The 71,725-nt window shown below is 43.3% G+C and overlaps 2 protein-coding genes and 1 pseudogene across 2 annotated transcripts; all 3 read left to right on the top strand.

Moving 5' to 3' along the window:
• The first annotated feature begins 16,831 nt into the window (after positions 1–16,831).
• On the top strand, positions 16,832–17,679 carry NPFFR1 (neuropeptide FF receptor 1). Its single transcript, XM_053664032.1, is given in 6 exon segments — positions 16,832–16,836; positions 17,010–17,031; positions 17,033–17,096; positions 17,099–17,221; positions 17,224–17,468; positions 17,470–17,679. Coding segments are annotated over 6 exon segments (669 nt in total).
• Positions 17,680–33,445: 15,766 nt separating this feature from the next.
• PPA1 (inorganic pyrophosphatase 1) lies at positions 33,446–63,974 on the top strand. The gene is made up of 11 exons (XM_037130586.2): positions 33,446–33,648; positions 36,079–36,137; positions 44,829–44,882; positions 45,923–46,042; positions 47,848–47,934; positions 48,772–48,898; positions 58,440–58,567; positions 58,827–58,912; positions 61,921–61,990; positions 62,958–63,000; positions 63,632–63,974. Exons 1-11 carry the CDS (start codon positions 33,585–33,587, stop codon positions 63,661–63,663), a joined length of 870 nt encoding a protein of 289 aa, XP_036986481.1. The 5' UTR covers positions 33,446–33,584; the 3' UTR covers positions 63,664–63,974.
• Positions 51,240–52,812, top strand: LOC119038172 (insulin-like growth factor 2 mRNA-binding protein 3; annotated as a pseudogene).
• Positions 63,975–71,725: the final 7,751 nt, after the last annotated feature.

Raw genomic sequence — 71,725 nt, 5'->3', positions numbered from 1 at the left:
GATGATGAACTCCTTGAACTTGACCTTATCTGAGAAACACTTTATCTGCCCTTCCATTCTAAATGAAAGCTTTGCTGGATAGAGCAATCTTGGTTGTAGGTCTTTGGATTTCATGACTTGGAATACTTCTTCCCAACCCCTTCTTGCCTGTAAGGTCTCTTTTGAGAAATCTGCTGACAGTCTGTTGGAACTCCCTTGTAGGTGACCCTTATCTCTTGCTGCTTCTAGGATTCTCTCCTTCATTTTAATCTTGGCTAATGTAATGATGATGTGCCTTGGTGTGTTCCTTCTTGGGTCCAACTTCTTTGGGACTCTCTGAGCTCCCAGGATTTCCTGGAAGTCTATTCCCTTTGCCAGACTGGGGAAGTTTTCTTTTGTTATTTGTTCAAATAAATTTTCCACTTGCTCTTTCTCTTCCCCTTCTGGTACCCCTATAATTCGGATGTTGGAATGTTTAAAGATGTCTTGCAGGTTCCTAAGCCTCTCCTCATTTTTTGAATTATTGTTTCTTCATATTTTTCTGTTTGGTCATTTTTTTCTTCCTTCTGGTCCACTCCCTGGATTTGAGTCCCAGTTTCCTTCCCATCACTATTGGTCTCCTGTGATTTCCCTTCATTTCAATTCATTTAGACTTCATTTGTTCCTGTAATTTGTGATTAAAATCAACCCATTCTGTGAGCATCCCGATCACCAGTGTTTTGAACTGTGCATCTGAATGTTTGGCTATTTCTTGGTCGCTTAGAGTAATGGGCTCTGGGGCTTTGAGTTCTTCTTGAGCCATGTTTTTGTCTGTTCACACCTGTTACATATGAGGAGGGGAGCCTTAGGTGTTCACCAGGGCAGGACCACCCAGGTTGCTGGGCTGTATGTGGAGGCGGGGTCAAAAGAGGGGCAATAGTGGTTCCCTCTGCTGCTTCCCGCTGCTGGGGCCTGTGTGGTCTCACTGCTCACTCCTTCACTGGTTTATCTGTGTGCAGATGTGTGACCGCGGTCAGCCTGCTGCCTTGCACCCTCACTGGGTCTGCCCGTTGCTACCCCACACCTGGGATCTGCCCACAGCTGCCTACACGCTTGGGTCGAGGGGTCTTTCCTGCCCAACCCTCCTCTACTGCTGGGTCCGCCCTTCTTACCAGTCTGGCTGAACAGTTCATTGTTGTCAGACTTCTGTATAGTTTAATTTTCTGTGTTTTGACAGCGTTTTTGTTGCTAAAACTTGGTTGTTTTTAAACTTGGTTGTGTGAAAAGACATGTTTCCATCTATGCCTCCATCTTGGTGGAAGTCCAATTATTTAAAAAATTAATTTACAATCAAGGAATTTTCAATGCTGGATGCTGGATAATTGATGACCTTATGATGTAACTGTTAACTTTGTTAGGTGCTGTGGTTAGATACGGATGCAGTGGTTCTGGGGGGGGTTAGTCCTATTTTATTTATTTACTTATGTTCAGAAGTGGGAAGGGAGGGAGACAGAGAGGAAGAGAAACATCAGTATGTGGTATCTCTCAAGTACCCCCCACTGGGGACCTGACCTGCAGCCCAGGCATGTGCCCTGACTGGGAATTCAAACAGTGACCCTTTGGTTCCCAGGCCAGTGCTGAATCCACTGAGCCACACCAGCCAGGGCTTGAGTCCTACTTTTTACAGATACAAGCTGAAGTATTACAGATGGAAAAAAGTCATGTGATATTTCCTTCAAAATAACACAGGGAGAGGTGGGAATGTGGTGAAACAAGACTGGCCTCAAGTTGATAGTTGTTGAAAGTGATGATTTTATACACAGGGGTTCTTCGTGCTATTCTGTCTTGTAATGTTCATGAAGCTACTTTAGTTTGTATATGTTCACTGTAACATTCTCTTTTGTACATGTTTGATGTTTTCCATATGAAAATGAAGATATTTGGGTGCAATTAAGCGCCCCTGGAGGGGTCTACACAGGGGAATGTTATCTCCTCTGCTCACTGTGTACTGGAAACTTCCAGCTCCTTCCCCTACAGCAGGCACTCTTCCCTCTCCCCCCTCCCACCCATGGTGCCCCTTCGCCCCTTGCCGGCCCCTGCAGCATGATTGTGCCAGCTCACTGGCCCTGCTCCTCCCTCGGGGTCTCTCTAGTGTCTAGGTCCCAAGCCTGCACTGGGTCTCTGGGCCAGTGGCTGAGCTCTGGATGTGACAGAAGACTCCCTGAAGACTTTTCATCCCCAGGATCAGGCCATTCAGTCCCAGAGGAAGGCGGCAGGAGTGTGCATGAGACAACATCACTAATCGCCACAACCAATGATGTCCCAGCAGAGCTGTGGTTGCACACTTGAGCCATGCCCTGCCAACTGTGGCTGGAGAGACACAGAGTGAAGCCTGGGACTGATTCAGAGACACTCAGAGCAGAGCTGACCCTGCTGCATAGTCCTGTGCCACCTGAGCAAGTCACAGAACCCCTCTGATCCCAGTTCTCCCATGTGAAATGGGGCTGCTACCTCACCTGTTTACCTCATGTTGTACGGTGGGGGGAAGGTTCAATTAAATAATAGATATGGAAGTGCTTTGTTGAATGCTGTGCCAATGAAACAGGTGATCACTGCGATGGGAGAAGGTGAAGGGTGGGCAGTGGGCTTGGCTTTGAATGTCCTTCTGGTGACTTTAATTGCTCCTTTCACTATCCCAGCCAAAGTTCTGTGGAGGAGATGGTGAGGAAGGACATCAGTCTTTCAGGGTGTAAGAGTTGGAGTCCTGGAAGAAAACAGGGGGTGCACTCAGAAAGGGTTTAACTGAAGAGAGTTTAACAGAGGACCTGACTGGGGGAAGAGGGGACACAAGAGGACCAGCAAGGGATGGTGAAGCACCCCTGGGACTGGCAGAAACAAGAGGCTGTCAGTGCAGGAAGGGAACAGTGTCACTCTGGCCCCACAAGAGCAGGAGTCAAGGGAGGTGAGTCACCTAACGGGAAGTGTGCCCAGGAAAACAGCCGCCCAGGCAGAAGTGGGCCTGGAGGGAGGGAGACAGGAGATGAATACTCTTGACTCCCTCTTCTCCAGTCCCTCAGTCTCTCTTGGTGCCTCACATTGGCTGAATCCTGTAAGAAACCAGAGGGCAAGGGAGCTTGGGTGGTGTGGTCCTTCCAGCTCAGCCTCTGGGTCAGAGAGTGGGACTGAGAAGGACCAATCATACCCATTTTGTCATGTATAGTGAGCACCTATGTTTTTAGCTGAGTCGTTCAGAGAAACGTTATTAAAAATTTTTTAATTGATTTGTATCTTTATTTATGTTTAGAAACAAAACCAATGATCACATTTCAGAGTATTATTTTTCATACAGGTATAATCATTACTTTCTAGAGTTATGCTCTTTTTGCATAAGCATAAATATAAGAGTTTTAAACATTCATATAGATATGAAATTAGTACTACCCATGTATAATATGTGTCCTTACCTTTCCCTCAAAAATCTTGACAAAAAAACAGCACAATAATGATACATGGCAAGATACAATAGATGGGCAGAGGGGTGTTGCTTGCAAATGGACAACCAGTGATGCTGGGATATGAGCAGTGGGGGAAACCATTGGGTGGGAGGAGTGACACCAGGATTTGAGGGGCTGTGGGTGGAAAATGTTGGACATGGTTAGAATCAGAGTCAAGCACATGATTGGAGCACTAGGGCAAGGTCAGGGTTTGGAGAACAGAAGGTTCTCATCATTGGTGAGAAGTCAGTCATTGCTTCTTCACCTTGGATTCTGACTCCTTTGCTCCTACAGAAGCCAATTCAGCCTTCAAAGCAGCTGGTCCCCAAGCCAGAATGGGAGTCACACTGAGGCCACCTGGGCTGCAAAGCATACCCTCTCCTCCTACTACCCGCACTTCTTACCACGGGTGGCCATGTTCATTGTGGCCTTTGTGCTGACCTTCCTCCTCTGCATGGTGGCAATGCCCTGGTCTGCTTCATCGTGCTCAAGAACCGGCACATGTGCACTATCAGCAACACGGTCATTCTCAACCTGCCCCTCAGAGACCCTCTGGTGGGCATCTTCTGTGTGCCTACCACCCTGTGGATAACCTCACCCCAGGTGAGTGTGGGCAATGGAGGCAGTGGGGGTACCCTCCCCCAAAATCATTGCTGGCCTACTCTCTTGGCCAGGAAGCCACTGTCTCAAACTCTCAAGGTAGTTCTGTGGCTAAGGGATTACACTAGAATAATAGATACAATGAATTAATGTTTTTCTTTCCCCCAGCATCCTGTGACTTACTCTTCCTATTCTAATTAACACCACAATCCAGTGAAGTATACATTATTGTTATCCCCATTTCACCAACGAGGAAACTGATGCTCAGAGTGATTAGGGAGGGGTGTGGAGACTTTTGGACAAGATGGAGGTGTAGGTAGACATACTGTGCCTCCCCTCACAACCAAAATTAAGGACAACAAAAATTTAGAAACAAAAAACAGCCAACAGACAGAATATTGAACTGTATGGAAGTCTGACAACCATTCATCCTGATGGGTAAGAGGGGCACAGTCAGCGGCCAGCAGAGAGGGGTCGAAACAGGAAAAGAGGCAGTTGGCAGACCTGGGTGCACAGGTGGTGGCTAGCAGACCCTGGATGTGGGGAGGCAATGAGAAGACCCAGTGAGGCTTACAAGGCAGAATGTACATAAACCCACCCACCCGGGAACCAGCACTAGAAGGGCCCAGTTTGCTTCTGGGAAGAAGCAGAGGGGACTGAAATCTGAGAGAGAGCAGAGCAAGCACCATTATTCCCTCTCTGACCCCGCCCCCACATACAGTATCACAACCCAGCAACTGGGTTGACCCACCCTGGTGAACATTTAAGGCTCCGCATCTCACTATGAAATAGGCATGACCTGACCAAAAAATTATGGCACAAACGGACAAACACATCAAAGCCTCAGAGCCAATACTTTTTTTTTTTTCATAATGTTATTTCTTTATTTGCTAAAGTAACAAATATTTTTTTTCATATTTTTTTTATTGATTATGCCATTACATTTGCTCTATTCCCCCCCTCCCCTCCCCTCCACCCTGCATACCCCTCCCCCACCATTTCCCCCTTTAGTTCATGAACACGTGTCTCAAATTCTTTAGATTCTGTATTTCCCCTACTATTCTTACCCTCCCCCCTATCTATTTTCTATCTACTGTCTGTACTACTTATTTTCTGTACCTTCTCCCCCCTTCCCCTCCTCCCACTCCCCTGTTGCTAACCCTCCATGTGATCTTCATTTCTATGGTTCTGCTCCTGATCTAGCTATCCTCTTAGTTTGCTTTTGTTTTAGGTGTGGTTCTTAATAACTGTGAGTTTGCTGTCCTTTCACTGTTCATCTTTTTTATCTTCTTTTTCTTAGGTAAGTCCCTTTAACATTTCATATAGTAAGGGCTTGGTGATGATGAACTCCTTGAATTTGGTCTTATCTGAGAAGCACTTTATCTGTCCTTCCATTCTAAATGAAAGTTTTGCTGGGTAGAGCAATCTTGGTTGTAGATCTTTGGTTTTCATGACTTGGAATACCTCTGTCCAGCCCCTTCTTGCCTGTAAGGTCTCTTTTGAGAAATCAGCTGACAGTCTGATGGGAACTCCTTTGTAGGTGACTGTCCCCTTAGCTCTTGCTGCTTCTAGGATTCTCTCCTTCATTTTAATCTTGGCTAATGTAATTATGATGTGCCTTGGTGTGTTCCTTCTTGGGTCCAACTTCTTTGGGACTCTCTGAGCTTCCTGGATTTCTCGGAAGTCTATTTCCTTTGCCATCTTGGGGAAATTCTCCTTTATTATTTGTTCAAATAATTTTTCAACTGGTGGTTGTGCCTTTTCCCCTTCTGGTACCCCTATAATTCGGATGTTGGAACGTTTAAAGATGTCCTGGAGGTTCCTAATCTTCTCCTCATTTTTCTGAATTCTTATTTCTTCATTCCTTTCTGTTTTATCATTTTTTTCTTCTGTCTGGTCCTCTCCCTTGATTTGAGTCCCAATTTTCTTTCCATTACTATTGGTATCTTTTGTATCAGCATTCATTTCAATTAATTTAGCTTCCATATGTTTCTCTAATTTGTGACTAAAATCCACCAGTTCTGTAAGAATCTTTATAACCAGTGTTTTGAACTGTGCATCTGAAAGACTGGCTATTTCTTCATCACTTAGGTCTATCGGTTCTGGGGCTCTGAGTTGTTCTAGAGCCATTTTTGGTTTATTCGTGCTGTTAAGTGAGCGGAGCGAAGCCTTAGTTGTTTACCAGGACGGGGCGACCCAGGTCGCTGGTTTGTGACGCTGTGTGTGGGGGCGGGGTCAGAGAGGGAGCGGTTGCGTTCCTCTCCGCTAGCCCAGCGCATCCAGTCACTCACACAAACGCCTCGGGCTTGCTTATCTGATCCTAATTTTGCGAGCCTGCTGCACCGCGCGCGGGTTTCCCTTCTCACTGGTTTCTCCGCACGTAAATGCTCGCGACCGACTGACCCACCGCGCCTCTTCCCTATGCGCTCCGCAACCAGCTCGCTGGCGATCAGCGCCCTCGGTTGCCTGCGCGCACCGCGCACCGCCCCGGGAATTTTTTCTTGCTAACCTGCTCCGCTTCTGGTCTCGCTCCTTGTACCGTTCCAGCCGAGTATCTAGTTGTCCTTTGGACTCCGTATTGTTGATTTTCCGTGTGGCTTGGTTGTGACTGCTGTTAAAAATAGTTGTTCTTAGATTTGGTTGTGCACAGAGGCGAGGTGGACCCTCCACCTACTTCTCCATCTTAGAGCCAATACTTTTAAGTGACCAAGGTGTAGCCAATTTATCAGATGCACAGTTCAAAACACTGGCGATCTAGATGCTCACAGAAATGGTTGATTTTTGGCTTCAAATTATATGAACAAATGAAGGCCACACTAAATGAAATGAAGGAAAATGCACAGGGAACCAATAGTGATGGAAAGAATACTGGGACTCAAATCAATGGAGTGGACCAGAAGGAAGAAAAGCAACCAAACAGAAAGAATGAAGAAACAAGAATTCAAAACAATGTGGAGAGGCTGAGGAACCTCCAGAACACCTTTAAACGTTTGAACATCAGAATTTTAGGGGTACCAGAAGGGGAAGAGGAACAGCCACAAATGGAAAACTTATCTGAACAAATAATAAAGGAGAATTTCCCCAATCTGGCAAAGGAAATAGACTTCCAGGAAACCCAGGAAGCTCAGAGAGTCCCAAAGAAGTTGGACCCAAGAAGGAACATACCAAGGCACATCATTACTACATTAGCCAAGATTAAAATGAAGGTGAGAATCCTAGAAGCAGCAAGAGATAAGGGGACAGTTACCTACCAAAGACTTCCCAGCAGACTGTCAGCTGATTTCTCAAAAGGGACCTTACAGGCAAGAAGGGGCTGGAAAGAAATATTCCAAGTCATGAAAGGCAAGGACCTACATTCAAGATGGCTCTATCCAGCAAAGCTTTCATTTAGAATGGAAGGGCAGATAAAGTGCTTCTCAGATAAGGTCAAGTTCAAGGAGTTCATCATCACCAAGCCTTTATTATATGAAATGTTAAAGGGACTTATCTTAGAAAAAGAAGATGATTAAAAATATGAACAGCAAAATAACAAACTCACAACTATCAACAACTGAACCTAGAAAACTAAAAACTAAAACTGAGCAAACAGCTAGAACAGGAACAGATCAGAGAATCAACAGAAACACTTGGAGGGTTTTCAGTGGGGAGGCAGAGGTAGAGAATGGAGGAGCAGGTACAGGGAATAAGAAGCATAAATGGTACGCACAAGATAAATGGGAGGAGGTTAAGAATAGTATGGGAAACAGGGAAGCCAAAGAACTTACATGTACGATGCATGGACATGAACTAAAGAGAGGAAAGCTGGAGGGTTGGGGGGTGTGGGGCAGAGGGGGCATAAAGGGAAAAATGGGGAAAATTGTAATAGCATAATCAATAAAATATACTTTAAAAAAGAAATACACTTTAAAGAAAATAGTTTTCTTTAACATGACTCAAGATAATTTTCCACGCTGCTAACCATGCGCCGCTCAACATTTTTAACTCCAGTCCTTCAGTTGCAGCATCCCACGCCCCCCCGCCGGTGCATTTCTTGTCGACACATTAACAATGAGTACCTCTGGGTATTAACAAAAAATTTTAGAAATTCTTAGAAAATATTGTTTAAACCCACTTACATGTTTTAAAAAACTCAATGTTTTGAAAGAACACTTCTTAATGTTTTATTTTCTTTGTATTTTATTATTACTCCTTAGTGAATGTGTACAAGTCAAAAGTTTTAAATTTTTCATTACAACAATATAAGGTTATTTACACATAAGGGTATGTTGATACTTATAAACCTGGGCCAAAGAAAAGGAGGGTATCACACAGGGCAAGAGGCAGAGGAGAAGCCACTGACAAGGGGAAGGTCAGGCCAGTACATGGCTGAGGTCAAGTTCATCAATGCTACAAGAGTTTCAGTGAGAGCTGGCTTAAGAAATGACCATTGGCTTTGTGGAAGCCAAAACCACCGCCGACTCTGAAAATAGCCAGAGTGTAGGCAATGTGATGGGAAGAAATACAAGCAAGTGCATCCACTGGCTACCCTGCAGTTGTTTAAATCTGCACACCTGTGCAGCTGGCAGGCCTGTTTTCAACACACCAGGCCTCTTTGAGCTTTTTGTTGCAGCTTCCTATGACAACGCTACAAAGATTTCAAAATGAAACTAAAATGAAGCACAACTCTCTTGAGGTGATTCCAGGCCTAAGAATCAGGGAGGGAGGGAGGGCTGTGGTTTACGGACCTACCTGTATTACAACCATCTGGAGGGCTCCTTAAACCAGTCGGGGAAAGAGACACCCAGAGTTCCTGCTTCTGCAGGTTTTAGTTCCAACAAGGAGCCCCACTGTGTGGATGTGGAACAGGGTGCAGCTAAGAGGGGAGCCCCAAAAAGGGATTTGTAATAGGGTCCAGAAGAGCTTGGAGATAATTGGCTCCACACCACAGGGCCACACCTGCCCAGAATGCTGGCAGCTGTGGGGAATTGTGGGAGGAGCCGGAAATGGGGCTGCAGAGGAAGATTGGTGCTGGGGTTTAAACGGAGGCGCGGCAGCCATTGGGCGTCTCTCTTTTGGGGACCATGCGTCTGTTGAGGACCACTCTGCTTTGGTGTCTTGGTTGGGACTATGCGGCTTTTGAAAGTGCTCCCTTTTGCCACATGGAGGGTGCTGGGAGAACTGTGTGCATTTTGGGGGAACTTTACTTTGTGTTATTTCAAAGAAATAGTAAGTTCCTTTCCTTTTCTCAGATATCTGGTATTAAGAGACATCTTGCCTCAGGCAGCCTGCAAAACAATCCCAGTAAGTGGGAAGGACCCCTGGAGAAAAAGGGGGGTCTTGTATATCATTCAGCACCCCCCACCCCTGCTGTTCTGTAACAGATGCAGCAGGTTGGGGGCTATAGCTAGAAGCGGGAGTGATTGGATTTTTGCCACACATGACCCACTCAGCCTCCTTATAAATCCTTCCTCTGTCTATCAAGGTGGGGTCCAGGTGTGAGGAACAGTGTTAAGTAGAAATGGACACTTCCCTGAGTATTCTGTAGTAAATCTGGCCACCCTCCCGGGATCACCCTCTTCTACAATGAAGTATAAAGTATACTTTATAACAATAAAGTATAACAGGAAGACAAATAAGAGTTGAATTATGAAATACTTATTGAAACAATTAATGACTTGCATTTTGTGGAAGAATGATAGCATCATAAACAACCAAAAAAATCCTATGAGGAAGAAAATGGTAGGTTATAATGAAACCGAAAAAGGAAACCAATAAGGAAGATCTGTACTTATTCCAGGATCTTTCAATTTATAGAAGCCCCACTGTGTTCTAGAAACCTTGTATGTGTTTCACCTGCCATACATCATTTTTTGTACCATGGGTGACAAATTAATTTTCTTCTTGGGCAGAAGGGAGTTGGAATGATTGTGAAGTCACATTTGAATATGTTTCTTAGTGGCATTTACAAGCCCCCAGCTCACGGGGGGGCCTGGTCACACCCGTGTCAGCAGTAGGGCCTGAGGCCCGTGTGGGCTGGCAGGTGGACATTGAGGTTCCCTTTGTGGATGAACTTTTGTGACTTCGCATGGACAAGACTTGTCCCTCATGTGGACCTCCTCATGACCACACAGGGTGGAGTCGTGGGCGAACGACCTCTGACACATCTTACAGGTGCAGATTCTTTGGTGAACTTGGAGATCTGAAGGGTGAATGAATGAACTTCTTGACACAAAGCTGGCCCTTAAAAGTTCTTTCTCCCATGTGTGCCCTCTGGTTAATAGTTAACCAAGATTTGTAACGGAATCTTTTCTTGCAATCTGCCAAAAAAATGCAAATGCCAAAATCAGACATAGCACTTTAAGTTGTTACGAGTCATTTCCTGGTCCACATGAACAAGTTCAAAAAGATCCTGCTGGGGAGGGGGAGACAGAGACTTGAATAGGTTGGAGCTGAGATGCTGAGACTTCAGGTGGTGATGCCTGGTTGGGGAGCAATGGGCAGGGGAAGAATGGATTTGAAGGAGCTAGGTGTTCCCTTCCCTGACTTCTTGGTTGAGCTCCCAGCATCCTGGCTCTGCCTCTGGCCACCGAGCATCTGCTTCTTTAGAAGGGTTTCAGGAACTGAAACCTTCTAGAGTGGGTGCCATCGTCTAGGTGCTTGAGAACGGGATACACTGGAGCCTCAGGGGGTAAAATCATACCATGGGCATTGACCTTCCACAAAGAATTGGGATCAGTGTTAGCGAATCCACAATCACAGGCTATTTCTCATCCTGTTCTCTAATGAGGTTTAAAGTCTGACAAGTCCAGATGGGGAATCAGACTGCTAGGCAGGGCAGCTCCTTGGCTGCCTGTCTTGCTGCTTTGTCAGCAACTTGGTTTCCCTGACTGGTTTGGGAACCATCCCTCTGGTGTCCTGGGCAGTGCATTACAGCAACCTAATCTGGTACATTCACTTCCTACAACAACTGTAACATCACCTCCATGTCTTTAACATCCTTGTTCCCCGAGGTTAAAAGTCCTCTCTCCTTCTTTTTGCTCCATGGGCATGGACTACCATGAGGGCATACTTGGAATCTGTATATATGTGAAATTTCTTTCCTTGGGACAGCAGCAAGGCTCTTGTGAGGGCTATTAGTTCAGTCTTTTTTGCTGAGGTTCCTGGTATAAGGGATTTGGCTTCTATTACCTTGTCTGCAATGGTCACCGCATACCCAGCTTGTCACTGGCCATTGTCCACGAAGGTGCTTCCATCTGTATACAGTTCCCAGTCTGGTGACGCCAGCAGCTGGTCTGTCAGATCTGGCCTGCTAGAATAAACATGGCCAATTACTTCCAAGCAGGCATGCTCAAGGGCAGAGTCCCCCTCCATGACTGGGAGTAGGGTGGCCAGGTTCAGGGTTGTGGTGGTCTGCAAGGTAACATTTGGATTGTCCAGCAAAATGGCCTGGTATTTCCCCATATGCCCTGCCATCAGCCAATATCCTCCTCTCTGTTCTAGCAGAGTCAGAACCTGATGTGGCACCAACACTGTACTAGCTTTTCCCAGGGTAAACTTCTCAGCCTCCTGTAAGTATTCACAGATGGCTGCTAGTGCTTGGAGGCACAGTGGCCATCCTTTTGTTGTGTGATCCAGCTTCCTTGAGAGATAGGCTATGGGTAGGGGAAGAGTCCCCAGGGTCTGGGTTAGCACCCCCAGTCCTATCCCCTGCCTTTCATGAATGTACAATTTGAAAGGCTTCTGTAAGTCTGGCAGTCCTAATGCAGGGGCCAAAGCCAGCTTCTTCAAAGTATCAAATGCCACCTGACAGTCCCCTGTCCATTCAAGGGGTTCAGAGTCCAGTCACTTTAAAGAATTATACAGTGGCTTTGCTATGAGTCCAAAGTTTGGAATCCAAATCCAACAAAACTCTGTAATTCCCAAGGACCCACGAAGCACCTTCTGTTTTCTGGGATTTTTAGCTTAGCAATAGCTTGCTTTCTATCTGCCATCAGACTTCTGGTACCCTGTTTGAGTTGAAATCCCAGATACGCCACTTCCTGTTTGCAAATTTGGGCCTATGAGGTGACAGTTTATATCCCTCTGTGCCAAATGATTTAGAACTGTGATGGTTTTGTGCAAACAGTCCTCATAGCTACTGCTGGCCATTAACAGGTCATCCACATATTGCAAAAGAACTCCCGATTTCAACTGACCACCCCTTAAGTCTTTTGTTAGCACTTCCCTGAATATAGTCAGGGAGGATCCCTTAAATCCTTGTGGCAGGCAGCACAGTCCAGCAGTATTGGAGCGTGGCTTTAGCCTCTGGGCTCTGCCACTCAAAGGCCAACAGTCGCTGAGCCTGCTCATCTATCGGGATGCAGAAAAAGGCATCCTTCAAGCCAAGGACTGAAAACCATTTCTGGCATCCCCAGAAGGACCTGGCATCCCCAGGCACCATAGTCCACAGGGTGTAAGGGTTAGGCACAGTGGGGTGAATGTCCTGGACAGTGTCATTGTTGGCCCTGACATCCTGTACCAACCAATACTCATCTGAGGGTGGCTTTTTGAGTGGCAAAATGGGAGTGCTGTAGGGTGACCAGCAAAGCCTAATTAATCCTGATTCCAAAAAGTTTTGCAACACTGGCTGGATCCCTTCTAAAGCCTGTTTGAGGGGATACTGGTTTTTTCCTGTGAGACCCATACCCCTTCTTCTAGATGTGTCTTTATGTGTTGCACAGTAACTGCTTTACCTGGAGTTCCATCAGCCCAAACAGTTGGGTAGAGCTGCTCGCAGATCTCATGTGGGAAGGGTTCACCTCTGGGGCCTGGGGTCTACAGGTCAGGAAAGCCTGCAGCCAGAGGGCATTTTCCAGTGGGACTCCCACACACAGCTGCTGTCACCTGAGGAAAAAGGATATTTGTGACTGCAGTTTACACAGCAAATCTCTGCCCCACGATGGAATAGGACAATCGGGCATACAGAGAAAACGATGTGTAAGCTTCTCACCCCCAAGCTGGCATTCCAGAGGTTGCAGGAATGTGTTTTTGTACCTGGTCAGACACACCAGGAACTGTTACTTCATTTGAGCTTTTTCCAGTCAACTTGGTGTTCAACATTGAGTATTTAGCTCCCATATCTACAAGAAAGTCAATTGGCTTGTTCCCCACACTCACTTGTACCCGGGGCTCCTGTGCAGGAGTAGTGATAGGTCAGGAGATGTCCAATGGAGCCCCTGGACCTCCTCATTCATTATGCTCCGTTCTCTGCCTCTGACCATCACTCAGTCTGGATTCTTATTCTTACTTTCCTTGTTGCTTTTTGGGCACTCATTCTTCCAGTGAACCTCCTCCCTGCAATAGGCACATTGATTAATGCCTGTTGGGCCTTTCTTCTCCTTAGGGCCCCTTTTGCCATGAGCATGGTAGCGGGCACCCAATGAGTTTCCTTTCTCTGACCTAAAACATGGCTAATTTTGGTTTCCTTGGGCTGTTTCCAAAAACACCGTATTCCATATTGCCTTCCCTGCTTCCTGGGCATTGTAGATGTTAAATGTTATGTCCACCAGCTGGGAAGGGCTCATTCTCAATACCCAGTCTACACACTTGAGTTTGTTCCCTGTATCCAGGGCACTATGTCCAATCAAGTCATATTTACCATCCTCACATTTTCTGGTGCCTCTGGATCTGCATCAGGGTATCTCCTATCAGCCTCATGGATCCTTTCTAAAAATTCGAAGGATTCTCATCTGCCTTCTGCTGAAGAGTCAGTATCAAATTCAGGCCCCTCTGCTTGGGCACTCCTTTCCTAAGCCCTTTCAATATGCACCTCTTTAGCATTTCAAAGAGCCACCTCTGCTATTTGGGTTCCACTTAGGGTCCACCCAAGGAACTGCCTTAACTAGGTCAAGGAACCCCTGGCTGTCATCATGGAGATGCTGCGCTTCCTGATCAGCCCTGTTTAGAACCAAGTGTCTTTTGTCTGCCATAAGCAAAATATTCCAGGGGGCCTGTACATCTGCCCAATTTGGGTGGTGACTGGCAAAAACAGAGGTGATAAGATCTGCCATCTTTTGAAAATCATCTCTATATGAGGGTTGGAATTTCTTCAATTTAGTAAGTCCGAAGTAGAGAATGGAGTATGGGCCCCAATAGTTGCCAGTGGTTGGCCTGCTTCATTTACTCCACCCACTGGGTATTGCCTCAAAGCGTATTGGCTGGCTACACCTTTGGAGGGCCCCAGTTATAGCAGGTCACCTGTTGAGTTCATTGTGGGGGGGTGGTGAGACACGTTTTTTAGCAGATAGAGGTGGAGCAGTCGGCTTTACAATCCCTGCTTCAGGGGAGGTTACAGAGGGAGATGGTACTGAGGTGTCTCCCGCTGCCTGTGGAGGGGGGGGACCATGGCAGTGGCAGTCCCCATTGCCTGTGAGGCCAGACATGTAGAAACCTCCACCACCTGTGAGGGCAGCAGCCCCATGGAGACCTCTCCCACCTGCAGCTGGTGAAGCACCTCTGCAGCCCCTCCCATCTGCAGGGGGACTGGAGCCCTGCAGGTCCTTCCCACCAGGGAGGGTGGCATTCCTGCTGAGACCCCTCCCACCTGCAGGGGAAGAGGGGTGGTGCAGGTCCCTCCCACCTGCAGAGGGTGAGGCACTAGGTTACCCCTCCCATCTGCCAAGGGAGCAAAGCCACTGGGGAGGGCAGCAGCACAGAGGATACACCTTCCACCTGCAGAGAATGCAGATCCCTGGTGGAGACCTCTCCCTCTCTCCCTCCTGCAGCAGGGAGGAGCCCTGGCAGGCCCCAGCTCCCAGGGAGGTAGCAGCACTGCAGAGGTCCCTCCCATCTGGGAGTGTCCATTTCTGGGTTCAGAGCATTAATGAGGTTTAGTTCCTCATCATCCCTCCCCTGTGGAGCTCTGCTCTCAGGGAGGGATTTTGAGACCACGTTTTCCTTCTATACCATTACACGCTTCTCTGTCTGTGTCATAAGGCTACTATGCAACATTATAAATGCATTAAAATAGTGGAGTTCTTCTGAGAGTTGTGACGTTGGGAATGCCTTTTGAACCGGGTAATGATGCAGTAATTCAAGGAACCATTCACAGGCCACCTCAGCTCATCACTCAAAACTTAGGTAGGCCACACACTGTTACAATAGTGAAACAACAACTGCTTACATAAAAGATTCTTGTAATTCGACTTGGAGGAGCAACTCTCCCAGTCCCTTTGAATTCTACCTAGTGGGCTCCACTCAGGACTGGCTCAGAACACCCTATACTTTTCCAGCAGAGCATCAAAAAATTCACAAGAGGACTGAAAAGACCAGGTATTTCCTCAGCTGTTGTCCATGACTCCAACTCCATTATTCCAAAACAGTACTCAGAAAACAAACTTTCAACCAAGATACTTCCACCATGGCTCCCTTCCCATTTCATTTCCTCTTCACCTTTCTGGGTGTGATTAGGCAGCGGATGCCCTCAGGAGGAGTGCAGGGAGATTCTCAGAGACTGGGGAAATTCTGAAGTCTCAGTCTCCTCCCCCTGAGGGGGTCAGTCTGCCATGGACAATTATCTTTCCATCTGGGTCACCAAAAACTGATTCAGAACAAACCAGGGCAGGGGGCACTGAACCACACACAACACCCTTCTTTTTCTCCAGGGTTCCTCCCCACCTACTGGGGTCATTTTGCCTGCCATCTGAGAAAAGACATCTGTTAATACCAGAGATCAGTGAAAAGGAAAGGAACTTATTATTTATTTTAAGTAATACAAACTAAAGTTTTCCACAAATGCACACAGTCCTCCAGGCACCCTCCATGTGGCAAAAGGGAGCACTTCCAAAGCCTCGTGGTGCTGACTCTCACCCAAGCTGAGTGGTCCCAACAAAGACACCAAAGCCGTGTGGTCCCGAAGAGACGCGTGGTCCTGAAGAGTCGCATGGTCCCCAAAAGAGAGATGCCCAATGGCTGCGGCACCTCCATTTAAACCCCAGTACCAATCTTCCTCTGCAGCCCCATTTCTAGCTCCTCCCACAATTGGCCACAGCTGCCAGCATCCTGGGCAGGTGTGGCCCTGTGGTGTGGAGCCAATTATCTCCAAGCTCTTCTGGATCCTATTACAAATCCCTATTTGAGGTTCCCCTCTTGGCTGCACCCTGTTACAAATCCCTTTTTTCAGTTACACAACCCCTATATAATCATATAAAGAATAGTGGACGAAGGTCTCATTTTCTTGTAAATACTTCGGAATGAACAGGGATGTCATCCTACCTACCCTTGGGTCAGAGGTGCCCTGAAAGGGGGGTGGGAGGGTGCAGCATGGAGGGAGTCCTTCTTGTGAGGGGAAAAACCTTACAGAATCCAGGTCAGTTGGCTGTCACCAGCAAGTGACAGGCTTGATGTCCAAAGGCTGGCATTAGTGAACAATTGGCATCCTAGTAGTATTTTGGAGGTGACAGATTTGGAAATACAGTTGGAAGCACAATTAAATCAGTCACTAAATGACAAGGGCAGGGACATAGGTAATGAATGGCTTATCTGGAGGAAGGTTGCAAGGCACGCTACACCTATCCAAACCCCCTGTGGCCCACTATACTTCACTCAGGCTGAGGGGTATATATTAGAATTTCCTCCTTTCAGATTTCTGGGTTCTTTCCGTTCAAGCCTTTAGGACAGAACAGGGGAAATCAGTTCTAAAATGAAGCCCACAGACCACCCCAACCCAACCACTTAGTTCAGTCAAACTGTTGAGTCTCAGGGGGAAATGATGAAGATGGGCTCCTTAACTGAGGCCTATATTGCAACCAGTCACTCAGGTAATGGGGTATAGGCATATGCCCTACAAAAAGCTTTGCATTGCATTAAGCTTTCTTTGCATTAAGGTGTGATGGTGAATGTAAAGTGCCCCAACACCAGTCCTCAGCCAGGGCTAGCTCTCACGTGGGAATGACTGGGACCCTCCCAGAGCCTCTGCTTCTCTTTTCTTCCTTCCCACAGATTCCACTTCATTGTGCACCCTTTTCTATGAAAAGCTGACCCTGCAGAAGGTGCTGGTCACCATTGCAGTCCCCTGGGCCCTGGCTGTGCTGTCATGAACGAGGAGAACCATTTCATGGTGGACACCCACAACTGCTCCTCCCCGCTCTACTTGTGCTGGGAGGCCTGGCCTGAGAAGGGTGCGCGCTAGGTCTACATCGCCGTGCTCTTTCCCTGCTGAAACGTTTCATGGTCATGTATACCTGCAAGCTTGTCGAGGCCTTGGGCCCTGGCCAAGTGGGCAAGGAGGGCAGTTGGGGGCAGGTGGGGGTCCGGTACAAGGCCAAGGTTGTGCACATGCTAGTTGTGGAGGCACTCTCCTTCACACTGTCCCAGCTGCCGCTCTGGGCACTGCAGCTGTTCACCCGCCGCCAGCAGCTCAGTGAGGCGCAGCGGCATCTGGTCCCTGTCTACTGCCTCCTACTCCTTCCCCTTTGCCCACTGGCTGGCCTTCTTCAACAGCAGTGCCAACCCCACCATCCATGGCTACTCCAACAAGAGCTTCTGCCATGGCTTCCAGGCTGCCTTCTGTGCCTGGCTCTGCCCGCTGCAGTAGGGGAGCCACCAGAGGGCCTACTGCTCTCATGGGTTTGGTGGGGACGCTGCCCGGGGGACTCTGACCTGCCTTTGAGGCGGGGCCCCGTAGCCGGTGCTCCCAGGCCAGGCTGCCTCCTGCCACACCGTGACCGGACTGCACACCATGGCTCAGCTGGGGAGGGCCCTGGCTGCTCTCAGCCCGAGGCATTTGAGTGGCACAGGGAGGGCAGCCCCTTAATCGGAGGGCCGGGACTGGACATGTGAGACCTGCACGTGATAGCAGCCTAGTGCAGTTTTGAAGAGAGTGCCATGGTGCCTCCTTTTCAAATACAAGGCAGTGGGCAGCTGCTAATGGTATCTTCTCTACTGCCTCCCCGTCAGAGACAGGAGGGGAGCGAAGAGGGGCTAAGTTTCCCCCAAAGCCTTTTGTGTGGTAGACACCAGGAACTTCATCTTGTGGAATTCTCATGATGATAACGGTAACATGGCAAGTACCGGGGGTGCGAGCAGGAGCAGGGGGTGGGGTGGGGGGGTTGTGCTGCGAAGGGAGAAAGACCTGTTAGTCTAGCCTGGGAACGAGATGGGATTGGTTGGAGGGCCGGACTCTCCCAGAGCTCAGAAGTTTGGGCTGGAAGATATAAGTCAAGGGAAGGGAGGGGCAGGCCCTCTTGGACCCACGTTGGAGGCGTGCTGGCTGGAGCATTTGCAGATGGGCTGGCTCTGGAAGCCTCATGGCTAATGGCAGCTCCAACAGCACACATGGACCCCAGAAGAGAGTCTGAAGCTGGAGAGCCTCCTGCTTAGCCACCTTGGGCTCCAAAGGACAGATGAGGATGGAGGAGGAATTCTGGCATTGTTTTGGGCTTTGGCCTTTTTGGGAACAGCTTTTTTTTTTTTTTTTTTGGTATTTTGTGGAAGTGATGAGCCTGGAGATGGGGAATCCCCTGTTCTCCCAAGTTGCACAGCATTTAAATAAAGACCTCTTTCTTTCTTCACCAGCCTCTGTCTCTGGAATTCGCCTGTGGGTGGCGTTGGGCAGCCAAGTCCCCCTTTTGTTTGGCGACAATAACACTTTGGGAACGGACTTCCCTATCTCCCTTCTGCAGACAAGAGGCTGATCCCAGGAGAGCTGTGGCTAGCCCTGGCCCTCACTTGGAAATGTCTCAGGAGCACAGCCAACTCCAGTGACTGTGGTTTTGTCATCTCCGGCTATGCCTGTTATGGTGGAGCATAGTGAGATGTATAAAGGCTAATTAGGCTGCTGGAAAGAAGCTGAAAGCACAGCTGACCAGCACTTTGATTCTTTGTGTCCACTTTCTGGAGTCTCTTGTGTTACTGAAGCCCCGCCCCTTGACTTCTTCCAAGATGAACATGGTATGCTCCTTCTGCCTGTGTGGCAGTGTCTTGTGGGTGTGTCTTGTTGGTGTCCAGGGCAGTTCACTTCTTCCCAAAGTGCTGCAACAGGACTTCATGCCTGAGCAGCCGCAGAATGTCGAATGTACCCTGAAGAGCCTGCATCAGTACCTGCAGGTACTCTGGGTCTTGCCCTCTGGGTCTCAGCCCTGTGGGGGTGGGAGTGGGGCTGGGGAACTTTGTCCTCCCTCCTCTCCTCACAGGGGACTCACCACCATCCCCACCCCGGGGGCCCAGGCAAGAACTTACAATGTGACAGACTGCTAGCTTCAAGGTCACATGGAAGTATCGGTTTATTTACCCGTGGACAGGAGGAAGGGAAAGCACAGGACCACTTTGCTGCCTTCGAAACACATCTGCTCACTGGAGCTGCAAGCACAAAGCCTTCTCAGGTCTTTTTCCATGGTCCCCTCCTGGGAATGTGGGGGGAGGAAGTTGGCCAGCCAAAGCCAGTGTGCCCTTTGGGGCCTCCTGCAAGACAAACACTGAATCCCTCCCCAACATGGATGACTCGTGTCCCCTAAACAGGGCCAGGAACCAGGAGGCCCCCTGCATACTCTGACGCTCACCCAGCGTGCCTGCATCATTTTGGAGAAAAGAGGCTTCTTCTAGAGCGTGGGTGGCAAACACAAGCCCCGCGGGCCAAATCTGGCCCTCCACCTTGTTTTATCCAGCCCGGCACCTTGTTTCTTTTCTAGCCAGTGGCAGTGCCGAGCTCTCGCTTAACTGTTAAGGAGCAGTTACATTTATACAGTCCTAACATTACACTGGGCCCTTTGTTAGGCAACCATGAGGCTGATGTGGCCCCCAGTGAATATGAGTTTGACACCCCTGGTTTAGGGGATGGAAGGAAATGGGGTTGCCTCAGTGATCCTTGCACAGCCCCAATAAACTTGACATTTCCCTGCATTTCTATAGAAAACACAGTGTTGCTAGAATTTTAGTGAACAAAAAAGAAACATTACCAGAAATCAGGGCAGAGGATGGAACTCCAAGTCTTCAATTGTTTCCTCAATCTACAAACAGTGACTTAATCTTGTTTATGCCACTTTAAGTACAGACATAGGACAGAAGGAAATTTCTAAACAATTGTGTAATCCCTTCTAAGCAAGTCCCCAGACACTGTTTCAGTTGAGTCATGCAAATGAGGTAGAAAATACTATTGCCATTTCACAAAGTAACCTAGGTTTAAAGGGGCCAAGGGCAGAGGCCACAGAGGGGCAGGGTTCAAATTTGTCTTCTGGTGGTTTCTTCCTACACTGCTTCCTGCCTCTCTGGAAAGGTGGCTTGGGGATAGCAGGGAGGCTTTTTGCCTACAGGCGAACCAGAATGTTGGAACCAGCATCCCCACCGTCAAGTTCCTGGCCTGGGAAATGAGTCTGTTGTGTTGACTCTTTAATACCGGGTCTGAGCTGCTCTGTGCACAGTATCTCTGAACCCATGTGTCGAACAGGGTACCCAGACATGAAGGTCCTTTGCAATCCCACCCAGCCCAGGTGTCCGGGAGTGAGAGGAGGGTCTCAGGAGAGGGCGTGCCATCCTGTCCCTCATTAGCTAGTGCATGTATGGGCCCCGTTTTTGGTGCTGTGTCAGTGTCATGTGTCGCATAGGCCAGAGGGCTGCTGGCTACTTACTGCCAATAACTTTGACTCCAGGCTCTAAAAATAGTCCAGAGAAAGGGCAGTCTCGAGTAGAAACGCTTGCCGCCGTGGGTGCAATCTGTCCAGAGACACCGCCTGGTCACTCTTCTGGAGTGTGCTTCTTTCTCCTGCAGCATGGCCTCCCCAACCACAGACTCAGCTTCTACCGCTAGGGGAGACCAGGACGCTCACCCAGGCCAGCCTTTCCACCAAGGCCCCTTTGTTTCATTCCCCACGAAGATGCCATGCTTTGAAAGACAGCGCCTGCCAAGAAAGCTGCACTGGGTCCTAACTGATATATTTTGCTGTTAGTTTTATTTCTTTTTAAAAACCAATCAAGGGCTATGCCTGCCCATTTAGAGATCTGATCTAAGTGGTAAGCAGTGTGACATGATGCCTGTGTAAGGGGGTGAGGCTTTGTGGGTACCTGTGAAATGTTTGGTTTTTATACGTGTTGTAAAATACACACAACATAAAATGTACCTTCATGATGATTTTTGAAGTGTACAGTTTAGGGACATCAAGTGCCTTCACGCTGTTGCATAACCATCACTACTATTTCCAGAACATTTCTTAACACCCCCAACTGCCACTCTGTACCCATTCCTCCCAGCTCCTGGCAACCACCGTTCTACTTTCTGTCTCCAGGTACTCTAGGTACCTCATGCAGAAGGAGTCATACAGTACTTGTCCTTTGCGACTGGTCTTTCACTTTGCATTGCATCTTAAGGTTCATCCACGTTGCAGCACATATCAGCACTCTGTTCCTTTTTAAGGCTGGACATATTCCACTGTATAGGTATACACCACATTTAGTCTATCCACTTGCAGAAGGCAGGTTGGGTAGGCATGACAGGAGCAGGAATGATGGGCCAGGGGCAGAGGGTCGCCAGGGCCGAGAACACTGGGTGCCTAGCAATGGGCACAACTGCAGGCCCTTGCACAGCCATTCCCTTGAGCATTAGCTTTTGGAGAGGACATCTGGGCCTTGAGCTGTGCTCCAGCTTTAGGCCCAGAAAAGCGGCAAAACCAGACAGAGCAGAACCACAATGCCATGGCTGACATCAGGACCAGCTGCAATGACTGATGATGCCCTCCCCTGGTGCCAACCAATCAGTGGAGACCACATCTTACTGGGATCCTCCCCTGAGACCTCAGATAAAAGCCCCCAGGATGGAGGACCCATCTCCGTCTGTCTGTCTGTCTCTCCTAAGCCAAGAGCCCTTGTTTTGCCTTTGCAGCTTGTTCCTGAGCCCATTTCTTTACAGCTCACTCCTACCTCTGTGACTTTCTAAATAAACTTTCTTTTATAATTTGAGTCTTGGCTCTGAATTCTCCTGTTAGCCAGAACTCAGGCACTGAGGTTGCTGAACCAAGGCTAACACCTGGTGCCATTTTTTCTGTCACTAACACAACTCATTCGTCAGTGGACACTTGGGTCGTTTCCACCTTTTGACTATTGTGAATAATGTGTGGAGTTTTAAGTTCCTGAACATGGTGCCTGTGTGAACCCTGAGGTCAGAGACCCCAGAGTGGGAATCAGGATTTCTCCCAACTTGGCATTTAGGGACAAAGCAGAGTCTCTGAGGGAAGCTGTGATTGTCTCCCTCCACCCCCAATGCCCACCCAAGTGCTCTGAGCTCCTCCTGCTGCACTTTACTTATTAACTAAAGTGGCTAGAAAATTGTGTGTTTTCTCCACAGGATGATATTTTATTATTTATTTATTTTGAACACTTTTTTTAAAAAAGATTTTATTTATTTATCTTTAGAGGGGAAGGGAAGGAGAGAGGGAGAGAAACATCAATGTATGGTTGCCTTCCGTGTGTCCCCTGCTGGGAACTGGCCTGCAGGGAACGGGCCTGCAACCCTGGCATGTGCCCTGACTGGGAATCGAACCGCAATTGTCTGATTGTGCTCAATCCACTGAGCTACACCAGCCAGGGCCACAGGATGATATTTTATGAAGCTATTTTTATAAGTATAGCTTTGTTACCTTCACCAGAATCCTGTGTCCGGGTACCTGGGCCTTGACAGGGGCCTCGTCCAGTTACCCAAGACACAGGGGCTTCAAGCAATGTGGACTTCCCGGACAGGACAGCCCGTCCTCCACCTGCAGGCCCGTCAGGTCTCCTAAGGTGACTGGCCTTTCAGGGGCAGGAAGTTCGGAGATGAAGTGGATGTATGATCGAGGAAAAGGGCCAGCAGCCTGTTGACACTGAGCTTCCACACTCTAGAGGGGCTCTTGCAGGTACTCTGTGTCCTGTCTTGCTGTGTGCAGTTCGAGAGGTTGTGCTGATCATTGGTCTCCACTGATGAATAGCCTCTTGACTTCGCCGAGGCCACGCACCGCTCAACAGACCAATGCGAGCTGGAGGTGGGTGCCCAGCCTGGACCCCACAAACCACAACCGGCCCAGCCCTATGCTGAGGACTTTCTCTTGGGGCTTGGGAGACTCATAACTTGATCTGGGTTGGAATAGAGGGTGGAGTTGGCAGAGTCGGATGAGAGCCCCCCTATCATTAGTCCACTGTGTATTCATCCAAAAATCAAGGTGAGAGCCAAACCGAGAGCTGGATGGACAAAGCGTTGCTATTAAGCTCTGTACCTTTTTGCATCCATTTCCTCAGCTCACCCCTCAGAAGTGCCACTGAGGAAAGACAGATGAGAAGGAGGTGAACCAAGTGGGCTTCATTACAGGCAAACAATGTTGAATCAACAATAGATTCCTTGTTGAATAATCCAATTATTTACGTTTATGGCATTTTATTGTTGGTTTTCTTCTCTTTCTACCAGAGTGCTAGAAAATCATGGTGGAAATTTTATAAAATTCAGATAAAAAAGACACGAAAATAAAAAGCACCCAAGTCCCACTACAAGTGATAAGCACAGAGTCATTCTTTATGCATATCTGTCTGTACGTTTAAAATGTTTGCAACTGCTTTTTAAAAAAAGGTGTCATTTATTTACTTTTAGAGGGGAAGGGAGGGAGAAAGGGAGAGAAACACTGGTGTAAGAAAGGAACATCGACTGGCTGCTTCTTGTAGGCACCCCAACTGGGGAACCAAACTCGCAACCCAGGCATGTGCCCTGACCAGGAATCGAACCAATGACCTTTCTCTTTGCCAGATGATGCCCAACCAACAGAGCCACCAGAGTCAAGGCAAGGTAACAGATTTATTAAGGCATAATATGCAAACAATAAAATTCTCACATTTTAGCTGTACGTTTTGATAAATCTTAGCTATTGGATATAACTGTATAACCACATTCACACTCAAGATATTTCCAGCATCCTTCCACCAAAAAAAATCCCCCATGTGGCTTCATGGTCAACCCTCATCCTCCACTCCCGCCCGGATCATCTGTCTGATTTCAGAACGTCAGGAACGCAGAGCCCCGCTGTGCGCAGCCTTCGGCCTGTCTTGTCTCGCCCGTGCGCCGGGCTCGTGCGACTCGCCCACGGCCCTGCGTGTGGTCAGCAGTCTGCGTGTCTGTGTTGCCGGGGAGTGCCGTGGTGTGTGCGTGCGGGCTGGCGGGCTGCATTTCATTCATCCGCTCCTTCGCTGATAGACATTTGGGTTGCTACTAGTTCTTACAAGTTTATGAATTATAAATAATGCTGCTGTGAACATTCAGGAGTGGGTTTAGTGACTGTGTGGTAGTGTAGAGTTTGACTGTAGGAAACTCCTGAAGAGTTGTCCCAAGTTGTTGTAGCATTTTGTGTTCCCACTGGGTGTGTGTGCAAGTGCTGGTTGTTCTTGGCTACACTCGGCAGCACTGTCTGTTACAAATTCTCCTGCTGACTAGTGAGGTTGTGCATATTTTCGTATGCTGATTGACCATTCTCTATCTTTTGTTGTAAAGTCTTTTCAAGTCTATCTTTTAAAACTATGGTTATATTTAGATACTTTAGTACACAAATTTGCCCTAAATCTAAGAGGAACTTATCACTAATAAGTTTAAATGATGTTTAGACCCATTAAGGATGGGTATAAAGTGAGATAACTGGACAGAGTGCGATGAACCCGGGAAGTTGCTTTAACTGGTGGTTAGGACCGGCCCTCTGAGGGGGTGACATTTGCATACAGGGATGAAGTCAAAGAGGGGCTGTGTCAGTCACTGAGCAAAGAACAGCCCAGAGAGAACATCACGTGCAGAGGCCCTAAGACAGGAGGCGGATCAATGAAAAGGGAATTAATGCCTATTAATACAGTACTGAGTGACAGTAGTTATCTTTCTGGTCAACTCAGAACACTTACTGAGTTCCCGTTATAAGCCAGGCACAGCCCTGAGAGCTTTGTTAGTTACTCCTCACAGCAGATCACGGCTCCAAGCAGGGGCTACATCATTTTGCCCACTCAGCGGACTCAGACCTAGGATGTTGTCTGGTACATGGGAGGCACTCAATAGATGTCTGTTAAATGAATGAAATAATGAAATGAGCTGGTATTTATTGATATACCCATAATTATAGATATAAAACCAAGACTCAAAGAAGTTAAGTAACTTATTGAAGGTCATATAACAAGGAGATGCTGAAGCTTAAATTCAAATCTTGGTTCCTCTGACAAGCAAGCCAGGTTTCTCCCTCTCCCTCAAGCTGCTGTGGATTTTCCTTCCCATATTTGGGAGACTGGGGTTCAGAATAAAAGAAAGAGACTTGATGGAGGTCCCCTTCAATCCTAAAAATATAACCAGTCGACCACAGGCTCCAGACTGCTGTCTTGGCCACATGACCACATTTCCATCACATTCAGTGCCTTCCAAAGATTTGAGATGGAAGGAATAGCAGAAGTTTAAGTAAAGGGTGTAAACTTAGTTTGATCCAACACTGCACCAAGCCTTCAAGGCAGCCACAGGCTGAAAGGGATCCTTTCGATTCCCCTGTATGTGGTCATTGATGGGGCGGGAGCTGCCGGGCTGGACTGGCTGTGGTGTCTGCCTTGAGTCGTGTCCTCTTGCTAGCTGCAATGCCCAGGCCTTTGAAACCTGTCACCAGCAAATGTTGCTGTTGTCATGTGCGAGCAAACAAATTAATGTGTGTGGAAAAACCCAAGCATAGTGATTTGGGCAAATTAGCCTGTCCCACAGCCAGTGGTGGCGTTAAATCACTCTGTGTTTGAGGAGTGATCATCTCACACCCCACTCTGTCTCCCTCTCTGCAGCGAGCTTAGGACGGCCAGAGCCAAGCTGTTTCAGTGACTGAGCGACCCACAGTCATGTGCTGTGCCCACCACCAAGGAACAGTGTTTTGCATAGTGTGTCTTGTCCGTTCAGAGTGCTGCCCAGCAGTCTTTTGAAGCCACCTCTGATGATCATAATCACTCCCCTTTGTTCTCGTCTGTGGAAGATGATTCTGTTACCTATGCTATAAATTATGGGAAATATTGAGAAAGAACTTCTTGTTTACTTTTAACTTTCTGTTGCATTAGTAATCTTCCCACTTTTGCATCTTCCTTCTGAATGAAAAGTTTCCAGGCAAAATAGCCATCCTCCCTGCAAAAAGGTCAGCAATCAGCTGTGCTTTCATCGACATATCTGCAGTATTCCCATTGCACAGAGGGAAAACCGAGTTCTGCAGAAGTCAAGGCATTTCCTTGACATTGTCAAAGTTTGTAAGTGGTGAAAGCAAGACAAAATTTCAGGCTTTTGGGTTGCAGGCCAGAGTTCTTGACACTAAACCAAATTACCGAGTTGGTTAGGTCCCCACTTTTAAGTGTGACAGGTTAGACAACCCTTAATTCTGGCAAGTGTACACTCCACAAACAGTACCTGCTGAGTCTAAGAACATGGGAGCAATGAGTGGAGATAGAAAAGAGAAGAATCATCATGTGGAATAGTACTTTCTTGATGGAGTATCACATACGCAGTGGAACAGACTGAGGGTGTCAGAAAAGGGTTCCCATAAAAACTGGAAATAAGTCTTGATGACTGAGCTAGTGACAACCAGGTAAAGAGGAGGGTGTGAAAGAGGGAAGGGATGCACTCGGACCCTCCTCTGTTAAAGCACGTGCTGTCAATGAGCAGAGAATGACTTGGAGGGAGACAGAACTGGAGACCAGTGAGGCAGCAGTGAGTTATGTGTGGGAATCCAGGTTAGAGATCCCAGGACTGGCTTAGGCTGTAGAGATGAAGAAGAGGTGACAAGTCCAAGAGATGTTTGAGAGATCCACGCAGTATTACCTGGTAACTGGTAGGTTGTAGGAGGATGAGTCGTCATCTAGGGTAGTTATAGTTGCCATTGACAGAAATCTGACCCAAGCCAGCTTAAACTAAAGGGATATATTCGTTCACAGAATAGTAAGTGCAAAGAATTGGTTGATCCAGTGGTTCGACGATATTGTCAAGGACTCAGGTCATCTCTATTGCTCTGCTCTGCCGCCTCTTGTGCAATGTGAACTTCATCCTGAGGCTGGCTTTCTATGGTGCAGAGAGCAGCTACCAGTGATCAGAGCCACCGCTTTCTTGTTTACATTGAGAGAGTGAGAGAAAGCAAAAGGGATATCTCTTCTCAAGACTTTCTCCTGAGAGAACAAAGTAACTTCTCAGAAGGAGTCAGCAAACTCATTGGTTCAAATTGGGTCAGGCATCCATTGTCAACCCAAACCCTGTTGCTAGGGCAATGCCATGTTCTGAATCCCATGATTTTCCAATGGGGTTCCAGAAATGGTAGAGGGGCTGAGATTTCGGTGGTCGATTTAGACTAATCAAGACCCGTCCTTGAAACTGGAGTCCATCTCCAATCAAATTAATCTGGGGGTGGGGAGGTAAAAACTGTTGGAAAGTTGTGACCATTAGAATGTTTTCAGCTGCAAGAAACAGAAAATTCTGAATCAAAATGGTTTAAACACAACGAAGTTGGGTGGGATAATTCACATAATTTTCCACCTGGCATCTTCACTGTACATTTATTGCTATTACCTATAGGCAACCTGTCCTCCAGGATGCAAGACAGGTAGGGTTGGCAGGTGCCAAGACAATGTCCAAAAGAGGAAGAACATGGCCTCTGCCAGTTCTATATATTGTAGAAACAAGAGACTCCTTCCTAGAAGTTTCCACCACCCCCTCCCTTTCATAACCTTGGTCAGAATTGTGTCACGTGCCCACAACCCAACTAGTAGTGATTAACTTAGACTTACTGCACCCTCCTCTGGGGCTGAGTTAGCACCTAATTCCCTGAAGCACACAGCCGTTCAGGGGCAGGTAGGTGCGTGGAACAGCAACAGAGTTCTGTGGGGAAGGGGAAGGGAGTGCAAACAGGTGCTGGGCGGGTGACCACCAGTGGCCACTGCAGAAGTTAACCAGGAGGAGCCTCAAGGAACTTCCAGTGGGGCTGACTGGGTAGTTGTGGCACCGATAACTGACAGGATTCAAAGGGGAAAAGGCAAGCTCATTTTTTGACTTTGTAAACGTGAGATGCCTGCGAAGCAGGAAGTCCGGAAGGTAGCTGCGTGTAAGGGTTGAGCACCTTTTCTTCTTAAAGCCCCCCATTCTCCTGGCCTCCAAGACACCATAGTGCCCTGTTCTATCCCCTACCTCTCTGGCATTCCTTCTCAGACCCCTCTGTGTGTGTGTCGGTAGCAGGGAGGGCTTCTGCTGCCATCCTTTCCTGGAATATTGAGATGCCTTAGGGTTCTACTCTAGGTCCTCTGCTTCTTAAAAGAATTGCTAGTATATTTCTTCTCCTATGACTTAAATTGTCCCAATCAGCGACTTCAGCCAACCTTCATTTGTCTTCTGAGTTCCAGGCCTCCTATCAAACCACATTCTGGGCATCTCGATTTGGACTTTAGTCTCTCCCCACCCCTGTAATCTCTCTATAGAGATTCTCTCCATTATTTGATCACTTGGAAGGCAAACACTGCACCAGGTATTTTAGGCAGAGAGGTTGGGAAACAGATTGTGACCTGTGTGCCTTGGTTGCTTTCAGCTGTGTTTGACAGGACACTTCGAGAAACAGATGAGCTTGGAAAAGAACTGTTTCGTAGGCAGGGATGAAAAAAAAGAGAATCAGAGGTTCCAGAACCAACTGGATGGAAAGATGCAACTGTTCATCTTCAATAAAGGAGAGAAATTGAGAAATGTTTTGAGTCACAAGGCTGATTAAATCCCATATTAAAAGCCCTGGCTGGTGTAGCTCAGTGGATTGAGCATGGGCCTGCGAACCACAGGATCACGGTTTGATTCCCAGTCAGGGCACATGCCTGGGTTGCAGGCCGGTTCCCAGCAGGGGACTCATGAGAGGCAACCACACATTGATATTTCTCTCCCTCTCTCCTTCCCTTCCCCTCTAAAGATAAATAAATGAAATAAATTTAAAAATCTTAAATCACATATTAAAACAGTTTTGGGACAGTCACTAGATCAAAGGTATGAGCAGTGGCTCCCAGTAAGTTCTTTTTTTTAAAGATTTTATTTATTTATTTTTAGAGAGGGGAAGGGGAGAAGAGAGGGAGAGAAGCATCAATGTGTGGTTGCCTCGCACACATCCCCAGCCTGCAACCCAAGCATGTGCCCTGACTGGGATTCAAACCGCAAGCCTTTGGTTCACAGGCCCACGTTCAATCCACTGAGCTACACCCGCCAGGCCCCCAGTGAGTTCTTTGTTGAATAAAATGGTTCAGGGAAAATAGGCTAAGGGCATGCTCTCCAATGCAGGTTAAGTTCAAGTTACCCTAGCAGTTATTCCTAGAGAGGGAATAATTCTTCTCGGAAGAATTATAGCTGTGGTGATTGACACATTGAGCTGACTACAATCAGATGGGCAAAACACTCTCCAAGTTTTAAAGAGATTTGACTAGCTAAGATATACCAGCTTGGGTTAAAAGATCATGACTGCTAGAGAACAACTTTTGGGCTCCCAAATTTCTGTGGACAGAAAGGAAGCTGAAAAAGCTGCTCAGCCCCCACGGAGTGTATATCTTCCAGATGCTGCCGGAAGGATGATGGAAAAGAAAGGAACTTCCAGAGAGTTAAAGCCAAGAGCTATGAAGAACAGTAACAGGGAGCTACTCTCAGGGGGCTCAACTGGAACTTAATCAAAAAATGTTTCCTACACCCAACAGAATTTTGGATTTGTAAGGTCCAGTGATGAATGAGAGTGTTTAATGGATAAGAGTGTTTATTTCAGTCCTTGAGTATTTATTCTGTCCTTGTTCAACCATTTCATATTAGGTGTAGATATGGGGGGCAGTAGATAACATTTGTTTCCTTTTCGGTTCATAACTCTGGATCAAGAGAAGCCATAGCTTGACATAATACAGGTGCTATCATGAGAAATTAAACTTTGACCCTGATGTCATGATTGGTTGAGACTTTTGGGTATCGCTTTCTGTAGAGAGACTGAGTGTATTTTTCATGCAAAAAGAGAATAAATGAGTACTTATGATCAAGGAAGTAGATTGATAAAAGAGTCATGATTTTTTTCACCCTCCATCCCAATCAAACTATCTCAGTAAATGACAAACAAACCATCAACCAGCTGCTGTAGCCAGAAACCTAGAAATCATCCTCAGGTCCATCTCCCTCATCATCTCCCTCCCTGCACGTTTTACTTTGTGCAGCCAATCACCAGTTCCATCAGTTCTATCTGGACTCCAGCTCTGTACTCAACCTTTCCCTTTGCCCCCAGATCCAGGCCACTGCAGCAGTCTTCTGATTATTCTCCCTGCCTCTGGTGCTGCTGAATCTCAATTCAGGCTCCAAGCTGCTAACAGAGTCAGTTTTTAAAGCAATTCTGATTATGTCAAGTTCCTACTAAAACTCTTCTCAGGTTTTCCATTGCTCTTAGGAAAAAGTTCAAACTACCTCTGAGGCCTTCCAAGGCCCTCTACTATTTAACCTTGACCACATCTCTGCTTTTACCTCTTAATAATCTGTTTCTGGTTTCTGTCTTGTCCCCTTTGCCTTACTGACCTGTTTTCATCCTTCAGGTCACAGGTGAAGGTCATTTCCTTGAAGAGATTCTCTACTCCATAATGCAATTTCTTTTTTTTTAAAGATTTTATTTATTTATCTTTAGAGGGGAAGGGAAGGAGAGAGGGAGAGAAATATCAATGTGTGGTTACCTCTTGTGTGTCCCCTGATGGAAACTGGCCTGTAACCCAGGCATGTGCCCTGACTGGGAATTGAACCGTGGTTATTTGGTTCCCAGACCCTTGCTCAATGCACTGAGCTATACCAGCCAGGCATAATGCAATTCTTTGTACATCCTCTATTACTGTACTTATCCAAATTGACTGTGATTATTTGTTGAAGTCTGTCTTCCCTTCATATTGTAAGTGGAGGCCGGGACCACATCTTTTTTAAGTGCTAGATCCCTATCATCTGGCACAGAGCATAGCTGCAGTAAGTGTTAAATAAAACTTAGTTTTTAACAATTTGCATGTTATAGGACCTGTAAGTGGTAGTTGACAGCAAGTATATCCATGAGGCAATGTAGGGAGAGTGTATCTCTAGAAAGAGAGAACATGAGAAGAAAGATAATCATGATTAAGATGAGAGATGAAGAGAAGGCGAAGGGGGAGGATGATTAATGAGCGGCCAGAAGCAGGAGGAATGTCAGAGGAGGATGCAATCACCAGCCAAAGTGGAGAGCGCATCAGGAAATTGCAGGTATGCAGGAGAGTCAACCACAGCAATGGGACAGGACGTGGATTGAAAAGTGCCATTGGATTTGGTTACAGAGCACGAAAGCTAATGTTTGAGAACAGCTGAGTACCTCCTTTGTCAAACTAATATACTTAAGGAAGTATTTTCTGCCCTGGCTGGTGTGGCTCAGTGGATTGAGTGCTGGCCTGCGAACCAAAAGGTCTCTCTGGTTTGATTCCTGCTACCCGGGTTGCAGCCGGTCCCCAGTGCAGGACATGTGAGAGGCAACCACACATTGATGTTTCTCTCCCTCTGTCTCCCTCCCTACCCCTCTCTCTCTAAAAATAAATAAATAAAATCTTTAAAAATATAAAAGAGAAAGAAAGAATTTCTCCTCTCCTGTTCATTAATTAATTCCTCTATCTATTGGTCCAGCAAAGATTCATTGTTCAATGAATCTACTCCAGGTCAAGTACCATGTTAAACTCCAGGGAGACATGAGAAGGAGAACAAGGTCCACTTGGGCCTGTGGGGCTCACCACCCTTGCCTGCAAGAGAAAGTTACAAAGCACTGACTTGTGCCCAGTAAAGCCAGGGCTTGACATTTCAATGGAGTACATATTGATTACCTCTCCCAACACATTCAGTGATACAAAAGTTAGTGTGCAAGTCCAGAGGTCAGCAAACTTTACTATCTTGCTCTGAGCTGGCAAAAGGGAAGGTATGTGTGGCACACTAATGCATGATTTCTGTCTGTTCATAAGTCAGTCACTATGAGAATCTAGTTTTTTTCCAAGAATACTAGTTTCATCTGCTCAAAGGTAGAAAACAGAGAGCAATTCAATGAAAAGAACATCTCAAAACACTCTGAATAGTATTTGCTCTGCAGAGATTCCTTTAATATTCAACAATACATTGTATTACTGACTGAACTACTGTTGTACTATTTTTTCTAGCCTGTGTTCTAACTACTGGTGAAACAGTGTGATAGAGTATTTGAAGCTCAGTGAGTCATGGCCTTCTGAAAGTTAATAGGAGTCTGGATGGGAACAAGGGAGGGACACTTTCTATTTAATTAAAATTATCTTACTAGGTTTTCCTTTAATAAAGTGAACATCTCATTTTATATAATGGACATTGTTTTGCAAAAATAAAAGTTTAAGTCAAAATGTCTTTAAGGCACATTATGAGAAAACCAGGCCATCAACAAACTTTTAAATAGAACTAGGCATTTTTTGAAATGTGAATAATCATTATTTATTATTAGGATTTTTGAAATATACATTTTGTAACATATATGATTGGATGTATAAGTGATGCAAATATCTGCCTACAACTTCCATCAGACCTTAGCTTTTGGGGTCTGGCCCGAGAAATTGGAACATAGTAGAAAAATAAGCTCCAAAGAGTTCCTTCTGTCTGAGAGAAATGTCCTCAGGGACTTGGAGCTCAAGCCTGGACTTTGACAATGCTTCCATCTAAGGTCCCTGAGGACCTCGGATGGATTGGGCAAGGACGGGGGCAGAGTGAATCCTCCACCACTGGGGACGGTGGGAATAACAAGTTATACTTTCTGAATGTTCACAAGCAGCCAGGCTCTTCCTGCAATTCTTGACGTGTATTAGCTCAGTGAATTATCCCAATGACTCATGAAATAGTTACTGCGACTATCTCCATTTCCCAGATGAGAAACTGAGTCTGGGACATTAACAGCAATTTGCCCGATGTCATCCACTTTGAAAGTGGTGGAACTGGTACTTAGCGGGCAGCCATCACATACGTCAGTAATAGGGCCAGTTTTGCTTAAATGGGCCTATTAAACTGCAAATACTCGCCTTTACCGCATGCAGGGTCTTTCTGGTAAAGCGGGTGTTATAAACGACTTTTAAGATAAGTAATTAGTCTGTAGGAAAGGGTGTGTCAGAGTCAAAGGTGAATTCTCCTTGTGCGTGGTTGGGGAGAGGTCTGCGGCCAATTCCTAGCTGCTTCAAGCTAAGAACTTGAGCTTTTACTCTCCTTTGTCAAAGCCCGAAAGTCCGCAGGCCAAATAATAGAGTCAAAACCGGCTGCCAGCCACGCGGCCCAGCCAGGGAGGCAGGGGCGGGTCAGTGGAGGCGGGCCCGAAGCGGTGAGGCTGGCATCCAAGGACACGCACGCCGAGTGGAGTGCGCCTGCGCACGAGGTGGGCAGAGCGGGGGGAGGTGCAGACTAGCTTGTGCGAGCCGCGTTAAAGGCGGCTCCCAGCGGGGCTCCACAATCCAGCCCCAACAGTGCGCAGGCGCGGAGGTTTCCTTGTCAGTCGGATCCGCGTGTAGGCTACTTGCTCCGTAGCAGCGGCGGCTGTCTCCAGCATTATGAGCGGCTTCAGCTGTGAGGAGCGCGCCGCGCCCTACACTCGCGAGTACAGGGTCTTCTTCAGTGAGTATCCGTGGCCCCGCGGCCCTTCCCCGCCCCCATGTCCATTCATTCCTAGGCCTCGTCCCGCGTCCCGCCTGGGCGCCTGCGGCCCGCGCTTAGCCTTTTGTCCCGGGCGCGGGATGGGCTCCTCCAGCCGGTGGCTGGGACCTGGGAAGACCAAGTGAGCCTTTTCACAGGTCTGGATCGCGGGCGGGAGAGCATGGGCTCGGTGGACGCTAATCTGGGCCAGGCTAGTTTTGCAGGTGCTCGGTAGTGTGTGATGGGAAAAGGAAACCTCTGAGTCACCCTAGAAAGGTGCCTGGAGGTAAACTAATTCCCCTAAGAGGATTGCTGAATTTGGAGGAAAAGGAGGAGGGGTGCGGAGGCTGGTGTGGGGAGAAGTCTTAAAACCGTAATTCCATCACTGTAGCTCAGATTTCTGGCTCCAAGCGGAGTAAGTGCAGCTCCTTGTTCTGCAGACGGTGAAACAGGCCGGGATCGCGAGCGTTCAGTAGAGGACTGGACCCATCCCTTGGTTTGGGAAGGGCTGGAGGGGGATCCCGGTAGCGCTACTGCCTCTCTGCCGTCTGTTTTCCCTAAAGCACTGATGCTGGGAACTGGCCTATGAAACAGAAAGCTGTTCTCTTCGAGTTAAACAGGTGACGTCAATCTGGCAAGCAGAACGAGAAAGTGCGGCGTTTTTTCCCGTGTGCAGGGACTAGGTGTCCAAGGGGTACTTACCCCAAGTCCGTACTATGAGCGGAGTTGGCCACCGGCTCCACTTTCCTGGACGCCTCACCTTTCGCCCTGTAGGTGGAGGAGAGCTACCTTCGGGTTTAATCTTATAAGTAGCGTTCGCTGCCGGATTGCGCCTCTGAAGCTCCTACCTTCGGGTTTATCTTTGCTCTCAACCAGCCCCCTTCCTAAACTACTAGGAATAGATTATAGGAGATGAAGGAGGCGTTCGAAGCGGTGTCGCCAAAGGCGTTCTATTTTAACTTCTTTACAATTTCAGTATTTGGAAGGAAGTGGGCAGATGCACTGAATTCTGTGAGTTCTCCAGTGTGTGAAGGGCAGTAAAGTGGGTTTAGAGGGAACAAATGGGATTCCTGAAAGGATTTGAAAGAATCCTATCAAAAAAGTAAGTAGCCCGGGGTGAGAGAAAAAGGTAGGTGAACTCTCAGGTTTACACATCTAGTTGAACATTAGACTACCATGTAAAGTCCAGGAAGCCTTGGAAATAGCAAGGACAGTGTAGGAACTTTTGACAAATAAGTTACTGAGCTATTTTTCCGGAGTTAGTGTTGGCGCCAGAAGTTCTTTAGAGGAAGGACTTAGAGGCATGGCTCTGGTTTTAAGGGCTGGGAATGGTTTGAGTAATATTCAAGCTATAGTTGCAGAGCAAACACAGCTTTTGGATTATGTATTGGTAACGAATATTTGATAGCCCTCATGGAAGACCACAGCCACTCCTTGACTTTGGCACTGGCTAAAGTAACTTTTTATCAGGTGGAAATCTCTGGAACTAAATACCAATAATTAGATCCAATGATATAATTTTAAGGTTTTTAAAATCATAGATTTCTTAGAGTCCTTCCATTAACAGGAATTTTTTAAACCTCTATAAATGTTACATTTACCAGTCTCTTTAAAACTGAGAGTGGGTGGGACTGCAGAGTCACAGTTAACTTTATGGGTTTGGGAGTGGTCACAGATTTTTCCTATTCCACTTTTGTTTCTAAACCCGAAGGGATGCAATGTGGACTGACCCTTTGGTTAGTCCACAAAGAAAGGAATATTTTGAATTACTTTTTGGATATAGTAGTTAGGTCTCTAGAATATAGAAATTACCTGTGAAAGTGTTAAAGCAGCATGATTATCCCAAAGGAAAATCATGATCTAAGATGGCTCTGTCTTACTGGAATAAGATTTAAGGCAACATGATTTATAATTCAGCAAATTGATGCACTCCCTTCTTTCCAAGCTCAAGTATCTCATTAGTTTCGTAAACTGCTAACTGATGTGAGATCAACCCAAAACATTTTGGTCACTTTTGTACACTGTGCACTGCTAGGCTCTGGGGATAAAAAGGTGTGTGTGTAAGGCAGCCCCTGCCCTTACAGCACCTCTTCGATTCCTAAGGAATGCATGGGATGAAGATGTAGCCCAGCCTTAGAGGAGGGTCAGGAAAGAAGAAGTGCACAACCAGTGTTATGTGGGGATAAAATCTTGGTATCAAAGTGTGTACTTTATCATTCTGGTGAGTGGTGTTGAAAATGGGAGAGACTGTGTGTGTGGGAGCAGGGCATGTATGGGAAATCTCTGTACCTTCTCTACTTTATTGTAAACCTAAAACTGCTCTTAAAAATTAAGTTTTCAAAAAAGTGTACTTCATATATCTGGAAATGTAATTAACCAAAAAATAATCACGTTTTCTGCTTTATTTTCCAGAAAATGAAAAAGGACAGTATATATCTCCATTTCATGATATCCCAATTTATGCAGATAAGGTAAGGTACTGTCACCTTTTGAACCCAGTCTCTTTACTGAGATCAGTTAGTTCCACATATGGATTTCCTTAAGTGCTTAAAATGCTTCATTGTGCTGTAAGTTAAAGGGACGTTAACTAAATGAAAAGTCAGTCGTTTTTTCTTTTTTAAATTCTCACCCAAGGATATGTTCATTGAATTTAGAAAGAGAGGAAGGGGGGAGAGAGGGAAAAAAAAAACATTGATGTGAGAGAAAAACACCGATTGCTCACCTCCCATGTGCACCCCAGCTGAGGATCAAACCCGCAGCCAAGGTATGTGCCCTGACTGGCGATGGAACCCGCCACCCTTTTGGGGTGTGGGATGGCGCTTCAACCCACTGAGCACCCATCCAGGGCAAGAAGTCCGTCTTAAATTCAGATATTCATTAGAGAGGCCACTGAATAAATAGGAACAGAAGCAAATGTTGTAAAGCAGCCTCAGTTAACAAAAAAATTACATTGGTCTTCTCTGTATGTGTATTTGGAACTAAAATCCAAGTACTTTATTAATGGTTTTAAAATTAAGTAGCCAGCTCAAAATTTGGGCTTTGAAATATTTACTAAACAGTAAAAATAAACTAGGTTATTCAGTGAATACAGAAAAATTTAGTTTTTTTAATGGACTGGTAGAGTTAAGGTCTACAAGGGGAGTTAATGAAGGTAAGTCCACAGACTTCCAAAAAGGAATGTCTGTTCCTGTATAACCAGTGAGCCAAAGAAATCTAACTTTAGCGCAGATTGATAGGTTTGCCACAAAATGGTAAGAATCTTTACTTTCCTAGGAAATAAGTCTACAACTACATATTCCCAAATAAATATTCATGATTCTTGGGAGGTAGAATTAACTGCTAGTGACTCTTTGTTTTTCCTTTCATTTTGCCATTTCATAGTTTCTATCCTTTTATAAAGAGCTGCATTACTTGTACAGATTTAAGTAGTTATTTAGAAACCTTTCCAATAGGAGAGGTTTGTAGGAAATGATATTCTCTAGGAAATGACAAAAAGACAAATGTTTATTCTTTTCTCTGCCTTAAACCATTTTTTCCCACTTAGTCAAGAAGCTTGGTTCACAGTGAGTGCAAATCGTTTTGAGTTATAAAAGCTGCATAGGTTATTGGTTTCTTTTAGGTAGATGTCTGTACGTAGACATGTGACCATCACGTTCCAGTGCACATCTAGAATACTAGTAAAGATGGAATTTTATTCATGTGTGCTGTCTTACTATTTTTCTGAGCTTGACTGTCAGAGAAAATAGACAAATTCATTTACCTTCTGCCAGGAAGTTTGCTGCACTTGGCAGAAAATCCAACCAGTGTGTCACTTCCAAGGAGCTGGGCTCCAGCTGGAGGCAGTGGCGCAAACAGCCCCAGGCCAATTACCTGCCACAGCTACAGGAGGACCTCTAATTGGCTTGTGTTCTCCTGGGGGGTTCTCAAAGTTGTGTTTACTCAGAAACCTGTTTTGTTACATCTGGTTTCTTGGGAATTGATAGGAACTGCAGGATCCTTCCTCCCTCTCAAATTGCTATCATTTGGTTGGCTTGAATGTTTGTTGTATAATTAGTATCTACAGGAAAGCACTTTACGGTAACATCTCAGACCATTTTGAGTAATGAAGAGTTATAAAATGATGACTGTACGTTTAGTGATGATACTTTGGCCTACAGATGTACTAAGGAAGGAAAACATTTTCTTGATGTACATTATATAGCTGTGTGTGTGTGTGTGTGTGTGTGTGTGTGTGTGTGTGTGTGTGTGTCTTAGTCCCTTTGGGCTGCTATACCAAAATGCCTGAGACTGGATAGCTTATAAACAGCAGAAATGTATTGCTTACAATTCTGGGGCTGGAAGTCTAAGATCAGGGTGCCAGCCTAGTCAGGTGAGGACCCTCTTCTGGTTGTAGACCTCTGTGTGTAGCCTCACGTGGTAGAAGGGTCTAGGGAGCTCCGCAGGGCCTCTTTTATAAGGCACTAATCCCCTTAAGGGCTCTACCCTCACATCCTAACCACTTCCCAAAGGTCCCACATAATGTACCATCATCTTTGAGGATTAGGATTTTGACCTATGAAATTTGGGGAGACACATTGAGACCATAGCAATAAGCGATTAGAGAATATTCTAGCCAAGGATCAGAATGATAGCAGTTGTGGTACCTAATCTTACTGCTTGCTTCAAGTTATATCAGAATAGGAAACTGAGACTACATTGGTTTCATGTAAAACATCCTCACTCTGATTATGGTGACTCCTTAAAGTCTCGGACTGGATTGGTTGTGTCTATACCGTAACCTGGGATTACTCAAATGAAGACTTTGTATTTTCATCTGGAGCAAAGCCGGCTAGGCTCAAGCGCTTGCAACAGCTCTATTTCACTGGTGGTCCAGACCTCAGTGAACTCCACTTCAGATTCCTGCCTGAGAAGCAGGAAAGAGTTTCGTTTTTAAGGAAGTTCAGGATGTAGAAAACAAGTAAGGGTGTGGTACACAGAAATGATTTTGGATGATAGCCTAAATAAAAGATCAGATTGATTCAGTTGGTTACAGAAAAGTGTAATTTTAAAATATTCCAATATGATTAAATGTATATACACTTTTTTGTGTGTGTGGCCATAGACCTTCTTCCTAAAGTGGTTATTCATTTGATAGGTGATTAGGAGGGAAAGTATCTTTAACCTAAATCAGCTCTACTAAGGAAAAATGCCCGAAGGCTTATCCTGTTCCAAGTCAGGACCTTTCAATGTGGAAAACATTCAATGCAGTTTGTCTGCCATTAGGTAATCAATCAAGCCAGTTCTGGGAATCCTTAAAACTCAGATACCCTGCTAGGATTATTTCCAAATTCAATGGAGAGAAGAAGACAAATATTCACTGGATTCTTTTTCAAGGTTATAAGAATGTCCTGCTCTGGCTGGTGTGGCTTAGCGGATTGAGTGCTGGCCTGGGAACCAAAGGGTCGCTGGTTCACTTCCCAGTCAGGGTACTTGCCTGGGTTGTGGGCCAGGTCCCCTTAGGGGGTACACGAGGGGCAGCCACACAATGTTGTTTCTCTCCCTCTCTCCTTCCCTTCCCCCCCTCTAAAAATAAATAAATAAAATCTTAAGAAAATGTCTTTTGCTTTGGGTCTATTTGGGGATTAAATATAAAAAGCACTCATAGCTCAGAATGTCTTCAGACATAAAATTTGCAATATACCAGAAATTTTAAAAATCCAAAACATAACCACAAACTGAAACATTGGGTAAATACTATCTAAATATGAAAGCGTTCAAATGTTGTTATGTGATGTTTAGTTTTAGAAGTTTGGTATTTTTCTATTCCATCTTAAACTTTGATGTTAAATACAATACTAGTTCTAGCAATACAGGCTACTACTTGTTTTTCAGGCTACCGTTGGGAGCATATATAAATAATGGAGCTATATTTCTTTTCTCTCCTAAAAAAACCTGTCAAGCTTCTAATCAAATAGGTTGGTTGAGGCTTGAAAATAGCAGAAGATTTTTTGCTATATGTATCATTCTTAATTTTTTAAAGGTACTATGTCAGTGTACCCACACTTTTTAAGACTCCTTTTACTTCTCAAGTGGATGCGTTTTAGATTACTCACTTTCTTACGGGGCTTGCTTTCTTTTGAATTTCCTATTTCTTTTTATAAACAGCTCCATAAATTGAAATTTTAAAAATATCCCAGAATTAATAATATAAACAGTGTGTGTTTGTCTTCCCCAAGTTATTATTTATGTAGCAATAAAAATATATATATGTATAGTATATATATGAATGAGGGGGGACTCCCCCAAACCAGAATTTATTTATAAAAAATTGTTTATTCATTCTTACATGTTTAAACTTAAGTCATCTTCAAAGTGCTCTCCATTTGATGCACCGCATCTAGCAAGATGTTTTTTTCATTGCTCAAAACAGTTTTTGAACTTGTTGATTTTGATGCCTTTTAGTGCTTCTGCTATTTTTTTGTTTCACCTCTCCCACTTAGACAAAAATGTTTCCCTTTGAGGACCTTTTTCATCCTGGGAAACAAAAGTCGCTTGGGGCAAGACTGGGTCACCAGGTAGGGTAGGGCACAGGGAGGTGGCGGAGCGTGCTGTTTTTTTGGTTAAAAACTGCATCACTGAAGCTGAACACAGCCTCTCACAACAACACCAGCTGGTACACTGATACAGATGGGTTCCTAGAAGACCCACCTAGTGGAGAAAGCCTGTATTACAAAGGGCCTGCCCTACAGAAGATAATTTTGTTTTCTGGGGGGTCCCTCCTCATATATGTCTCATATATACTCATTTAATACGTATCTATAAAATTACCACAGCGTGGATGAACCTTGAAAGGCATTATGCTAAGTGGAATAAACCAGACAGAAAGATAAATACTGCCATGGTATCACTTGTATATAGAATCTTTAAAAAAAAAAAGTCAAAGTCATAGTAACAGAAAGTAGAATGGTGGTTATTGGACTGGAGGTTTCAAGAAATAAGGAGAGGTTAGTAAAGCGTATCTACTTTCATCTATAAGATGAATAAGATCTGAGGACCTAATGTAAAACATGGTGGCTATAGTTGATTAATACTGTTGTATAATTGAAACTTGCTAAAAGAATAAAATTTAAATGATGTCTCCTCCCCCCAAAAGAAAAGATAAATATGTAAGGTTATGGGTATGTTCATTACCATATTTTTCAGACTATAAGACACACTTTTTTTTAAACCACATTTTTTACTTCAAAAAAATTTTTAACTATTTTCCTCCTCTAAAACCTAGGTGCATCTTATAGTGCAGACCACAGATGCACCTAGGTTTCAGAGGAGGAAAATGGGGGGAAATTTGAAGCAGGAGAAGTCCTAACAATGGGGCTAATAAAACCATAAATTCAGGATTGAGCTAAGTAATAGTTGAAACCAGTTAGAATTAAAAAAAGAAGGTATGAATTTCTGGATGGTACTAAATTTTCTAAAATCTTGTCTTGCTATTTTTAAGTACATAAGCATTGTAAATATTATAATGCGTGTCTTTCCCAATTTTTAAATTATCAAGTGCATGTAACATAAAATTTGCCATTTTAACCATTGTTAAGTATCCAGTTCTGTGGCATTAAGTTTATTCATATTATTGTGCAACCACCACCGCCCTTCACCTCCCGAGCGCCTCACCTGGTGGTGCTGAACGTCTGTACCCGTTGAACAGTAGCTCCCTGTCCCCTGGCCCGGTCCCCTCACTTCAGGGTCTCATGTAATAAGTGGAATCATACAGAATTTGTGTTTCTGTGTCTTGGCTTACTTCATTTTGCACCATGTCCTCAAAGTTCATTCATGTTGTAGCATGTGTCAGAATTATCTTCCCTTTAAGGCCAAATAGTATTGTGTGTATATATCACATTTTGCTTTTCCATTTACCCATCAGTGGACACTGGGGTTGCTTTCATGTTTTAGCTACCGAGAGTAATGCTGCTCTGAACGTAGGTGTACAAACATCTCTTTAAGACTCTACCTTTCAGTTCTTTTGGGTATATACCCGGGAGTATTGTTGCTGGATTATGTACAGGGGCTGGCACAAATAATGCTCCCTTTTTTTTTTATTATAAAACCATGATCATGTCATTCTGTTACATAATAATATCACACTCAACACCATATAACATTTTAGGTAAGTGTTCAAATTAAAACTGTAAATTATTACACCCATATTATTACCCTACCAACCACATTCAAGCAAACCTTACTTCTGCCGGACCCTGTAGGTCACATCTCCTGAGGCCTAGAGATGGGAAAAAGGCTGACAACTCCAACACTGCATGTGTTTAAGGGAAATTACATGAGGTGTGTCTTGGGCAGTGGCTAGATAACACAGGTACCCTCCGTGCCTTCCGCACAGTGTTCTACAGCTAAAAACAATGCGTCTGGTGCTGAGAAAGGAGTGTGTAGCATGTAAGGGACGGGGGGCCACTAGTTGCCCGGAGGCTTTGGCATCAGAGCTGGTTAAGAGGCAGATAAGGTCACGGGTGGCTCATTACAGAGTTTCTGTGTACATTCCCAAATAGGGGGTGGGGGAACGAGAGTCAGGATGGTAGATTGGCTTCTAGACTGAGTCCGCTGTATCCATAACGCACAATATGATAATCCCATTTGTAATTTGTAATTTTTTGAAATACCGCTACGCTGTTTTCCCCAGAGGCTGTGCCATTTTACTTTCCTACCACTAGTGCACAGGAGCTCCAGTGAGAATGCGGGTTTTAACAATAGAAGTTTTTCTAGCAGTGGATAATTGGTTGAATTCCTCATATCTGTTGCTCTGAAAATTGTTTCACTTTCACCTAGTAGCAACCTCTTGAATTAGTCATGTTGTCTAGGAGAAATAAATTATTTCGTAGTAGTTCCTGCTGATACACGAGAAACCTCTTTTTATATCAAAATATTTAAAAGCACATTTCTTTGTGATAATTAATGGAGAAAGTAATAACTAAAAGCTACTGCACATTTTTTGCTTTGCTTCTATCAAAAACACAGTAATCACTACAGCATCTATATACATTGAGAATGTGCTAGAACATTCATTTCACAGAGTAGTCCCTCATCTACAAGCAGGTTCGTGTGCCCCAAGCTGTAGCATGAGGCTTATAAGCTACAAGGACCTGGTCTGGAAATCCAGCCCCTATGGAATTAAAAGCTCTTATTCTGTTCATTGCTGGTCTTCAGTGCCTAGAAAAGTGTCTAGCACACAATTGTAGTGCTCAATAAATATTTGTTGAGATGATTGAATCAGTTTGATATGTGGCTTCTTGCAGGATACTTCTTGCTATTTTTGGCTCAACTAATGATGTTTTTTGTTTTGTTTTTCGTTGCGGTTTCCATTAGCTATGCAGGTTTGTAATAGTGGGTATGGTGGTTCTGAGATCTATATATTTATCATTTCATTCCACTGGAGTGTTTAGTGTAGTTTTCAAACTTTGAATTAGTGATTTCAGCTCTATTTGCTACTTTTCCTCTAGGCAGTGTATTCATTTTGTAATCTTTTCTTTTTAAAAAATTGACCACCAGTCTCCTTGTCTGTCTCTGCCCAGTTTAACCTTTCCTGCAGTAACAGCCCCATCTTGTGAGCTGTTGGTGTATTGCTGCTGGAAACTGTAAAAGCCCGGCTTTGTTCCATCATGTCTATGGATCTACAGGTCCTGCATTTTAATGCCAACGTGAGGCAGATAGATGCAGTTCTTGTAAACTACCCTGAAAAGTTAGTGTTACTTTTCTAAAACCATTCATTATTACTTTACAAGGGCAGAACAGTTTATTAAGTCCTGGATTTAAATATTATCTCCATTCTTGGTAGTTTTTGTGTGGTTAGCAAGTAACTGTCAAGAAACTTAGAACATATTTTAGTCACCCGTGGTTTAACCAAGAACTTAGATGAGTGGCAGAAGTTTTACACTCTTGAACATGAATCTGTGTAGCTTTTCTGATTGGTTAAAAATAGCAAGGTAGTTACTGACTTGAAACCTTTGACTTATTGTTGCTTATCAGTCCTTGTTTGTTTTTTTAATTGAATTTATTGGAGTGATATTGGTTAATAAAGTTACAAGGTGATGTTGGTTGATAAAGTTCTGTAGGCTTCAGGTGTACAATTCTATAAGTCTATTTTTTAATGCAAACTAGCGAAGATGTAATTCTAAGAAGTTGTATAATATGTGATTCTCGTTTGAAATAAACTTTTAAAAGTACACATTTAGTATAGAGTAATTGTAGGCTTGGCTTCATGTGTGCCTCTTGTAGAGGCTGTAAACTGAAAAACTGAATTTAAAGTTTTATTCCTTGGTAAAAATAATTTTCTGACTCCTTAAAGCTCAGTTGTAATTAGACACCCTATGTCAAGTTGGTGTGTGACTTAGGTGTGCAAAATGAGATGACTGTGATTTTCTTTCATGGTGTTTTTAAACAGTAAGCACTTGGGAATGTAAAAAATATATCATTTTATTTTTTAAAGATTTTATTTATTCTTAGAGAGAGGGGGAGGGAGGGAGGAAGAGGGAGAGGAACATTGATTGGTTGCCTGTCACATGCGCCCTGACTGAGCATCATACTGGTGACCTTGCACTTTGCAGGGTGATGCCCGACCGAGTGAGCCATGCTGGTAGGGCAGGAGTGTGTCATTCATCTTAAAGGAGTCAATTTAAGGCTGTAAACTAATTACACTAGGAATGCCATTGGTTGAAATGTTTTTGGAACATGTTTTATTTCTGTGTCAAACTTGTCCCTTTGATGAGTGGGTACTTGATTTTTAAAAACAACCAAGTTGGGAGGATAGTGTGGGTGATCAAGCTAAGTAATTTTGTTTGAGGCTAAAACTAAAGTATGACAAAGTAATTAAGTTGATTTGGGATTTGTCTGATAAATCATCCCTGAAACGGGGTCCAAACCATTTTGAGTAATTGCAATGGAAATGAATGGGCTTTGGAGATGATCGCTTTGAAGGTGGACTTCCTCAGAGATACAAGTTCTGTTATGTTTAGAAAGTGTTTCCTTTCTTTATAAAAATATTCTTTCCACACATACCCAACTATTTTATTATATAACTTCAGAGACCTGAAACAATGATCAGTTAACTTTGGAGGGACTAGGGCACCTCATTGAGGAGAACACATTAGCTCCTGTGACCATCTGACCTTGTTTTTCAGGATGTGTTCCACATGGTGGTTGAAGTACCACGCTGGTCTAATGCGAAAATGGAGGTATGTTTTGATTGACATCAGATGTAGGATGTTACCGCATTTTGCCACATATAATGTGCTCCTGTGTATAATGCACTCCCCCATTTTTGTGTGCATTATATACGGGCCCTTATTATACTCGTGGTATGTAATCATTTTACCTGTGTATGATGCTAATTTGTATTTTTCCCTCAAAACTTTGGGCCAAAAAGCACACATTATATACAACAAAATACAGTGGTTTTCATCTAATCACACTGATTTGCTCAAGGGCTAAACAGCTAAAGCCCAGGGTTTTCCTCTTTCTAGTCCCAATCTGTTTTCCAGTTGTTTCTCCCACTGCCTTCCAATCTTACCTCTGTGCCCCAACTAAACTCAACCATTTACAATATACAAATGTGCAACAGACTTACCTTCCCCGTACCTTTGCTTCTGGAGTTCCCAGAGCCTGAGATTACCTTTTTCTCCTCTGTCTTGTTCTTTTTAAAATCTTCCATAATAACATCAGAGTCATCAGGCTTTTCTTGGCCACCCCAGCCACAAATGATCTTACTAGAATTTCTGTTGCATTTTGTTAATTTCCTTCTGATGACACCTAAGTAAATATTTGTCTTTTTGTTATGGATATTTATTATGTGTTTTGTATTGATTAAGCTTTTTGAATGTAACCCATTTTGCATGTGAGAGACACTCAGATTTCAGTACTTTTAAATGCTTTAAAGAAAAAGCTGAATTTGGCAATATTTATTTTGTCTTTTTAATAAAAATCTTTTATTTCTCAAATGTTAGGATTTATTTCAGGTAAATTTAGTTTTTGCTTTCTGGAATTAATAAATGTTCTTTTTCCCTTCTTGATAGTTCCCATATACCTCAAATGTTTTCCACTTAAAGGCTAACTGTGGAGAAACTTTAATTTCAACTTATAAAAATATTAGGGGTACAATACATCATTACAGTGGAACTAGGGAGTGTGTATTCCATAAGTAATTTCTGCAAATCCTTTATCTGAGTAGTATTTCACATTCAAATATGCAATGATTAGACAATTTTTTAAATTTCAGATTTCTACAAAGGACCCTTTAAACCCAATTAAACAAGATGTGAAAAAAGAAAAACTCCGTTATGTGGCAAACCTGTTCCCTTACAAAGGCTATATCTGGAACTACGGTGCCATCCCTCAGGTATGCCTCTGTGCAATTGTTAGAAATGTACTGTTTGGCTTACAAAAAACTAACCTGCTGCTGTTAGTAACAGACGATTTAAACACCTTCAGAAAGGTTTTGCTAGAATAGACTTTAAAAACATAATGGGTAATGAACTAATTTAATCCTTCCTTGAATAACTTACTTTCAAGATAAATTAAAAGGTAATTGTTTACAGTGTTGAAGTTCACATTTGAAAGTTCTTTTTTGAAATATTTATCTTTCTATAGAGACTAGTTATAAACTACAAATTCTTTTTTACAGAATGAGTGGCAAATCTATTAGGAGAGACAGTATAGGCTAGTGCTTATAAAAGCATTGATTTTTGGCCCCAGACAGACTAGGGTTCAAATCCCAAGGCTACCACTTGCTAAGTTACCTAATTGGTGTCCGTTTCTTCCTCCCTGAGACATGAATATCTCCCCCTGAGTTATTAATAGTACTTAGCTCATGTGGCTATTATGAGGAAGAAAGCACTTGGTTCACACAGCTGTTGACCTTTATGTTTAGAGTCCTGATTCCTTCTTTAAGCCAAGCTCTCTGTCGTAAGTAAGAGTCAGATTCTGTTTTCCTGAACAGTCAACCCTTTGGGGCAGGGGAATCTACATTGTTTACGAGTTAATCACCAGCACTGTGCCAGTGTGCGGTGGGTCTTTATGTAACATTTGAGTAAAGAATCACTGCAGTCTGTCTCTTATGAGTAAATGATGGATTTAATTCTGGTTTGGCTAGGATAATGTTGTGGGCCTCAGGATTTTTATACAAAACATCCAGTTAATTTTCTTCCTGTTGGTAAATGGTTTGTTTTTATTAACCATTAAGCCTATTAAGTGGGATCCACTGTGAAACAATCTGTTACCAAACCTAGGTCAAACTCATCTGGCTTGTTAGGTAATTATAAAGTTGTTTGCCTTAATTATAGGCTGACACCTTGCACTTCAATTGATTTAGTTTTCAGCCTTGAAATATCGTCCATCTGGGAAAACTGCTGAAATTCTTATTCTTCTGTAGGCTGGATTTGGCTTTGTGGGGCCCGGTCTTCCTTTGTCACCCTTCATATCCCAGCTGAGTAGGCGAACATGTCCCAGAAATGTGTTCTGGATTGGGGGTCGGGGGGAAGAGCCAAAACAACAGCTACGTCTGAGACCGTGCTTCTTGGCACACACAGGCCATCTGTTCTTTAATGGGGTGCTCTCTGCGAGGATGCTCTCGAAATTTAGCAGGAAAGACAGCCAGCAATTTGAAGCTTCAAAAAGTCCTAACTAAAGTTTTTAATTTTGGCTCCTGGCCAGCAGTGACAAAACCTTTTACCATCAGAACACATACTTTCTGCTTCAGTGTTACTGCCTACCAACCTCTGCTTTGGAAATTTATTTTAATGAAAATCTAGTTAGTAGAAGATAATAAGTACCAAGAGTTCCTCAAAGTAGTTTCCTTTTAATATGTTTTTAAAGTGAATATTTAGGCCCATCTCTGTGTTTGCATTCGTCTCAGTTATGAGGTGGTTGATTTCTGTTTGTTTTAAATAGGATCATTACCTATTTTAAAGCTTAAATTTAGTGTAGCGTTCTATGGGTAATAGGAGCCCTAGCATTTAATTAAAGTTATTGTGTGTAGTTAAGATTCTTAGCTGTGAATAAAGAATTTTTAAAATGAGAACAAATAGCCGCAGGTTACTGTGTTTTCAGAAGGACTTGTGTGGTGTTTTCCTTCTAACGTCAGCACGACCCATCCGGTCAGTGGCACGCATAGGAAGCTGTGCTCTAAGCCTTTCTTCCCCCTAGACTTGGGAAGACCCGGGACACAATGACAAACACACTGGCTGTTGTGGCGACAATGACCCAATCGATGTCTGTGAAATTGGAAGCAAGGTAACGGAATCTGAAATGTTTCTCTTTAGTGCCCAGATGATATTAATGAAATATATAACACTCACCCTTTAGAAAATTTTATGAATAATGGTACCACTTTGGGTGACTAGAGACTTTAGAAACTTCCATTTTATTTAAAGCACTTGTATATTTGTATAATTATAATTGGTATATTTAAAATTAGCCTAGAAAATGTGTGCATACGTGACATACATGTGTGTGGAAGAAGTGGACGTGCTCTGCATTGCTTTGAAGGCAGATGACGTCAGTCAGTGGGTGAAGGGTACTAGGAGGCAAATTTCATCTTGGTACAAGGGATTCTTCTACATAGTAGGGTTGCTTTAAAATTCTGACTGTAGTTACATGTCTTCATGACATTTCTCAGGTTTGGGGAAATAGTAAACAACTATTTCCCCAACAGAAACCAAAAGAGTAGTCATTCAGTTTCTGAAGTCATTCAGTCATATTGTATGATGTCTAACTCAGTGGCTTCTATAAAATAAGAGGTAGAGAAAGTACATTAAAATATGTATATGAAACAAATTATGGAGGGTTCATTCTTTGGCACAAACAATAACAGTTTAAAAAATATTAATTATCCTGAATCATGTTACGGATTCTCTTAGGACCTATAAGTAGTAAAGGTTTATTTTCAACTTAGAAAAGACCAATAGGCATTTACTCGTTTAGTTTTTTTAAAACTGCTTAAAGGAACAGTCTTAAGGTAAGTCTCCAGGAACTTGGCATCTTCCTTATTTCCTGCCATCCACCAAGCAAAGCTTTTCTTCCATAGTTTCGTTCTGTAGTATTGTTCTGACTGTGGTTATTGACTCCCAGGTATGCGCAAGAGGTGAAATAATCAAGGTGAAAGTGCTGGGCATATTGGCTATGATTGATGAAGGGGAAACTGACTGGAAAGTGATTGCCATTAACGTGGATGATCCTGATGCAGGCAATTTTAATGGTAAGAAAATTGAAAGAGTCTGAAGTCTTCGTGCCTATATCTGATGCACCACTTAACCTGTAATGATGGCATTGTGACCTCATGATGCTTCAGACTGTTAAAGAGCGAAGGGGCAAAACATTTGACAAAGCGTTGCTATTTCTAATACTGAACTTCTCTAATTAAGTAAACTTTCTTCATTCCAGGAAAGAAAAAATCTGATAGTTTGTGTTTACTATTTTCTGCTTTTGTTCTCCACATACTCACACTCAGTTGCTGTAGTCATTTATTTTAAAAAATCTGTTTTAATTGAAATGTAATCCATATGCCATAAAAAGTCATCTTTTTTCTTAACATTTCTGTCATCACAGAAGGATTTATTGGACAACACTGTAGAGTCCCTAAGGGCTTCTTTTTTTAAAATAATTTTTTATATTTCAATTATAGTTGATGTCCAGTATTATACTAGTTTCAGCTATACAACCCAGTGATTAGACATTTATATAACTTATGAAGTGATCACCCTCATAAATCTAATACCCATCTGATACCATACATAGGTATTACACAATTATTGACAGTATTTCTTAAGCTGTTCTTTACATCCCCATGACTGTTCTGTAACTACCAATTTTTATTTCTTAGTCCCTGCACCTTTTTCACCCCTCCCCCCGAGACCCCTCTCATCTGGCAACCATCAAAACGTTCTCTGTATCTAAGAGTCTGTTTTCATTCAGCTTGGTTTTTATTTTGTTTTTTTAGATTTCACATATATGTGAAATCCTATGGCATTCTTTTTCTCTGATTTATTTCCCTCAGCACAGTACCCTCTAGGTCCATCCGTGTTTTTTCATGTGGCAAGATCTGACTCTCTTGTTTTGGCGTGTTTTGGCGGAGTCATGCCCCGTTGTGTGTATGCACTGCTTCTTCTTTATCTGTTCATCTGTTGATGGACACTAAGGCTGCTTCCATATTTTGGCTACTGTAAATCCTGCAGTGAACATATAGGTGCATATGTCTTTTTGAATTAGTGTTTTGGGTTTCTTTGGCTAAATACCCAGAAATAGAGTTACTGGGTCCTTCTTTGTCTCTCTTTTTTAAAAGATTTTATTTATTTATTTTTAGAGAGGGGAAAGGAGGGACAAAGAGAAAGAGACAAATATCAGTGTGTGGTTTCCTCTCGCACTCCCCACCGCTGGGGACCTGCCCCGCAACCCAGACATGTGCCATGACTGGAAATCAAACTGGTGACCCTTTCGTTCGCAATCCAGCACTCAATCCACTGAGCCACACCAGCCAGGGCCTTCTTTGTCTCTTGTATAGTCTTTGTTTTAAAGTCTGTTTAGTCAGGCATAAGTATTGCTACCCTGGCTTTTTTGTTTGTTTGCTTCCATTTTCATGAAATACCTTTTTCCATCCCTTTATTTTCAATCTGTGTGTGTCTTTTGGTCTGAAGTGGGTCTTTAGTAGGCAGCATATGTAAGGGTCATGTTTTCTTATCCATTCAGCCACCCTATGTCTTTTGCTTGGAGCATTTAATCCATTTGCATTTAAGGTAATTGTTGATGGATATGTAGTTATTGCCATTTTATTATTCATATTTTTCATTCTCCTTCAAAAAAACCCTTTACAATCTCTTGTAGTACTTACTGGTTTAGTGATGGATAAACTCCTTTAGTTTTTTCTTGTCTGGGAAGTTCTTTATCTGTCCTATGTTAGTTTTACTAGGTAGAGTTAGAAGCAGCAAGAGATAAGGGTCACCTACAAGGGAGTTCCATCAGACTGTCAGAGGATTTCTCAAAAGACACCTTACAGGCAAGAAGGGGTTGGGAAGAAGTATTGCAAGTCATGAAATCCAAAGACCTACAACCAAGATTGCTCTATCCAGCAAAGCTTTCATTTAGAATGGAAGGGCAGATAAAGTGCTTCGCAGATAAGTTAAAGGAGTTCATCATCACCAAGCTCTTATTATATGAAATGTTAAAGGGACTTATCTAAGAAAAAGAAGATAAAAAAGATGAACAGTGAAAGGACAGCAAATTCACAGTTATTAACAACCACACCTAAAACAAAAGCAAACTAAGAGGACAGCTAGATCAGGAGCAGAACCATAGAAATGAAGATCACATGGAGGGTTAGCAACAGAGGAGTGGGAGAAGGAGAAGGGGGGAGAAGGTACAGAAAATAAGTAGCATAGACAGTAGATAGAAAATAGATAGGGGGGAGGGCAAGAATAGTATGGGAAATAAAGAATCCAAAGAACTTGAGACACATGTTCATGAAATAAAGGGGGGGAATGGTGGGGGGTATACAGGGTGGAGGGGAATGAAGGCAGGAAATAGAACTGTAATGGCATAATCAATAAAATATATTTAAAAAAAAAGAAAATGTAGGTGCTGCTGAGAAGTCAGTTACTATCTTTATTACCCTTGAAGGTATCTCTGTGGCTTGTAAGTCTATTTTTGAGGTTACACATAAGAAGCTCAAGATAAGAAATTTGTGAAAAGATGACCTTGAAGATTTTAGCCTAGAAAACCTCTGTAGGCCATCTTATTGGTAAGGAAGGAAAAATCCTTTAAAAATTGAGCAAGACACACACTAGAACCACGATATCCATTGCAGGAATTTATGCTGCAATTTATAACCTGCGCCGTGACAGTTAAAGACCATGTTGAAACGTGCCAAAGCTGAGGAAGAGATAACAGAGAAAATCAGGGAATGTATGAAAGTGATTGCTTCTATGAATCTGCAGGCACATTTAGTTCCTGGGCTAAATCTGAATGCTTTGGGTCTGTTCCTGCATAGGTTAGGGATGCCAGCTCCCACATTGGGGCCCCCTTCAGCTGTGACTCCTCCTCACCCACAGTTTGAGCGATCAGAAAAAATGTTCATCTACTAATCTCCCAGCCGAATTCACCTGCGTGCTGTTATCAGCAAGCAGGGGCAGCGCAAACAGCTCGCTTTGCAGGAGCTGCTATTAAGATAGCTCCAGCTGAAGCACCGGCTGCTAAGGTGAGGATGGCGGTTATCCCTGGGCCTCGAGATGCTCAGTTCAAGGCTCCGGGAAGAATTTATGGAAAAATTAAAGAAGGCTTTGTTAGCCCTGAAGAACAGGTGAAACTCGAAGCTCATAGCAGAGTGCCATCCTTTGCTGCTGGCAGTCATTGAAAAAGGAGGCAAAGCAGTGAATGAGTTCCAGAATTTGTCAAGCACAGACGTTGTCGCTCATGACCAGGTCCCCGATGAGAATAGTGGTCAAAATAACTGGTCATTTCCATGCCTGCTGGGTTGCCCAGAGAACAGCTCTGACTCAGGTGCCAGCACCAACAGCAGAAAGCTCTGCACAGTAGACCACCTCAGTCAAGACAGAGGTAGAGGCTCAGGAAACAGCCCAGCACAGAGGCAGGTGCCAACCCGAAGGCAAATTGCTTCACCAGCAGAGGGTGCTGAACCCATGTCCTGAGTCACAGGCACAGGGCCACTTGTTTCCAAGCACCAGGCCACTTGTTTCTGAGCCTCTGTCTCTGTGACAGTATATACTTTATGCTCTCTGAAATGTATGACACCCTGCCATAATAAATAAATAAATAAGGGGGCAGGGGGAAGGGAGGAGCTCTGCACTTCCCTTTCGTTGTATTCTCAGTGTAACAAATTTTTCTAATTTTTGTTAAGATTCCCCCATAAATGCCAGAAACTGGCTTCCTGATCTATTCACTGAATTCATCATATAAATACAAAGAGGTTGCTCCTATGTCCAATAGTTAAAATTGGATAACAGAATTATTATAGGAGAGTAAATGTTAGGCTGTTAGCATAGAAAAATTATTCTGTTTTATTTTTATCAGACACTACGGATAACCTAAGGGAACTGCTGAATGGCGCTGGCAGGCGTATTAAATGTACGTTTTTAACTACCTCAGTGAAAGCGAATTTTTGTCTTTTTGAAAATCTCATATACTTTATAAAGACAAAAGTCCAACTGGGTTGTTTTTTTTTTTTTTTTTAGTAATCTTAAATTTTAATTAGTTAACAGGCCAAAAAAAAAAAAAAAAAGAAACCAAGGATTTTACCCCTGGCTGGAGACAGTAAAGCTGGAAAACTAATTTCAGACTTTTTGAGGCTTTCGACCTACTTATTGGTTGGAAAACCCAGCAAATGTCCAACGGTGTGGAACAGTGCCTGTGGTTGGAGGACAGTGATCCCGTTTATGTTTTTGTTTGTTTATGGTAGGGCATGTTTTTGGTGGCACTCATAGCCAAGTGGCTACAGGAGATTTTGGAATGGCTAGTTCAAATGACTTCAGGAGACTTGAAGTTTCTTATTTGGGTACAAGATGGAATGCATAAATGCGTTGTGATTTTGACGGTCACCACCTGAAGACAGTGCATCTGTGAAGAGGCGCAGCCCTGTGGGCTTGAAACTGACTGGCGAGTGCTGGTCTGTTGCACAGGATGCCGAACAGAGTTTGCAGTCCTCCCAGACCAGTGGGTCCGTGCTCCGAGCAGACCCCCGGAGAACTGTCTCTGTGAGGACAGGTGGGGCAGGCGATGGTCCTTTCCAGGGTATTGACAGTGTTTAAAGGCAATAAAAGGCTGTCGTTCCATGTGTCCGACGCTGTCATGAGCTTCATTAGGCTTTTTTGATGATTTTTAAACAATGATAAACCAAGAAAGTGAAAGGCCATCTAAAATATTACATAAGATGTAGTGGGCTTTCTGTATTCTCTGCAACTAGTTATTTGAAAATCAAAAGGTAGACAATACAAGAAAATCATTTTTGGAATATAATTTGAACGCCTGTGATAAAACATTTAACCTTGATACTGACCTCATTCGCCCATTCTATAACATTACGGCAAAGCCCAGCACGTACGGTTGTGTGAGCGGTGGGTGGGTTCTAAGGCCACTCTTCCCGCAGATTTGTTTCTGTGTTGCCTTTGTTCATAAAATGGGCACAGTCATCATATTACCCTGATCTGAAGGGCATAGACAAGAATCCTTTAAAAAGTCATTTTGGCTCATCTGTATTTCAAAGTGAATTTCTGTAGGCTAAGTAAGTTTTTCTGAAGATCAGTATTTCTGACATTTTATAAATGAGATGAAATGTTTTCCTAAACGTTTTCAGAAAACCAGTTTATTTTGTAGTTTTCGCCTAAAAGTATCCTTTTACTGAATTATCTAGTGGGTTTTTTTTTTTTTTCATACAATGAATTGCTTTAAAAAAATCATGGACTGGCTTTCTGGTTGGATTTCAGGTGAGATGTGCTTAAGGCCAGAGTTCTTCCTCAGTGTTTGATTTCCCGTATTTGGTGGTTTAAAAACAATACAATTAGGTACTACATTTATATATGGTGGCTTAAATTCTGCCATATTTCATCCCTAGCCTTTTAGTATGGCGAATTGTGTTCTCCGTTTAGCATTGATGATGGAGTACCTGGTAATACGGGGCTAGGAGGTAATTCTGTAACTGAGTTTGTACTCACTGCATTGGGATTGTTCCTCGTCCGTTCAGTGCCCCAGGTGCAGCTTCATTTTCCAAATACCTTGATGCAGAATAGTTTGTCAACATATAGATGAAAAAAAGCCACAGACCTTCTAAAATTAAGTTTATTAGGGAAAGCAGGCAGCTACAGAATGGGGAACAGTTTGTGAGGTGCCACTGAGAAGGCCTGAAGGCTGAGCCAAGCGTATCCGGGCGCGGTCTCTCGGACAGTCCTGCGGGTGGCACGGGCCTGGCGGCTGCTCGCCAGTCACTGGGAAGAACACTTTCGGTCACCGTCTAGTAGGCTGTGACATTTCGTTGTTTTCACTTATTTTCTTTCCGTTACAATTGACATTCAATGTTTTGTATTCCTTTCAGGTACAGCACAGTGGTCAATCATTTGATTTACAGAGTGGTTCCCCTAATAAATCCAGTACCCGCCTGGCAGCACACGTAGCTGTTACACTATTATCGACTATATTCCCTGTGCTGTACTTTACATGCCCGTGACTGTTTTGTAACTGCCCATCTGTACTTCTCCATCCCTTCACCTTTTTATCCATCCTTCCAACCCCCTCCCGTGTGGCAGCCCTCAGTTTGTTCCCTGGATCTGTGAGTCTGTTTCTAGACTGCGATGTTTGTCTTGTTGGGATTCTGCCATGAGACGTTACCCTGAGTGTGGTTAGTGCTAATGCTTTTGAAAGTACTCTCTCCTGCCACTCTCCAAAGATGGAACATCTTAGGCAGATGACAGAGTCTTCATATGCCCTTGCCGTTGAGTTCTGTATATCATACCCATGCTTACCCACAGTTAGAAAATAGGGAATGTTTTGCAGACTCCAAAGACTCAACCAGTGCAAAGTAAACCAGTATACTGGGGCCCTTGTTAACCTTTGAGGCCACATTTACCCATAACAACTTCAAGTTCAGTGTTATCAGACTCATTAATAAGGTGTACATGTCAAAGATTTAAGTGTTCTGCCAGAAATCATATGATTTCTGTGCCTCAGAACTGCAGGGGACAACATTGTCGTTTATCTGGTATGTTGCAACTTACCTGTTGGGTTCTTAGGTCTGATTAAGGCATTTGATTCTGGTAACCAAATTAAAATTTGAAATTTTTTATGCAAGAGTCAACATCTTTAACCTTCATTACAAAAGATGAGTGTTGATGGTTATGGATGGGTAATGAGATAACAGCAACTAACCTTCAGCCAGCTAGTGGTAAAAATTGTACCTGAGTTCAGATATCCTGGCAATGGACCATTCTTTTCTTAGGCATTGTATTTTCTTAATCACAGACAGGTAAACAAGGACATCTTGCAGCACTGTTATTCTGTCATTACAATGTAGTACTGTGCCAAGAAAGTTTTTTATCTTGTTAAGATTTGTCTTGCTAAGATAAATAAGAAAGTACTGGCTGGTATGGCTCAGTGGATTGATTGCTGGCCTGTGGACTAAAGGGTTGCTGGTTCTATTCCCAGTCAAGGCATGTGCCTGGGTTGGGGGCCAGGTCCCCAGGAGGGGCACATGAGAGGTAACCACACACTGATGTTTCTCTACTTTTCTTTCTCCCTCCCTTCACCTCTCTAAAAAAAAAAAATCTTTAAAAAGGTAGATAGGAAAGATTTATATTCTTATTAGAAAGAGGATGGGACCAGGTGCTAAGAAGTGGATTGTTGGACTTGTTAACCATATATTAACTTGGATGAAGTTCATAATTATCTCTAAATCCATGATTTTGTGGGGGCAATGGAATGAGAGACCACAGGGGAACAGGCTTTGTAAAGTCAAAAGCACCATATGAATAAAAGATGAACTGCCACTTTCACTTTCTATACAGATTCTATACAAGAAATATTTTTCAAATATCCTAAATAAGATTGATTTTTTAGAACATTTATAGGAAAGTGGTGTTATGATCAACATCACTTTGACCCAACAACTGTACTTCTAGTCCACATAATTTCTTACAAATACACACAAAGATGTTTGTACAAGGGTATTCACGGTGGCGTTGTTTGTGCCCTTGTAGTGAAAATCTGGAAAGAGCTTAAATAGCCATCCAGAGTTAGATGGAAATAATTATGGGCTGTCCAGGCAATGGAACACCGTGTGGCCATTACAAAAGGAGGTGTTTTTTCCTACTTTCTTTTCCGGTGTCTGGTAGTCAGGTTTCCTTAGTGTGGATCTAAGCACACATTTCAATGTCCGGTCCACAGTCAGAGAGTCGGTCAGCTTTTATATATTTTTCTTGCTATGGTATAATACAAAATATATTTGATCTTTGTCTCCAGCTTTCTCAAAAATGTCCTAAAACGCTTGGAATTTCCTGAGTGATGAGTGCCTTTTGTTGTTCAGGATGAGCCCTGTTCTGCAAACCTGAGTTTATGATAATGAGGTGACCCCGGGGTGGAGCCCCTGGCTGGCCTCTGGCTGGGACTGATTGGCAGAAAGACAAGTGACTGAAGTGACTTTCCAGCCCATCTGCCAACTTGCAGGAGGGGCCGTATATCGAACTCTTTAAAACTCCGGAATAATGACATCTGGAGCCCTTCTGAGTTGGTGATCACATGAAAGTGCTGGGAGGGTGGGACCCCCACCCTGAAAGGACGTGGAAGCTCTGCACCCCACTTTCCTCCATACCTTGCCCTGTGCATCTCTTCTGTTTGACTGTCCCTGAGCTATATTCTTTATAGTAAACTAGTGAACAGAACTGAAGTGTTTTCCTGAGTTCTGTGAGTCATTCCAGCAAACTGTTAAACCTGACAGAGAGAGTTGTAGGGAACCCCGGTGTGTACAGGTTTGTCTGAGGTGTGGGTGGCCTGGGATCTGCCAGAAGCAGGCTAAGTCTTTCGGGATTGATTCCTTTAACCGGTGGGATCCGCCACTAATTCCGGTGGTGCCGTTAGTAAATGAAGTTGTTGGGCCTGTGCCTGAAGAATAGGCGAACTGGTCAGAAAATGTGTTAGAACGTACCCTATACTTCCGTTTTGGATTTAGTTCTGTATTCAGTTAGTTCTCTATTAGGTAACACATTTTATGTGAATTATAAGTTCCTTGACATTTATCAGTGTGCCCTGTCCTTGTAGTTCAGTTGTTTAGAGCATTGTCCTAATATGCCAAGGTTGTGGGTTCGATTCCCAGTCAGGGTACATACCAAGGAACAACCAATGATGCATAAGTAAGTGGAACAACCCCTCCCCTCTGGCTCTCTTTCAAATCAATAAAGTAAATTTTTCAAAATGAAGGAATTTATCGGTGTTTAAACAGTTCCTAGTTCACTTTGTAAATTTTCCATACTTTTAGTAGTACTATGAAATAAAATGCATTATATTCTTTAGCTATTTATGTTATAAATTGGACTTAAACATTATTTCATACAAATATCAATAAGCTTCTGTTGTTGAACATATTCCTCCTTCCAAAAATACTTTTCCTAATTAATTTCTTAGCACTTGTGTCTTCTGCTTGCTTGCGTTGTGTGGCAACTTGGTCATTTAAAGCTGACTGAGGCTAGCCATTGTTGATGGCTGTACAGAAAGTAAAAAGTGTTTTGAACAAACACTTTGCTGTTGGCCAGAACTAAAGCATCGTGATACAGAATGCCAGTTCTATAGTTAGAATAGTCACATTTAACATGTAATGCGTCAGTGGATGTCAGTGAAATCCGTTTTTCTTTTTCTTAACGTGCATAATTTTGGTGTACTTTTGAGAATATAGCCTCAGCCTATCTTTTTTTTTTTTTTTTTGTATCTCTCCTTATAGAAATTATCCACACTTGCCAAACTGTCCTCTCATTATATGGCCCCGGTCAGTTCTCTCTCTTCTTATCTAATAGAAGTTCCTGTTGTGCTGATTGCTCCCTCACTACTGAATGTCAGAGCTGTTCTGACTCCCTAGATGGTTTCCTTTAAATGTGTCTGCGTGTCCCTTCTCAACCAGGGGGTTTAGCTCTCCCATTATCCTGAACTTGTTTTAATGATCATCTCATAGCTCTTTCAAAGTAAGTATGTACTTGGTATTTTTGTCACATAAGTAATTACATATGCATCTTGCAATCTGCTTCTTCTCTTCTAAGATATTAATGATGTCAAGCGGCTGAAACCTGGCTACCTAGAAGCTACTGTGGACTGGTTTAGAAGGTACAAGGTTCCCGATGGAAAACCAGAGAACCAGTTTGCGTTCAATGCAGAATTTAAAGATAAGGTAATATGTCATTTGGAACTGTAGCTTCAGGGCTACTTGTACTGAGATTTATGCTTTAATGTACTGTTGCCACTTAAATACTACATGATCATTTAAACTCTATCTAACGACATGCCAGTCTTGATGTGGATTTATCCATTTAAATGTTTTCCATTTTCGACCCATGGAAATGATTCAAAAGAGACAAAGTTCCCAGGCTTTGGGAAAATGGTCTTAGGTATACTTTGCTAATTGTTATGCATGTCTCTTCAAATTACAGGACTTTGCCATTGATATTGTTAAAAGCACTCACGACTTTTGGAAAGCACTAGTGGCAAAGAAAGTCGATGGAAAAGGCATCAGTTGGTAAGCATCGACTCTTGGTGTGTCTGACACAAAGCAGACCAGCTTGCTCTGGAGGCTTCAGTAACCAGAACGCACTGCACCATTACTTTGATTTAGAAAAGAAATCATTGGTTTTGTCATTTAGTGCTTAAGTGAGAAGGCAGACAAACACCTGAAAGTGCTCATAGGATACTCTGAACAAGATGAGCTAAAACTCTCAGGAGGACAGCAAGATCAGAGCTTTGTGAGGGTGTTTGGGAAAGGTTCCTAGCATCAGGGGGTCAGAATGCCATAGGTAAAATACAGCTGGGTGCAAGGTTTAGTGTTCTCCGATGTAAATCTGCAAGGTGCCTCACAACCAAACCAGTATTTACCGTGCATGCACAATTTGCTGCCACTAATAATAGCAAATATTTATCGAACAATAAATGTTTGCCAAGCATGTGATGGAGATTAAACTTAACCAAAGTCATCCCACAGTAAATGTTTCAGAGTTAGGACTCGTATCCACGTCTATCTGGCCCCTCACCCAAGGTCAGACAATATACTTCATAGATATTTAAAGATTTATAAGAGAATGTCCACTATTATCACTTAACTAACATTGTTCTGGCAATAGTAGTCAGTGAAGAAATGATGTGTCTTGATTCAGGAATGTTGGAGAACGCGGAGCATATTGTGGCAGATGATACAATTGTGTACTCAGAAAACCCCAGAGAATATAAAGAATTCAGCAAGGTGGCCAATTACAAAATGAGTATATTACGTACGGCTGACCCTTGAACAATATGGATTTGAAGAGCATGGGTCCACTTACATGTGGATTTTATTCGATAAATACATACAGTAGTGTAAATGTATTTTCTCTTACGATTCTTTTAGAGATTTTATTTATTAATTTTTAGACAGAGGGGAAGGGAGGGAGAAAGAGAGGGAGAGAAACATCAGTTTGTCCTTGTGTCTCGTGTGCCCCCTACTGGGGACCTGGCCCACAACCCAGGCATGTGTTCTAACTGAGAACTGAACCTTTGACCCTTTGGTTCACAGGCCTGCGCTCAATGCACTGAGCCACACCAGCCAGGGCTCCTTATGATTTTGTTATAACATTTTCTTTTCTGTAGCTTACTTTATTGTAAGAATATAGTATATAATACATATAACATGCAAAATATGTGCTAATAAACTTTGTTATTAGTAAGGCTTCCGGTCAATAGTAGGCTGTTAGTTAGGTTTTGAGGGAGTCAAAGTTTATATGGGGACTTTTGACTATGTGGGGGGGTCGGTACCCCTAAGTCCCCTGATGTTCAAGGGTCAATTGTATAAGTGAGATCACGCAGTATTTATCTTTTTCTGTCTGACTTATTTAACTTAACATGGTGCCCTCGAGTTCCACGCATGTTGTAAATGGCAAGATTTCGTCCTTTTCTATAGGTGGACGATGCTGCGTTGTGCACACATGTATGACGTTTTCCTTAGCCCCCCCCCCCCCATCAGTGGACACCCAGGTTGTTTCATATCTTGGCTGTTATAAATAAGGCTGCAGTGAGCAAGGGGGTGCACTATATCTGTTTTTGAATTAGTGTTTTTATTTTCATCGTGTAAATACCCAGAAGTAAAATTCGGGATCACACATTAGTCCCATTTTCAGTTTTTTGAAGAATCTTCACACTATTTTCCATAGTGACTATGCATTTCCCACTGACAGTGCACAAGGGTTCCCTTTTCTCCACATCCTCACCAACATTTTTTGTTGCCTGTATTTTTGATAATAGTAATTCTAACAGGTATGAGATGATATCTCATTGTGGTTTTGATTTGCATTTCCCCGATGAGTGAAATTGTTTGTTGGGGTTCATTTTCTTATTCATTTGTGTGAGTTCTTTATATATTTTGGATATTAAGCCCTTATTTGTGTGATTTGCAAATATTTTCTTCTATTCTGTAGGTTGCCTTTTCATTTTTTTGATTATTTCCTTTGCTGTGCAGAAACTTTTTAGTTTAATGTCCCAATTGTTTATTTTTGCTTCTGTTGCCTTTGCTTTTGGTGTCTGATGTCAAGGAGCTTACCATCTGTGTTTTCTTCTAGGAGTTTTATGGTTTCAGGTCTTATCATTTAAGTCTTTAATCTATTTTGAGTGAATTTTTGTGTATGATACAAGATAGTGGTCCAGTTTGTTCTTTTGCAGGTGACTATCTAGTTTTCCCACCACCATTTATTGAAGAGACTGTCCTTTTCCCCATTGTACATTCTTGGGCCCTTTGTCATAAATTATTGACCATATATGTGTAGGTTTCATTTCTGGCTCTCTCTTTGGTTCCATGAATTTATGTGTTTATGCCATTACCATACAGCTCTGATTACTATAGCTTTGTAATATAGTTTTAAATCTGAGGCTGTGATGCCTCCAGCTTTGTTCTTCTTTCTCAAGATTGCTTTGGCTATTTGGAGTCTTTTATGGTTCCATACAAATTCTAGGATTTGTTCTAGTTTTGTGAAAAATGCCATTGGAATTTTGATAGGAATTGCATTTAATGTAGATTGCTTTGGGCAGTATGGACATTTTTAACAACTTTATTCTGATAGTTCATAAGCTTAGGATATATTTCCATTTATTTTAGCGGATATTATGTTATTTTATAATATATATCTATAAATAATATATTATTTAAAAGGCATTAGAGTTTTTTTCATTTTTATTAATTTGTTATAGTTTTCACTCTATAATAATCTTTTACCTTCTTGGTTAAATTTATTCCTAGGTGTTTTATTCTTTTTTATATAGCTGTAAGTGGGATTATTTTTTAAATTTTTCTTCCTAGCAGCTTGTTATTCATGTATAGAAATGCGACAGATTTGTGTATATTGGTTTTGTATCCTGCACCTTAAGTAAATGTGAGGTTCTTCCTTGAACTTCAGTTGAAGCAATTTGGATCTCATCTTGTCTACCACCTTCACCTTGTTTTTTTGAACTCTTAAGAGAGCATTTTCTGTTACTGCACCTCATGCCTACTTCTGTTTTACTTAATAGCGTGAACACCACAGTGTCTGAGAGCCCCTTCAAGCATGACCCTGATGCTGTCAAAACCTTTGTGAATGCTGTACGTAACAGTTTCCTTGAAAAAGCACATACCTCGTGGCTAAAAATACAGGCTAAGTCGGTGGGAAAATACTTCTTTCAGCTGATATTTGAGCACTTCCTGTGTGTACATCCCTGTGCGTGGTCTCGGAATTACAGACCACAGGCACACGGAAGCAGGGAAGTAGGCCGTGGCGGGGCGGTTCCTGGTCCTAGAAAAGACTTAAGGTAGTATGTTATTTATCAAAGAAGTAATTTTTTACTATTCTTTATCCTATTTGGATTAACCAGAATACTGGACTAGACGATCTTCATTTTCAATATTAAATAAGGAAAACAAAAGAAAATGAGGTCTCACTTTTTACGGCTTTGTGATTAAGAGGAAAAATAACAATTTAATGATGAAGCCAATGCATGTAGATTTATCTTTAGAAATAAATCCTGACCAAGTTGAAATGAATAAGAAAAATGGAAAAGTCATTGCTTAGCAATCATAACTTTTCAGTGAGAGAACTCTACCTACATTTTTATATATATAGTTTATATATATATAGTATATATGAAATGATGTGAGTAAATGTTTTTATTATTTATTTCAAAATACATTTATTCTTATTATTTATTCCCATGTGTGTTGTTAGAGAGGCTTGAATTTGTTAGCGTTTCTTAGCAGTAGAGCAAACTTGCATTGTTCCTATAAATTATTCAATCCTCACCCGAGGATATGTTTGATATGAGAGAGAGACATCGATCTGTTGCCTCCCGGATGTGCCCTGACCAAGGATCGAACCTGCAGCCCTTTGGTGCACAGGATGGTGCTCCAACCAACTGAGCCACCCGGCCAGGGCCCTGTAGATTATTCTTTTTAGAACCTAAAAATTAGGATAATCATCCTTCGTTCAGATTTATTTTTAACTTTTATGTCAGTATACTTTCGTAGCTTTTTAAAAAACAGGACTAGACTAATATATTGTAATAATTTATTTTAGTCACCACCGCCATGTGACTCTGCCTGCGCAATACCCACAGACGGTAAGATCAACATTCTACTGCAGGGACGTTAAACGCTATGTGGATGTGTGGGGAAATTGTAGATAAATCTTACCCACCATGTCCATCCAGAAAAGAAGGGAGGGGGGAAGAAACGTCCGCAGCGTTCCACGGTGTACGTGGGAAGAACGAGGGCTGCACGCACCTCCTCTGGTGCCAAGCCCCGTCACAGCCACTTCCAAACCGTGACCTGCTCTCCTCTGGGTTCTGGGTAGGTGCTTCGTGGACACTGGAGAAGGCTGGGCTCTGGGTCCCCGTGTGGCCACAGGCTGCTTTCCCCAGACGGCAGTTCTCTGCCCACGTAGATGTAGAATTTGCTGTCAGGTTCTGCTGGTGAGAATCATGTTTATATGACTAGTATCAAGGATAAGGAAGCCCAGAAGAAAACACTGTGTTAAATTACCTGTTTTTGCCGTAATGAAACTGCATGTATGAAAGTTTGTTTTAAGGTAATGCATAGTAGGATACATTAGAGCAGGTATATTATTCTTTGTTGTATGTTGGGTGTATTTTTTTTTTTAATTAGAAAGGAAAAGTAATATTCTCACAAAATATGTTGGGTGTATTTTGATTAATGAGTATTCTCATTTGCTTTTCTTTTCTCTGACTGCAGTGGATAAGTGGTTCCATCACCAGAAAAACTAAGGAAATGTCCCGGATACAAGCGGGTATTGCTGCATCCTATTCACCTGGAAGTATAGATGCAAAAGTAGTGGCTTTTCAAAACTTTAAATTTATAGAACTAATCTACCAAAGCAAACTCTTGTGACCAATCCAATATATTTAGTGTGTTATCCATATAAAAGCATTTTTCATATCACAACTAAGGTAACTTCTAGTACATGCTTAAATATCAAAACGGTTATTGGAATTTGAAAGTCATTTGTGAATAAACGTGCAAGATATTGGATGTATATGTTTACTGCGTGTTAGGAAATAAAATTATTTTGCTGAAACTTGGCTCGTATTTTTATTTTTTCAAGAAGCCGGACATTATCAAGCTGATGTGGGTGCTGTTTGGTGTGTGTTTTCCTATCAGTGATCTTACAATTCAATTTTATAATTATCGGAATAAAACTAACTTTATTTTGGGGAATCTGAGAGTGAAATTCCTTATTTTTATAATAGTCTTGATACCGGGCTCTTATGTAATTCTTAGTATCCCACTGTAAATCCAAAGCTTTTTAATTTAGCCGTGGGTGGTGGTGTTCAATGGGTTGAGTGCCGGTCTGCAGACTGAAAGGTGGTTGGTTCGATTCCCAGGCAGGGCATGCAAGAGGCAACCAATCAACATTTCTTTCACACACGGATGTTTCTCTTCCCCTCTCTTTATCCCACCTTTCCCCTCTCTCTAAAAGTAAATAGATAAAATATTTTTTAAAGATAAAAAAATTTAGCCCTGGCTGGTGTAGCTCAGTGGATTGAGCACGGGCCTGTGAACCAGACAGTTGCGGTTCGATTCCCAGTCAGGGCACATTCCTGGGTTGCAGGCCAGTTCCCAGCAGCGGACGCACGAAAGGCAACCAACCATACATTGATGTTTCTCTCCCTCTCTCCTTCCCTTTCCCTCTAAAGATAAATAAATAAATAATCTTTTTTAAAAATCAACTTAAAAAAATAAATAAATTAAATTAAAAATTTTTTAAAGCTTTCTAATTTATATTAGCAGAAAACACAACCCTGCTCACCTTTTGAAATGAAATAGTTACTTTTTTTACTTCTCTAAGCAACTAATTCAGTCCTTAAGTCATTTACATTATTTTCTGAGTTATAAGCCAGAATAGCTTGGACTGCTGACCTATACAGATCTGCATTTTTAATCCTCGCCCATCTGCTTATTAGCTGTTCTCTTTGGTCAGTTGCCAGCCACCCCACTTCAGTTCCTTCCGTTGTGAAAGTGAAGAGATGTTTTTCATGTAATATATTAATTGTACCTTTTAAAAAAATTTAATGACATCATTGTATTGCAGGGAGCTGTAAAAAATAAAAGAGATTTTGTCTGCACCTTGCCCAGTTTCCCACAAAGGTAAGGTTTTGTAAAACTTTAGTATATTACAGCAAGGACTTCGGCAAGGATTACAATCCACTGATCTTATTCTGATTTTCCAGTGTTCCTTGTACTCATTTGAGTGATACATTGTTCTGTACAAGTTACTCACCTATGTAGGTTCCTGTATCCTACAAGATACCGATTCTCTCCTATGTTTTTCTCTAGAAGCTTTATGTTTTTACATTTTACATGTAAGTCTGTGATCATTTGGAGTTTATTTTGTATGAGGTGAGGTTTAGGCCAAGGTTCCTTTTTTCCCCCTGTGGATGCCCAGTTGCTTGAGCATTATTTATTGGAAGGTTATTCACTTCTGTTAAATGTCAGTTGTATGGGCCTGTTTCCGGGTCCTCTGTTCCATCCTACTGGGCCACCTGTCTGTCCCTCTGTCCGTACCACACTCTGGATTGCTGTGGCTGTGTGGTAAGCCTTACTGCCAGACAGAGCACGTCCTCCCACTTTTTTCTGTATTGAAAAAAAGCTGATTGTTTAATTAGTTGAGGCCCTGTGCCTTTTCTTGTTTTTTTTTTTTTTTGCTTTATTTTTAGAGGGGAAGAGAGGGAGAGAAATATCAGTTGGTTGCCTGTCACACACACCCCCACCCCCTCGCCACTGGGGACCTGCTCTGCAACCCAGGCGTGTGCCCTGACCGGGACCAAATTGGTGAACTTTCACTTTGCAGAACAATGCCCAGCCAGCAGAGCCATGCCTGTCAGGGCAGCCCTGGGCCTTTTTATTTATTATTTATTTTTCATTTTTTTAAATATATTTATTGATTATGCCATTACAGTTGTCCCATTTCCCACCTTCATTCCCCTCTACCATGCACACCCCTCCCCCATTCCTCCCCTTTAGTTCATGTCCATGTGTCACAACTTCTTTAGCTTCTACATTTCCCATACTATTCTTGCCCTCCCCCTGTCTATTTTCTACCTACCATTTATGATACTTATTTTCTGTACCTTTCCCCACTCTCTCCTCCCACTCCCCTGTTGCTAACCCTCCAGGTGATCTCCATTTCTATGGCTCCGTTCTTGATGTAGCTGTCCGCTTAGTTTGATTTTTTAGGTATGGTTGTTAATAACTGTGGGTTTGCTGTCTTTTTACTGTTCATATTATTCATATTTTTATCTTCTTTTTCTTAAATAAGTCCCTTTAACATTTTATATAATAAGGGCTTGGTGATGATGAACTCCTTGAACTTGACCTTATCTGAGAAGCACTTTATCTGCCCTTCCATTCTAAATGAAAGCTTTGCTGGATAGAGCAATCTGGGATGTAGGTCCTTGCCTCTTATGACTTGGAATACTTCTTCCCAGCCCGTTCTGGCCTGCAAGGTTGCTTTTGAGAAATCAGCACAGTCTGTTGGGAACTCCTTTGTAGGTGACTGTCCCCTTATCTCTTGCTTCTAGAATTCTCTCCATTTTAATCTTGGCTAATGTAATTATGATGTGCCTTGGTGTGTTCTACCTTGGGTCCACCTTCTTTGGGACTCTCTGAGCTTCCTGGACTTCTTAGAAGTCTATTTCCTTTGCCAGATTGGGGAAGTTCTCCTTTATTATTTGTTCAAATAAGTTTTCCACTTGTTGCTCTTCTTCTTCCCCTTCTGGTACCCCTATAATTCAGATGTTGGAATGTTTAAAGATGTCCTGGAGGTTCCTAAGCCTCTCTTCATTTTTTTGAGTTCTTACTTCTTCATTCTTTTCTGTTTGTTTGGTTGTTTCTTCTTTCTGTTCCACTCCATTGATCTGAGTCCCAGTTTCCTTTTTATCACTCTTGGTTCTCTGTGCATTTTGCTTCATTTCACTTAGTGTAGCCTTCATTTTTTCATCTAATTTGCAACTAAAATCAACCAGGTTTGTGAGCATCCTGATCACCAGTGTTTTGAACTGCATCTAATAGGTTGGCTGTCTCTTGGTCGCTTAGAAGTATTGGCTCTGGGGCATTGAGCTGTTCTTCCATTTGAGCCATAATGTTTTGGTCTGTTTGTGCCTGTTACATATGAAGGGCTGAGAGACAAAGCTTAGTTGTTCACTGGTGCAGGTCAATCCAGGTGTTGGGTTGTGACTGGGGGTGGGGTCAGAGAGGGAGCAATGGTGTTTTTTTGCTCTCTCTCGGATTTCAGTCCCCGCTGCCACTTCTCACAAGCAAATTGGGCCCTTCTGGTGCTGGTTGCTGGGTGAGTGGAGTTGCATACATTCTAGGACCCTATGGGTCTCTCCAATGAACTCTCCTGTGAGGCTGGGAGTCTCTCCCGGCACCTTAGCCCCTGAAAGTTTTTCCAATTGGTGCTTTTAGGCTTTATTTCCCTGCTCTGGGGCCTTGCGTTGTGCGATTTGTCTCACTGTCTGTTTTTTTCACCTGGTTTATCTGTGGGCAAATGTGTGACCACAGTCAGCCAGCTGCCTTGCACCCTCACTGGGTTTGCTCATTGCCACCCCACGCCTGGGGTCTGCTAACTGCCGCCTGCATGCCTGGGTTGGTCCCGCAGCCACCACTTTTTCCTGCCACAACCCCTCTCCGCCCACTGGCCACCAACTGTGCCCCTCTTACCAGTCTGGATGAATGGTTCGTTGTTATCGGACTTCAGTACAGTTCAATTTTCTGTCTGTTCTGGTTGTGTTTTTGTTTCTAAATCTTTGTTGTCCTTAAATTTGGTTGTGTGAGGAGGTACAGTATTTTTACCTATGCCTCCATATTGGCCAGAAGTCTCATTTAACTTTTTAAATAAGTTTTTTTTGTTGTTTACTGTCTACGCCTATGAGAAGTATTACTGAGATTTTGATAGACATGGCATTAAACCTATAGATAGATTTTAGCCAGATAGATTTTAGCCATATGTTTATTTCCCTAATGTGTTTTTCTGTTAGTGATTTCTGGTTTGATTCCATTATGGTCAGATGACATGCTCTATGTGATTTTACTACTCTTCATATTACAAAGATTGTTTCACAGCCCAGAGTGTGGTCTGACTTGGGGGATGTTCCACAGGTGCTTAGAAGGAAAAATGTGTACTGGTAGTATTGGGTGGGGTGTCATGTTTATCTTAGCTAACTCCTATGGGTTGGTAGTGTCAAGGACACCTCTGTCCTTGGTTTTTATTAGTTTTATCATTTGCTGAAAGAAAGGTGTTGAGTCCTCAGTTACGACTGTGGATTCATGTATTTCACTTTTTGGCTCTATCAGGTTTTCTTTTTCTCCATGTATTTTGAAGCTCTCTCATTTGGTATGTATACATTTTTTAAACCTTTATGTCTTCCTGGTGGATTGATCCTTATATCATTATGTATTGTTCCTCTTTGTCTCTTGTAACTTTCTTTGCTCTCTAGTATCAGACATTAATATGGCCACTTTTAAAATTAATGTTTGCAGACTTCTGGCCAAGATGGAGGCTCAGGTAGACACACTGGGCCTCCTCACACCACCAAATAAGCACAACAATTTAAAAACAAAAAAAGCAACCAGTACTGACAGAAAATTGAACTGTATGGAAGTCCAATAACCAAGTAGGTGAAGTAGGCACATTCATCCAGACTGGTAGGAGGGGCGGATCAGGTGGCTGGGCAGAGAGGTGTTGCAGCAAAGTGGTGGCTAGTGGACCCCGGCTCACAGGCAGCAGTTGGTGGATCCAACCAGGTGGCGGATTGTGGAGGGGCACATCCAGTCCCACATTCACGCATAGATAAACCAGATAAAACTGGGGAGTGGGACAGACCACGCAATCCAGGGTCCCAGCATGGGGAAATAAAGCCTCAAAGCACCAATTGAAAACACCTGTGGGATTGAGGCGCTGGGAGAGACTCCCAGCCTCATAGGAGAGTTTGTTGGAGAGACCCACAGGGTCCTAGAATGTACACAAACCCATCTACCTGGGAATCAGCACCAGGAGGGCCCCAGTTTGCTTGAGGGAAGCAGGGGAAGGGACTGAAGTCAGAGAGAGAGCGGAGCAAGTGCCATTGTTCCTTCTCGGACCCTCCCTCACATACAGCTTCACAACGCAGCCACATGGGTTGACCCATCCTGGTGAACACCTAAGGCTCCACCTCTTACTACTTAACAGGTGTGCTAAGACAAAAAAAAGGCTCAAATGAAAGAACAGATCAAAGCTCCAGAAAAAATACAACTGATGAAGAGATAGCCAACCTATCAGATGCACAGTTCAAAGCACTGTTAATCAGGATGCTCACAGAATTACTTGAATTTGGTCACATATTAGATAAAATGAAGGCTATGCTAAGTCAAATGAAGCAAAATGCACAGGGAACCAAATGTACTGGGACTCAAATCAATGGAGTGGAGCAGAAGGAAGAAAGAAACGTCCAATCAGAAAAGAATGAAGAAACAAGAATTTTTTAAAAATGAGAGGGTTAGGAACCTCCAGGACATCTTTAAACATTCCAACATCTGAATTATAAGGGGAAGAGGAAGAGTAACAAGTGGAAAACTTATTTGAACAAATAATAAAGGAGAACTTCCCCAATCTGGCAAAGGAAATAGACTTTAGGAAGTCCAGGAAGCTCAGGGAGTCCCAAAGAAGGTGGACCCAAGGAGGAACACACCAAGGCACATCATAATTACATTACCCAAGATTAAAATGGAGAGAATTCTAGAAGGAGCAAGAGATAAGGGGACAGTCACCTACAAAGGAGTTCCCAACAGACTGTCAGGCGATTTCTCAAAAGAGACCTTACAGGCAAGAAGGGGCTGGAAAGAAGTACTTGAAGTCATGAAAGGCAAGGACCTACATCCAAGATTACTCTATCCAGCAAGGCTTTCATTTAGAATGAAAGGGCAGATAAAGTGCTTCTCAGATAAGGTCAAGTTCAAGAAGTTCATCATCACCATGCCCTTATATAAAATGTTAAAGGGACTTACCTAAGAAAAAGAAGATAAAAATATGAATATGAACAGTAAAAAGACAGCAAAACTCACAGTTATTATTAACCACACCTAAAACAAAAGCAGACCAAGCAAACTAGAACAGGAGCGGAAACACAGAAATGGAGATTACATGAAGGGTTAGCAACAGGGGAGTGGGAGGAGAGAGGGGGGAAAAGGTACAGAGAATAAGTAGCATAGATGGTAGGGAGAAAATAGACAGGGGGAGGGCAAGAATAGTATGGGAAATTTAGAAGCCAAGAACTTGTAAGTATGACAAATGGACATGAACTAAAGGTGGGGAATGTGGGTGGGAGGGGGTGTGCAGGATGGAGGGGGGCGAAGGGGGGAAAATGGGACAACTGTAATAGCATAATTAAAATATATTTAAAAATAAAATTCATGTTTATAAGGTATATCTTTTTCTATTTTACTTTCAGCCTCCATATGTTGTTGAATTTGAAGTAAATTTCTTACAAGTAGCATATAGTTATGTTGTGTTTTTAAATCCACATTTCTAATTTTTGTCTTTTCCACACATAAACTAATTACTAAAATTCAGTGGCACACCAAAAAATATATTTTTTGCCTATCTGACCAAAAATGGGCATAATTTTGCTTCATTCACACCAGACAGCTATTGTGTGCTGGCTGCTATCATTTTTCTAGTTGACAGTCTGAGGGAAAAGAGATGAGTGCCCCGAGTAAGTAGTCAGGTATTGCATGTAGTAAAAATTCTTGGGGCACACAGGTTGAAAACCGCTGATTTAGAGCACTTACATTTAAGATAATTATTACTAGGTGAGCAGTCGATCCTGTTTGGAGTTTGTTGGCTCAGCCTCTTGGATCTGTAAGTTGGTGTCTTTCACCAAATTTGATCATTCTTTTCAGCCATATTTTTTCAGATAGTCTTTAGCTCCAGCCCCACTCTCCCCTCTTCTGAGACTCTGATGATATCAGTGTTGGGTCTTCAGTTATTGTCCCACGGGTCTGTGGGCTTTGGGCCTCCCCCTTGCCGACCCCTCGATCCATTTGCTCTCCTTCAGGCTGGGCGAGTTCCTCTGTCCCCTTTCACTGAGTACACTCCGTCATCTCCGCTCCAACACTGAAACTGCCCAGCAAGTGTTTCATTTCTGTCACTGTAGTTTTCAGTTCTATTATTTCCATTTGGTTCTTTCCTATAACTGTTATTTCTTTGCTAAGACACTTTTTTAGCTTATTTCAAAGGAATTTCTAATCGAGTAATTGCAGTTGTAACATGGCTGCCTAATTCTTGTTGATACTTAGCTGTGTTGGCACCCGTTAATTGTCTTTTTTCATTCAAGTTGTGCTTTTCTTGGTTCTTGGTATGATGGGTGATTGTTAATAGTGTCCTGGACATTTTGTTTGTTGTGATATTTGTTTTTGCTGGCACCACCCTACTTGGGGTTAGCACATGGGTGTTGGTCTACTTTTGCGGTTTCAACAGCAGCATAATTTCCAGCAGCTTTGCAGGGTACTTTGGTCTGATTGGTTTGTCTGGTGCCACCGGGGCCTCTGTTGATCTCCGCAGATATTGCCTGATAGGGCTGGGTATTCTTGGTAGAGGAGGGATGTGGGGGTCCCCCAGCTGGTCCTCCCAACCCACCTCACTACCCTAGTGTGTTTGGATGGGAGAGGAGAATCTTAGGTTGAAGGAATAAGGAGTCTTTCTGAGTCAGTCCACCCATTATAGCTGGATTTCTCCTCAGGCTTGGCCCACCCCCCACCTAGGTGACTTGTGGAAAAGGGGATTCTTGGGCC

Source organism: Artibeus jamaicensis, unplaced genomic scaffold (genome assembly GCF_021234435.1).
Source record: "Artibeus jamaicensis isolate MK-2021 breed Jamaican fruit bat unplaced genomic scaffold, CSHL_Jam_final contig_332, whole genome shotgun sequence".
NCBI lineage: Eukaryota > Metazoa > Chordata > Mammalia > Chiroptera > Phyllostomidae > Artibeus > Artibeus jamaicensis.
The sequence above is the reverse complement of the archived record's forward strand: the minus strand, read 5'-3'. Positions and strand labels throughout refer to the sequence as shown.

Coding starts and splice junctions, on each gene's coding strand:
- PPA1 (XM_037130586.2), top strand. CDS start 33,585: ATGAGCGGCTTCAGCTGTGAGGAGCGCGCCGCGCCCTACACTCGCGAG. Junction 33,649..36,078: donor CGAGTACAGGGTCTTCTTCA/GTGAGTATCCGT, acceptor TTTATTTTCCAG/AAAATGAAAAAGGACAGTAT. Junction 46,043..47,847: donor ACTACGGTGCCATCCCTCAG/GTATGCCTCTGT, acceptor TCTTCCCCCTAG/ACTTGGGAAGACCCGGGACA.